The sequence below is a fragment of the Dermacentor albipictus genome, unplaced genomic scaffold (assembly GCF_038994185.2).
Source record: "Dermacentor albipictus isolate Rhodes 1998 colony unplaced genomic scaffold, USDA_Dalb.pri_finalv2 scaffold_13, whole genome shotgun sequence".
NCBI classification, from domain to species: domain Eukaryota; kingdom Metazoa; phylum Arthropoda; class Arachnida; order Ixodida; family Ixodidae; genus Dermacentor; species Dermacentor albipictus.
Window position 1 is genome coordinate 12,499,550 of NW_027225567.1, and position 72,089 is coordinate 12,571,638.

The window sequence follows — 72,089 nt, forward strand, 5'->3', positions numbered from 1 at the left end:
GCCAAGGCAAATTTGCATAATGCACACTATTGGAGCGACTACAATGCACACTGGGTAGAGCGCAATCAGTACCAGGTTCAATGTAGGGTGCGGAATTCACGCCGGTGCTATAATCAGTCCCATCTTCTTCGATCACACACTGACTGTACAGCGTTACGTGGACGAAATCTTTGAAGGAGTGGTGAATGAGTTTCTCAGCGAAGTCCCGCTGTCAAGTCTTCTGGTGCATATCGAGCACCAGCACAAAGCAGCACGCCGAGCACGAAACTGACTGTATGCGACTTTTCAAGCATTAGATTGGAAGGCACGGGCCAGTGAATTGGCCGGCTAGCTCACCTGACCTCTCTCCACTAGATTTCCTTCTTTGGGCTTATGTGAAAGATCGTGCTTACATGATCGAGACGGACATCAGATTAGCTCAAGACAAGGATAACGGATGTCGGCCGTGTAGAATTAGAGCGGCGCTCATCAAGAAAGCCACTGAAGATGTGATAATGCAGACTCAATACAGCGTAGCTGCCGAAAGTTACGGTTGACGTCTAGCATCCCGTGAAAAAAAAAAAAAGGATACTCGCCCACCATGCCTCATCGAAGCGAAGTGTGACTTCCTAATTCGCCATGGTTGTCGCGTGTGTATGCCGGTCTGGCGGAAGCCCAGCAGCGTTTACAGGCCCCTTTTTGTGCGGGCGACTTTACAGGGACCCTTTCCTCGAACTATCAAGCTCTACAGGAGAACTTCCGCGAACCAGCAACGCGCGAAAGAGAAGGGATCAGCTATCTACTATTCCCAGGATCGCGGACTGCCGCCTGCAGAGGCATGCTCGCGAATACGTCAACTGGGAGAATGGATCAGTCGCCCTTCCGCAACTAGACGCCCTTTACGCGAACCAATGTCGCCTAGAAGGAAGGAAAAAGCTTCTACATTCCCGGACCTGTGGCTTGGTATATACGGAGGTGGGACGCTCTTTTCTTGCTGCAGGCTTGGTACCTACGGAGGCGGGACGCCCATCTACAAACCTGACTCCGTGCCTGTCACGTGAGGTTGACGGAAGCAAGATCCCTCCCACGATTTTGGAGAGCCTATTTATGGGGCTCCGAAATTTACTTTTGATGGCTTCATTCTCTTCTTATCATCTTTCACCAATCTTTGAATAAACCGTGCAAGTTTCGCATTAGAAATCGTCTCGTCTTTGCCTGCACGCCATGGTCTACCGATGCCTGCAGCCCGCCGACAACGCAACGCTACCAAATAGTAACGTCGGTCGAGCTTCGATAAACAGGCGCCGCTACAACTCGGAAGCAGTACGGTACGCTACCCTGGAATACGCAACAAACTTGCTGGCAGTGATTGGGACACGCAACCCTTGAGACCCCAACTTGGACGACATCTACGAGATCGTAGCCTCTTCGTCCTGATGACAACGTTCGGAAGGAAGGTGTCTGGATTCATGACTGCATATGGTGAGTTCACGGCTTTTCTTCACTAAGGTATCACTTGGCTTTACGTGTTTTTGGAAAGTACAATGCAGTGACTTTTCTTTAACCGTTGACGGAAGTTTTGAGTACGTCACGGTTGTTATAGAGTGAAGAGTTAGCAGCACTAAGGGCAGGCATGAACTTGAAGGCAATAAAGAAGCCGGAATTGTCGAGCTTGCCAAGAGAGTTGGGCCTCCAAATTGCCGACTCTATGAGAAAGCAGATCATAGAGGAGATCGAAGCGATCGGGGCAGACGACGTAAACCTGAAGGAATGGGTCAGAGAAGAGGGTGCACTCGGCGATGCCGAAAAGACAATGCAGTGCGTTGCTTTGGAACACTTCTACCGCCGGCTGCAAGTAAACATCAAGTATTGGGTTGAGGATAGACCAGGCGTAGACACTATCACGAGAGCGGCCGATCTCACTGAGGAGTACGTAACTCGCCGTGCGGACGAAGGTAACGAAACTCCGAAGAAGGAGATCAATAAATACAGACCCGACAAGCCAAAGCGATGGTCAAAGTCGAGGCGGTATAGAACAATGGAAAGGTCAGATTCGGTGAAAATTAGTGACGAGAACAGCAAGGGAAAGGAGGAGTCACTAGAACAGAGGGTAGAAAGGCAAAAGAAAAAGCTTTCAAGGCCAAGAGACCAATAGTTTGCTACAACTGCCAGCAAACGGGGCATATCTCCTTGGGATGCAAAAATCCTAAACTAGTGTTGATGTCACTAACTAGTAAGGAGGAAAATCTGAAATTGCTAGAACCATACCTTCGAGACCTCGTGGTAAACGGCAAACCGTGTAGAGTGCTTCACGACTCGGCAGCCACAGTGGAGGTGGTGCATCCATCCTACGTAGAGGAAGGCCAGTTCACGGGAGATTGTGCTTAGATAAGGCAAGCCGTAGAGGTCTCCAGTGTTTGTCTCCCTGTGGCCAAGATTCGTATCGAAGGCCCTTTTGGAGTGCTGAATACTGAAGCCGCCGTCTCCGCACATCTCCTGCCACAGTACCCATATTTGTGTTCTAACAAATGTGAGGATTTGCTGCGACGCAAGGGAATCGGGTTTAGTGAATGAATAGTGCAAGCCCTAACTCGTTTCAACGCAAGGGAGCTCGCGGCCAAGGCAGTGTACGAATGTCCAGTGGTGGAGGAAACATGCTTGACGGAGGATTCGTCAACCAGCACCAAACAGGACAGCCCTATAGGGGGTAATGCGGAAAGTACACCAGCTAAGGAAGAGGTCAGGCAAGCGCCGGAGCCTGAAATGTCTCGCGAGGAAGAATGCAGGAGAAAGTTATTGAACGTAAGCCGTGCCACAATGATTGTTGAGCAGGAAATGCGTAAGGCACAAAGCAATGCTAAGCATTATTATGACAGGACGACTCGGACGCGACGCTTTGAAGCTGGGGAAAAGGTAATGATCCTGAAACCCTAATTGAAAAACAAACTAGAGGTTCAATGGGAAGGACCGGTTGACATAATTCAGTAATTATCTGAAACAAACTACGTAATCACGGTACCGGGAAAACGAAGAACACCGCGAGGGTACCATATCAATCTACTTAAACCCTGCCTGCAGAGGGAGGCCATTGTGAACATGTCCCTTAACCAACCTGAGGAGATGCCTGTCAATTTTCCGGAGTTACCATCAGTTAACTCCGGAAAACATCAGTTAACAACCGAGCAGGCGGAGTTGGATTCCAATCAAAGGGCCGAACTGAGGGAACTCGTGTTTGAATTTAAAGACGTATTTTGAGACACACCGGGCAGAACCACTGCGATCATTCACGACATCGAGTTAACCTCATCAGACCCAGTTCGTTCGAAAGCTTATCGCGTTTCACCTCGTCAACGGGAAGTCATGGCCGCTGAAACAAACAAGATGTTAGAGCTAGGTGTAATCAAGCCAGGAGAGAGCGATTATACCTCGCCTATTATCATGGTTGAGGTCCCAGGAAAGGAGCCGCGACCGTGTATCGACTACCCAGGCTCAACTTAATCACAAAAGACCAGACCTATATATACCCCATACCGCATATCGAGGAAAGGCTTGAGAAAGCGAGCAGTGCTAATTTCATCTCTACGCTCGATTTAGTCAGAGGATACTGGCAGGTTCCGTTGACCGAGAAGGCAAGCAGGCTTGCGGCGTTTATTTCCCCGATGGGAACCTTTCGTACGAAAGTCCTGAGCTTTGTATTAAAGAATGCTCCCTATTGCTTCTCTAACCTTGTGGACCAGGTGCTACGAGGAATGGAGGACTTTGCACTTCCGTATCTCGATGACATAGCAATCTTTTCTTCACCATGGGCGGACCATATGCAACACCTGCGAACCATGCTGTGTCGTCTACGAGAGGCCAACTTAACCGTTAAGGCTCCCAAATGCCAATTAGGGCGCGCGGAGGTAGCTTATCTAGGTCACGTGATAGGGCAAGGCTATCGTCAGCCTTCCGAGGTTAAACTGACCGCAATAGACAACTTCCCGCAACCACGCACCAAGCGGGACATCAGATCATTCCTTGGCTTGTCGAGTTATTACCAAAGATATATCCCGCGGTATTCCGAGATTGCGAGTTCTTTAACGGATGCTCTTAGAAAAAGAGAACCACAAACGGTCAAGTGGGATGACGCAAAAGAAAAGACTTTTATAGTATGCTGAAGAAAGCATTAACAAGTCAGCCAGCATCGAACGCGCCCGACTACTCTAAGCCATTCATTCCTCAGTGTGATGCCAGTGACAGGGGTATGGTGGCGGTACTTCGTCAAAAGACAGATGACGACAACGAACAGCCTGTACTGTACGCCGGTAAAAAGCATTCAATTCGTGAGGAAGCATACAGTGCATCAGAAAAGGTATGCACCTGAGTAGTATGAGTGGTGAGGAAGCTAGCTTGCTATATCACTGGTTCAAGGTTCACCATAGAGACTAACCACTGTCCCCTCACATGGCTGCAGTCCATGTCTACGAAAAACGGTGCCTCATCGAAGCGCCTCATCCTCATCACCTCATCGAAGCGAAGTGTGACTTCCTAATTCGCCATGGTTGTCGCGTGTGTATGCCGGTCTGGCAGAAGCCCAGCAGCGTTTACAGGCTCCTTTTGTGTGTGTGCGACTTTAGAGGGACCCTTTCCTCGAACTGTCAAGCTCTACGGGAGAACTTCCGCGAACCAGCAACGCGCGAAAGAGAAGGGATCAGCTATCTATTATTCCCAGGACCGCGGACTACCGCCTGCAGAGGCGCGCTCGCGATTACGTCCACTGGGAGAATGGATCAGTCGCCCTTCCGCAACTAGACGCCCTTTACGCGAACCAATGTCGCCTAGAAGAAAGGAAAAAGCGTCTATATTCCGGGCCTGCTGCTTTGTATGTACGGAGGCGGGACACTCTTTTCTTGCTGCAGGCGTGGTATATACGGAGCCGGGACGCCCATCTACAAACCAGACTCTGTGCCTGTCACGTGACGTCGATGGGAGCAAGATCCCTCCCACGATTATTGACAGCCTACTTAAGGGGCTCCGAAATTATCTTTTGATGACTTCATTCTCTTCTCATCATCTTTCACCAATCTTTGAATGAACCGTGCAAGTTTCGCAATAGAAATCGTCTCGTCCTTGCCTGGTCGCCATGGTCTACCGGATGCCTGTAGCCCGCCGACAACGCCACGCTACCCAATACTAACGTTGGTCGAGCTTAGATAAGCAGGCTTCGCTACAACTCGGGAGCAGTACGGTACGCTTCCCTAGAGTACGCAACACGGAGGAGACCTATTCGAACACGTCATCTAGGCAGCAGCTGGTGTTCAGCGGCGCTTACGAGTTCATAAATAATAAGGGTCCACTGAAATATGACGTATTTTTTTTTGCGCAGGCTTCAAGATTGCCAATTCGGCTAATCTAGATGTGGTTATTTACTTTGTTGAACGCATCGCTTTTGCCTTTTTTCAAAACGTGGGTTGCTTCGCGGCCTGTTTATTTCGCTTTTATTTTATGCGATGAACCTGTTTTTGCAGCACGTATACACTCTGATAAATACTAAAACCGTTTATTTAATTTCGATTTGGTCCGAAGGAAGTTTCTGGCATGAAATATAGCTGCGCGCGCACTCTGCCGATGCGGTGCGAGCAAAGGAGAGATTTTGAAACATGCTATGGCTATTACATTGCTCTTCCCGTTTCGTCCATGGTCAGAGCGGCGCTTCGGACACGTTATCAAGGGGCTTTTCTTATCAGTGTGATCAGTCGGCCTTGAGAGACGGATATTAAGTGTGACGTTACACGGTATAAGGTAAGGTAAGACCGCCGGCCCCACCACCCTCTACGCTTACTCAACCCTTCTCCTGTGTTCGTCGCTCTTGAACTTCTGGAGGAGCAATTCGGAAACGGCAATAATAACTCGGCAGTAGCAACCCACAACTTAAAGAAGGTTCAAGGCAGACATCGGGTGCCAGTCGTATTCTCTGCGCCATGCAAGTTCGCCCAGCTGTGTCCTCGCATTCTTTCTGATGGGAGCAAGAAAGGTGGCTTTTCTAAAGTACACGCCAAGCCGTACACAAAAGGTGCTACTGGAGTCCTTTATGAGTTTCCACTGTCTTGTGGTAAGACATATGTCGGCCAGACTTGGCGATGCGTAAATGAGCGTGCGCGGGAACAGTTTTACAGCTGAAAGGTTTTTTGATAACCGGCTGTGATTAGGGTACTGCGTGATTGAAGCTGTTTTGCATGTTGCGCATTCGCCTGCATATATATATTGCATGTTACAAAATACAGAATGCATAGTCGAAAGTTGGCGCTCTCCTTGTTCCCTTCCATCCTCCCTTGTTTGCACCAAAGCGATCATATTTATGGTCTACTCAGCAATATGAACTTACTAGCCCAGCAACATGTACTTCTTATTCCGTCAAGTGTAATATCCTGCAATGTTAAGAAGCCCTGATTCAACTTCAAGTTAAAAAGGCTTTCCAACCAAATAAAAAAAACACTGTATCGAATAGCGAATTAAAGTGCGCTGGCATCGAAATGGGGCGCTTATAAGGCGGCGGAAAATGCTTACACAGAGGCTATAAAACTTACCAAAAAGGCATTACAAGTACACACTTTGCCTACGATGCTTGCGAATGTTATTAACCCTTCCAAAGATAATTCGGTCCCGCTCATTGATTCCAGTGGTTCACCGCTACCCAATGATGTAGGTCTCCATTTCCTTCATTATGTGTTATGTAACAACTTTGTCATATGTACTGACCTTGTGCTTCCAAATCTTGAGTGTTACAATTACCCACCTATGGACTTTATTATAATTGAACCTCTTGGGGTCGGAAACGTAATTAAATATCTGAAGTTGTCATCAAGTCCTCGTGCTGATTTGGTTGGCGTGAAATTTCTGAAAAATACCGTTGTTTATTCATCTGTTCTGCTTTGAAGGAATTTTCAGCACTCTTTAGGTACTCATCATCTCCCTGCAGATTGGAAGGTCAGGAAGGTGGTGCCACTTCGTAAGTCCGGTAGCAAAAATTCGCCCCTCAACTACCGCCCCATTTCCCTCACCAGTATTCCTGGCAAGGTTCTTGAACACATTTTGTACTCACATTTAGCAAAGCGCTTAGACAATAATACATTTTTCACAAAAGCAGAACATCGTTTCCGTAAAAACTTCTCTTGCGAAACTCAACTTTCTTTTACTCACAGCCTTCTTCTTATTCTCGACAAAGGTTCATTCGCACACTGTGTTTTCTTTGATTTCGCCAAGGCCTTCGACAAAGTGTGTCATAAACTGCTTCTATTTAAACTTAGTAAACTTAGTCTTGATCCAAACCTGTTCGCATGGCTTGAAGATTTTCTCCTTAATCGGCCACAGTATGTAGTGTCAAATAACAATATGTCCCCATTCAGCCCCGTAGACTCTGGTGTGCCTTAAGGATCAGTTATAGGCCCTCTTCTTTTCTTAATTTACATTAAGGACTTACCCAATGATGCTTATTTTCTAATATTTACCTTTTCGCAGATGACTGTGTTATCCTTCGTGAAATCTCCGACAAATCAGACAACAAATTCTTACAAGATGGCATAAACGCTACCTCGAACTGGTGTGACATATGGTTGATGCAACGCAGTGTAACTAAATGTAAATGTATGCGTGTAACTCGCAGCAATATTTCTCCGCCGAACTATTACCTTAATTATAATCCTGTAGAAGTCGTAACCTCCTATTAATACCAAGACATAACCTCGTCACTTTCCTGGTCGATGCACATGGATAAGGTAATTAAGAATAGTAACCGTATGCTTGGTTATCATCACAGAAATTTTTCTTATGTTCATACATATCAATAAAATTAATCTTATACAAAACGGTTATTAGGAGTAAAATTGAGTACACCTCGTCCATATGGAATCCGCACCTCGAAACCCTTATTCAATCAGTTGAACTAATCTAAAACAATGCCGCGCGTCTCATTTATAGCAATTATAGCCCCACCACAGCCGTAATTGCCTTGAAAAACTCTTTGCTGCTTGCTGCTCTCTCAGCCCGACGTAAGTGCTTTCGCCTTGCTTTATTTTATCAACTATATTGCCACAATTACTACCTGCGCGATAATCTTATATGATCTCCTACCTACATTTCCTCTCGCATTGATCACAGCCTTAAGGTTGGAATAATTCAATTCCACACCAGAACCTGTCACGAATAATTTATTCCTTCGACCTTTCAAGAACGGAACCACCTTCCCGGCGCAGTTGTCGCAATCAAAAACAACTCATAGTTTCGTTTGGCCATATCAGACATCATCACTCCTGGATACAATTAACTAATCAATTTTAATGTAATAACTAACCACCTTTTGCTGCTTCGTTATTTACTTATGTGTATATTTGTTACCCACTCTACTCTGTAACACTTTGGTCTTGAGGGTACAGTAAAATAAATAAATTAATAAATTGATTGGTGAACTAGCTTGTTAATACATACTTTGGCACCCTTTAAAGGGGCTATGCCAGCATTTAGACCAGCCAAGTTCTGGATCACAACTCGTTTTGTTGTGTTATTCCGAGGTGAACACAAAAACAAAATTACTAAAGTTAACGCGGGCAAACAAAAGTTATTCAACTTACAAAATCGAAATAAAAGAACAGCACCGAAAGAAGCCTACGCGTTGGCATTTCGCTTACCCACTCGAAATGCGACTTTCATCCCGCAGTACCTGAAGTTTTTTTCCCGTTGTGGCCTTCCCGTCGTAGCCTCGCTTGATATGGTGGGGCCCTTTACTAAAGGCGCCTGCATGCACACCCTCTGACACACATTAAATTAGATAAATAGCCATACGATGTTTATAAAAAATATGCAGAATTAACTTTACATAGTGTTCATACCTAGGTGCCACGTGAAAATACTTATTCTTGCATTATATTTCAATTGTAGACTGTTGGTCAGCTTACCCAGTACCAGTTGCAAACGAAATTAATTTGTATTGCCCAAATATGTGTCCTCCACGTGATTTCAAAAACACAAAACATGTTTTTACTTTTAATGTCGTCATTGAATGCATAGCATAAACACGCACAATATGCTCTTCATGCTCAAGCAACCAAAACTAACAGCATAACTCACGTGCCTTTGCGTCGCAACCATTGCTGAAAATTGTTCTATGACGCTGCACTCGGCGCGGAAACTGATTTCAGGAGCAAATTAAGATATAAAGAGCTCTGATTTCGGCCCTTTCCTTGGCGCTCGAGGCATCGCCAAGCCTGATATAAGCAAACGTAGAATAAAAACAGCATGCACAATTTGGAGTGAAGGACCGCTTTAAAAGCGCGTGTTAGGGCAGAGAGTAATGCTAATTCTCAATGGCCATACTGAAAGCTAAGCACCTGCCAGAATTGTGTTCTATCAAAAGCTGAAGTAATGCCTCTTAGTCCAGTAAGTATACGTAATGGGTCAATGAATTAAAGAACTTTAGTGACAATAGAAAATTGCACAAAGAACAAACTGCCACTTATTGTCAGTTGTTCTTTCTTGCACGAATAACAAGAATAGCACCACGAAAATGAATTCTCTAAGTAATTTAGCGTAAGAAGTAAGAAACAGCCTTCTTAACAATCGATGCGCCCTTATGTCTATGTCCAAGTCTATGTCTCACCGAAAGATTGACAGCACGTTCCTAAACAATGGATGGTTGCTTTCATATTTTTCAGGTTGTTTAAAAAATGTACGTGGCGTTTTTTTATGTAAGCATGCTTTGTGAAATAATGACAAGAAAGAACAGTCCTTATCTGCAATTACGTGTCTAAGCACACTCCGAACAACATAATTAATCAAAGGCCTGATAGGTCCATAACACCTAATTGTACATTCGACTGGTGCGTACCACGCCCTAATTGTGTTTTTTGTTTTTTTTTTGCAGTGATACGGAGGCTTACTCGACATTGGAACCAGAGGAAGCCTGTCCCAGCTGAAAGTGCTAGCTACTCCCAGAGCGATCGGAGTAGTCACGTGATCGAGTTTCTGTGGTATCTCGGTTTCGCTCCCCAGCAGGTTGCAGGTGGGAGTGCCCCCGATAGCTCTGAGATGGAGCGCCCCGCACTGAATGAACCAGACGAATGTGTTCCGAGCACCTGATTTGGACCAGCGCAACGTAAAGCACACCGTGAGAGTGCTCCAGAGCGTTATAAAATGACCATTAGGATGTATCATAAGACGAGCACCGGATGCGCTGACGCTGGTGATGCAGTCTGGAACGCATCAACCATGATCTTCCGGAACAACCCTTGCTATACGACATGGTCAGTTTAGCACATTCACACAATTCATGTAAGGCTCAAAACTCAAATACTTTAGTCCGTGGACTAACTTACTATCTTGATTATACTTAGCGCGATCAAGAAAGTATGGTCAAGATAGCACTGCTGTGCTTATCGTCAAAGGAAATGTCACCGAAAGCTAACATGTTTTTGTAGGAAAATGTAGGAAGAATTTGATTCTTGCTTTGTAGGAGCTTTCGCACCTTCTTGCTCTACAGAACATCTGCATGGCGGCCATCACTATTGCACCAATTGGCGTACAACTGTCTCAGGGGCCCAACGCTTTCCTTTGGATGGCAACAGACGTTCAAGCACTCCTGATAAACCTAACCAGCCGCCACATTTTCAGTAGCAGTATATTTTCTAAGCAAACATGTAGAACTTGCGCTGGCCAAACAAAAACAGCCTCTATTTTAGACTGTCTTGCAGCTTTTCAAGTGAAGCTGTCTCTGCCTCATCTTCCTTCTTTGCATGGATGGCTTTCTTGCCGAGTAAACTGAGCTGATCCTGGAATCAAAACAGGGCCAATCCCAGCTTTGCTGCACCAAATGTTTGAACCACTAAACAGGTTAGTTGTTGTGTAGCATTTTCAACCACTATTTATGATACATATTAATGAAATTTTAAAGGTTCTCTGGGTCATGCGTAGTTGCCGTGCTCTCTGTATATTTTTTTCATTTAACTGGTCACAAGAACCACAGGATTATGTTTAAGCTGCTTCCCATTCATGAGGCAAGGAATTCAGTCATGTTGGTTTACCTCCACGTACAAACAAAGAACCTTAATTGGTGGCTGTTCTTCCCTCCCTGTTCATTGTCTTTATTTGACGATAAAAAGTTTTCTTGTGTTCTTCATTATGTCTCTATTGACAATAAAACATTTATGCAGTGTCTGATTCAATATTTGAAATAGTAAAGAACTTTTCAATATTCTAATTAAACATAATTAAAATATTTTGGTATTTGAACACCCCTTAAAACAGGAAGTTGTAGAAGCCAGCAGGGCAATTTATGTGATAAGAACTGAGGTTTGTTCATCAGAAGAGCCACAGAGCAATACAACGCATGCATAAGCTTGATAATCAGGAAAACCAAAAGTGTATTGCGTGTAGAAAAGGTGTTCATCATTTCTGATATTGAAGTGCAAACTCTATTGGACAGATGGATTGAGAGATACTTGCGCATGAATCCTTGCCAATTTCTTATGCAAAAGGGCAATGATTCATGCATGACATTTAAGTACTACCACATTTTAAGCATACAAAGCTGTTCTAGTGATATGGCTTTATACACTACAGGTTGTCGTACTGTCGGAGCATTCCTTGTTTAGCGCAAATTGGGTGCATAGCACACATGCACAGTTTCTTTTAGACGCAGCCTTTGTGCCATTTTACTCATGAGACTTCAACAACCATAGTCATCTTAACTGCTCATCCTTTGGAAAGTGAACCTTTTGTCCTACTTTGCTCACATACTTGCTAGCCCCGGTAATGATACACGAGTTTGAGCCTTAAAAATTAGTACCTTTACCAGAAATTTGTCTGCCCAGGTGAAATATTTTCTTCGAGATTGGCTGCAGCCGTTCTATTCTCTGTGTGAACATTGGTAGGGGTTTTTTTTTGCATGCGATCTGTGAAGAGCAAAAGCCCAGACACTACGGGTGCTGTGAGACAACCAAGTGTTTTACAGCATAAGCTGTTATGGGCTTATTCCAATAGCCGCTTCGGTTGGGGATGTTGTCCGCTGCCACCACCCGCACACCTGCCGCCACAGTCGGTGTCCATCGCAGCTGTCACCAGGCTCCTACTACCCACCATGGGGTCATGCGATACGTGTGCACTTTGCATTGCACTTGCACATTATTACACCAGGTGGCATGCCATGTAGCAGTTGCATAGGTAGTGGAAGGAGGTAGTTTGTCTATCCTATCAAGTATGTGGTTCTTGCCCACTATGAGGGACTGGCCATGAAATGGATGGATTGTGTTGAGGAAGAAAATTAATATTAAGGAGATGTATACATAAATGCTACAATGTATAGAACACCTGATTAAATCAAGCAAGCTATGTCACTGTTTGTCACCACCCCGTTTCAAAAGGGATGCCAACAAATCACCATCATTATCAGCATCAAATGTTCCACTTGTCACTCGATGTGACATGCGCGCTGCATAGCTTCTATGTGCACAAACTTGGCATTGCAGTGGCATTGTATTCCACTAGGTGTCCCGACATGTAGCAGTTGTATGTTGCGTGTGGCTGGACCTGGTTAACTCAAGCAGGCTAAGTGAATAATTTTCACCACCCCGTTACCGAAGAGGTGCCCATAAATCATCATCAACAGCATCTTATCGTGCGACAGGTCAAGGGAGGTGAAGTGCACCACATAGTCTTGATACTTGTGTCTACTCAATGGTGCACGTTATGGCACCTCCTTTGTAAAGTATGAACCGCTGCTGAAGAATCGAATCATAGGTCTACATGCACAGCTGCAACCAGGCAATGTCATGGTCAGCACACCGCTGTGTAGAGAGCAGCACCAACTGCAGCTAGCTGTCGATGCCAGATGGTCAGTTCCGAACGTTCTCGTGAAAATGACGCAAAGGCAGTTTGCCATGAAGGCCCTGTAGTGCGTGCTGTCAGAAATAGAGTTCCTATGGCACTGCTTCTCCAGCTTACGCTCCGTGCAGGCCTGTGACTTTTTTTGTAAACCAAAACTAGCAACATGAAACAAAACAGCACTGTGTGCACGTGCACATGTGATCAATGCTGTACACTTCCACATTCTATGCTGCAGAGAAAATTGCCATGTTTCATGGTTGCAGTGCTTTTCCTCCTGCGAATGCATATTTCTTGCTCTATTCTTTGATTTTGTTTTCTTTCGTATGCTTCTTCAGTCTAATGGGATTTGTTGAAAGTGCTGGATCGTTTTCACAGGATTAGTTTAGCTTCCAAGTGTTGCGCGAGTTTAATACTAAAATATGAAAAATGCCCAGGGCGTGATGCTACTGGCTTCAATCAGTGACTGGGGCTTTGGATGCTATGTCCCGGATGCTTTCATCGTTTGAACGCAACCAGGCCTGCTGGGATGGTGTGACAGGCTGGTGCAACCTAGAAGCTTGGCCCAACAGGTTGAAGAGGTGTGCCTGCTGCTTAGCACGAGAATAACTAGGGGACATATTCTCGGGTGGTAACTTTCGGACACATCACTTTCAGTGTGCGCTTATTGGTTGGCTAAGCAAAACTGGATGAGCTGATTGGGTGGTGGAGCACTACGTCCCGTGAAAGCGATAGTATCGCCGAAATCGATTGTCCCTGAATGCGTCCCCAGCTGGATGCCATGTCACCCAATGCTTGTGTTCATCGTTACTGTATCCGTGAGTGATTGTGATTGCCCTAACGAGGTATCAATTTCTTGTCTAGTAACCATTTTATAGGCCATGCAAAATTTACTTGTAAACTTTCGCTGTTCATAGGCTATTAACCTCAGTAGCATTTTGTTTCGGTACTTTTGGTGCAGCCAACCAGAAAAATTTTCAAAGCACAGAAATCACGAGAAAATGGTTAGTTACTTGTGACCTTGTCGCAGTACCAAAAACTCAGGTGAACAGAGTTTCTACAAAAACTTTTCTGGCAAGTGATAATTCTAGTTCAACATGCTAACAACCTTGTATGTATAGTCAGTTGCCTTAGATAGTCTATCAATGTCTGACACAGTCTTCATCCCTAAACACAGTTCGAAAACGTGTGCCCACATACCCACCCGTCCTCATCATAGGCATGAAGTGCTATTTATTTCACTGTCAGGCTGGGGCATTTCTCTATGTGTATCTCGTTGAAACGAAAGAGTAAAATTGTGATCCACCTGTAAATACTAGGATAAAGTGACAGACGGAATCGATGCAAGCTTCCCCGATAGAAATTCATCCTGGTCTGGGTATCGAACCTGCGACACATGCCTTTTCTGGGCCAATTGCTCTACGGTCTGAGCCAGCCAGGAGGTCAAATTAATCGCTAACTCAAGGTGTAGGAACACTAGATATAGAAAATCAATTCTGAGGAAACTTGCAATGTGGAGTAAGTTCTGCTAAAGTGAAAAATTGTCGTCCACCAAGAAAGCATCATTATTATTATTTTTCAAAACCATTAGTCTAGCAGCTCACCATTATTCTTATAAATAAAAGTATACAATCGGGCATTTGACAGGTAGGAACTTGGAGGATAACTGAGAAGCTTTAGAAGAAGGTAAGAGCCACGCAAGAATGATGGAACAAACGACGATAGGCTAATATGTGTAACATTGAGAGCTAGGAATATGGCAGTATGAATTAGAAAGAAAAGGGGGAGTAGACTGTATTCTAGCTGGGATAAAGAGGGTGAGATTGAGTTTGGCAGGCCATGTAATGCTTATAGCAGATAACTGGTCGTCAGTTAGAGCAACCAAACGGGCACCAAGGAAATGAAAATGCAGTTGATGATGGCAGAGAACACGCTGCTGTGGTTAGGTAAGAGCATTTGCAGGCATACAATAGAATCGGCTGACCCCTGGCATGTGTAATCATACATTGCTGGAAGAGGCCCTTGTCTTGACGTAGTAGTTCTGCGGACCAGGACGAATTTTTCTTCAACTATGAGGCTTTTCTTTCGAGGAACCCGTATGGGTTTCCTTTGTAGCAATTGCTACGAACGGGTGGATGTCCGATTTTCCCTTTATTCAGGCCCTTGTCTTGCAACAGAGATTCAAAAGTTGATAATCGCTTTATGGTATGGTATGGTATTCCTTATGCGATGGCGCACACCCACTGTGGGCGATTGGCCAAGATTTGGATTAAATTAGGCTATCTTTATTAAAAAACTGAAAATGGTAAAGCTAACTGGAGGAAATGAACAAAAATAAAATGTTTAAGAATTCAAGACAATCTCTTTGTAGCAATTATAAAATCCTCCACGCTTGAGCAAACATTCCTGTGGCACTGTCCAAGAGAGGAGGCTCCTAGAGAAAGGATATTTATAATTGAAAAGCTCAAACCAAGCTGTGTAAATCTTGATTCTAGATTTTCTCTTAAAGAAGTGAAACGGCGGCAGAATATGAAAAAATGATCTATTGTTTCATCTTCTCCACAGACTGGGCACAGAGGGGAGGGAACCAGACCAGCCCTGTGACGATAGAAGTATAATTTTGGTATTCGACAACGTAATTGGGTAAAGATGACTGCAGTTTTTCTGGTGTGAAGGGAATTTTTAGGCCAAGGGAATAGGAGGTGTTGATATTCTGAAAAATTTGCTACAGCTGGGTTCAAAAAGCCTTGAGTAATTGTATATCTCCTGAATCTAGTAGTCGTCAGGTAAGCTATTGTAGGAAGTAATGGTAATACAGGGCCACTGAGGGCCGCTCTCGCGAGACTGTCAGCCATTGCGTTCATGACTAATCCTTTATGTCCAGGCACCCAAAGCAATGTAAATAAATTTATGTGGGCAGGCACTAGAAAATGAAATGTACGTAAAAGGTTAGCGACACCATTTGCTGTGAGCGAGGAACATAAGGATAAAGAATCTGTTATAATTATTACCGCCGATGTTGACAAATTTAGTATGCGTAAGGCTAGGACTACAGCTAGAAATTCAGCCAAAAATACGGAATAAAAGTCCGGAATCCTGATTGCAAATGACCAGTTTAGAGCGGGAGAGAAAATGCCAATTCCAGATTTTTCTTCACACTGTGAGGCGTCTGTCGCAATGACCGTACTTATATATAAACTTAATAAATGGTCCTGTAATAAGCCATTTAATATATTGTAAGGGAGATGTTTTGCATTATTTGGGTAGATGTCATCATATATAATTTCTAGGTTTTCTCGCACATCACAAATAGGCGGTAGCTCCCAGAGACGTACATTTAAGGGATTTATCAATGTTTGTACGAAGACCACCTGTGGTGTATGAAAACGATGCCAGTGTACTCCGAAGAAAAGTGCAGGCTGGGAAATGAATAAGTATTTCAATCTTCTAATAGGGGATTCATACAATTTCAAGACTGTTTGCACCGCCAGTAACCGAAATCTACACAATATTAAGGGCAACCTGACTTCTTGGTGTAATATGTTCTTGGCAACATATTTCGGTAATCCGCAACACAGTCGTAGGGCTTCCCGCTCAAGTAGAAAAAGGGGACGTAATTTATAAGCTGGGGCACCAGAAAATAAAACACATCCTAATTCTAATATGGGCCGCACATACATTTTGTATATCATTAGAAGTGGATCTCTCCGCATTCCGGACCGACTATTGCACAGCTTACGTAGCATACCAACTGCTCGTACTCCTTTTTTAACGATATGGTCAATATGGCCGAGCCAGTTGAGGGAACCGTCATATACTACACCTAAGTATTTCACCGACTCCACTTGAGGTATAGTCTCGAGGTGATAGGATATCGATATATTAACGGGATTGTTAAGAGGGAAAACCAATATCGAGGATTTTCTAATGTTAAGTGAAAGGCGAATTTTGTTTAACCAGGTTTCTATGGCGTTGATGTAGTTTTGTAGTCGATAATATAGAGAGTGAATATCACTGTTTGATGCGAAGAAAGCAATGTCATCCGCGTATACGTATGTTTTTACATCTTGATGAAGAGGAATGGAACACATCAGAATATTAAATAGTAATGGTGAAGTGACAGCTCCTTGAGGAACACTTCGTGATTGATTATATATACTCGAGGAAACGCCTCTCAGACTGCAGTAAAATGTTCTTCCATTTAAATATTCACCAATCCAGTTTGAAAAATAATTTGGAATCTCTAGATTTCGCAATATATCTAATAAAATTAAGTGTTCTACACTGTCGTAGGCTTTGGAAATGTCTAATGTCACAAGCGCACCTATTTGCCTCTGTCGTCGTGCTAATTTTATTCTACTTTCTAGGTCCACGTGAGCATGCCAAATTGAATATGATGGTCGGAATCCAATTTGGTAGGAACTAAGCAAGTCCTTGTTCTGTATAAATTTAATCATGTGGGCATATAGAATTCTTTCAATTAATTTAACCAAATTTGAAGTTACCACAATTGGCCTAATGTTATCCATTGTATATCCTTCCCCATGATTTTTAAGAATAGGGATGATTTTAGCAATTTTCCACGCAGACGGAATCCATGAGAAGCGAATTGAGTAATTTACAAGAGCTAAAAGGTCATCAGGAGCTTCCTTAAATAAAATTCTGATCATAGTAGATGTTACCCCATCCACACCGGGAGCTGAATCTGGAAGTCGCTCCACGATTTCAGCCAATTCTAACATGGAGATTTCTGTAAAATCATCTGATGCCCTTCGTAAGCGAGAACCACTTGGCAAGACAGAAGAAAATCTAATTTCTAATCCCTTCGCGATTTCTTCTAGTGATTGTTTCATTTCATCGCTACGTAAGATTATAGAGTCAATAATAATTTGACGCGGAAGAATTTTTCTACCGCGGAGAAAACGGAACAATGCACGCTTAGTTTTATTGTTAGATAAGAAATCAAAATGCTTACAGTCGAATTCATCTTTGGCTTTAGAAACTGTATGTTTAAAGACAGCTCGAAAAAATTTATAGTCGCTCCAATTTTGGGGACTCTGGTTATGCAATAAGTTTTTCCAAGCAGCTTTTCTCTTTCTGTAGTCTCGAGTGCATTCTTCATTCCACCAAGGACTGTAAGAATTTCTTTTATTCAATCCAATCTCAAGTTGAGCCTTTTTTTGGGAACTTTCCAAAGCGGAACAGATAATCGTGGTTTTTTGTTCTGTAGGCGCATCAGACAGAGATGAAAGAACATTTCGTAAGCATTTTTTTAAAATGTTGTAATTTATGAAGGTTCGAACCTGATCACCTATAAATGTTACCGGACGTGCAGCGTCAAATACTATCGGAAGGTGATCACTGCTTGTCGAGCAATCAATAGTCGACCAAGAAGTTACGGAGAGACTCGGGCCAGAGAATGTAAGATCTAGTGAAGAGTAAGATCGGCCTCTAACAAACGTAATAGATCCGGAGTTTGCACACGTGAGGCGATTGTCCAACGACCAGTTTCACAATCGGGTGCCACACAAATCTGTTCTTAAACCCCATGAGATATGGTGAGAATTGAAATCACCTGAGATTACAATGTCACGTCCACAAGAGTTAATAACACTATCCAGTGTGCTAGTGTCCTGTACGCCAGATGGAAAATATGCATTAACTACGGTAAAACGAGAACATCACGGGAGAACCAATTTTATAGCTAGGATTTCACACTCTGGAGTAGAAACTTGAAATAAAATTTTAGCCTTATGGCAAATTTTAGATGAGATAAGTGTAAGTAACCTGCCGCCTCTTGTAGGACGGTCTAATCGAAATGACCTGTAGAATTTCAGTTGAAAAGATTTCTCAGGTTTTAGCCACGTTTCTTGTAACATAATTAAATCAGGATTAAGTTGAGAAGTTAAACAACTTAAATCTACTGATGCAGAATATAAAGAGCGGCAGTTCCACTGAAGCACTTTTAGTAATCCTATTTTTTGGAAAGTGCCGCAGTCGAAACTGCCTTCTGCAGAATGTTATCCTTTAGCACAACACTGTACTGACTTTTCTTCGCTTTTGAATGAGGACCGGGGGAGGAGTCTTCACTAATAGACGACATGGTTCTTTTATATGCTCGAGCATTTTGTTCTACCTCTCTCATCTCCAAATCTGTATTAATCAGATTACAAGTTGTAGGGCCCGCAGAAGAGGGATTTGAAAGTCCAATATCATTATTGCAAGGATTGGCGTCTGATCTTTCATGGTTAGTTTTTTCATGGTTAGATCTTTCATGGTTAGGCGTGGAGGAAGTGGGACCTGCCTTGTCGGTTGATGTGCAGCCTCTTTTGTCTCTGCGCAAAATCAGAGCACAGCAAAATCAAACGCAGCCTAAATATAAGCAAATATTATAGAACAACAAATGTATATATTAGAATTTAACTTACCAAACAACCGCAGGATCTGCGCTCGAAAAAAAGCCTCTTTGATGGTCGGCCTTCCAGTGCACTTTGTACCACCTGCTGCTTTGGTAGTCTGAAATGCTTTGACAGCTGAAATTTTTTATATCTCCGATACTAACGACTTCTCGTGCGTCGTCGTCGCGAAATCTGACCGATGCGTACATTGTAGCACAAGCACAAGCGACGAATACTCGCAGTGACTAGAGCTACGGATGCAAGCCAACGCTACGCCATACACCGATACTGTTCAAGACCACGTGACCACGTTGAGTCATGGCAGCACGAACGTGGGCTAGCAATGGCTCTCGTCGGCTCGCATTTTCTTTCCCCCGTGGCTTTAAAAATGAGAAAACGAGCAGTATACTTTTTTTTAATTTGCTATTTTTTATTTCCTGTTTTGTTTGCTATGCTTAAAAACGTTTTAGCATTAGGTGCATGAAGACAGTATTGTGAGAAACCAAAATAATGTAAAACATACAGCGTCACCACGCGACGACTCATCGTCAAATTTTTTGTGCGCCTACACGTTTTTAAATTCTGTCATTGTATGGGTGCTCTGCGATTGTCTACCACAATTGCCGTAATTATGTGTCTGTTATATTGGGTTCCCGTAGTAGTGGTCACGTTTTACGAGAGTCCTTCCTTGGTGACGATCTCCGCGGCATTCCTCGCCTTCCGAACGTCCGTTTTTCTGCAAGCGATGGAAAGTCGCCGATAGCAGTACACGTGAACCCGAAGTAAAGAGGAAGCGCAAGTGCTATTTGGAGCATGGAGCGAATTTCATGGTTCCACGAAGCACTCTTTTTTATCAGCGTGTGCAGGGAAGCTCTAATCCCGGTACCAATTTGAGCTGTGAGCGGTCTTCGACTGTGGAGCCAGCGAACTCACTTGCCAACTCGCCAACTCACTTGGACGACAGCGTGCAACCAGACTACATATGTTTGCCGGCTGAAGTGGACGACGTCGACGAAAACACAAGAAATGACGATAGCAGCCGGAGATCACCACAAAATATCGTCAATGACCGTGCAAGCGAAGAACCGACAGAGTCTGCACATGCGGATGCGGGCAATGAAAGCAACTGCGCTGACACGGCGGACGGTGAGGACGACTTCATGAAATTGTTCTCAGGGGAACGTTTGCCAAATTGTGACCTAAGTGTTGCTGATGCAATGGTTACATTGATGGCGTACTCAACGTGAGCAGGGCTCAACTGGAGTGACACGGAAAAGCTAGTACATGTGGTGAACCTTTTGCTGGGAGCCGAGGTGCTGCCTTCATCTCAATATTTGTTGAGAAAGGCGTGGAAGAATTGGCAGAGGCAATTAGTGAAGCGCTACTACTTTTGTACGACCTGCATTACGCCTGCTGCCAATGCTGAAGGACACAGTTTTGTTCAAACTACAATGCCCGGAATTCGGCGCACAATTTTTATGCAGTTATGAATTTGCAGGAACAAATTGACGTTTTACTTTCGAGTAAGGTGGTGGCTGCGGCACTTCTCGACTCACTTGAGAAGAAGAATCTGCGTGAGGTTTCAAACAAAAATACAGTGCTCACTGACATCACAGACGGAGCACTGTATCGCAAGCGTATCGAGGGAAGTGAGTGGAGTGACATCACTCTCACATTCAATACTGGTGGTGCCAGAGTGTTTAACTGTAACAAAACTTCCTTGTGGCCCATTGTGTGTGTGATCAATGAGCTGCCGGTAGCATTGCGCTGCTGGCACTAGCAACTAGATTTTGGTCGTTCTCATCTCAGATCATATAAACTTAAGATACTTTTGTCTTTTATAAAGGTTCAAGGAGATATCTGTTAATTACAAGTTCCCACAACACTCTTGCTCATTTATGTTTTTTTTTCAATGTGTATGTATGCCTCACATTTAAAATAAATGTTTGTTGGAAACCAGCACTTTGTTCATGTCTGCACTTTCACTATACCTGTATTGTGCTGGTCTGCACGAATGCCTAAACGTTGAAGTGACACGGAAAGACAGAGCTAATTATAAAATCTGTGCACGAAAACTATTAACTGCACAGATTGAATTTGGGGTTTAAAAAGAAATATTTCTTTCCACACTGAGAAAGGAGACAAGAGCTACATCTAAAAGAATGCAATGAAGCTTGATTCTAGTGGTAACAGGAAACAGTCTGCTTAAGGCACGGTGCCGAAGCACTGTCCAAGTTCTTGGGAATATTTATAAGGATGAAAAAGGAAACTACAAAAACCGCAGCCATTAAAAAAGCCTGGTAATGTGTAAATGCATGTATTTGTAGCATGTTTAGAGCATGTCCTTAATGCCACAAGCCTTAGCAGTGATTTAACAAGGAATGCCATTTTGATTGATTTTGACAAGATGACGTACTGTCGGGCAGCAACTGCTTTCTTAGCAGCATTTAGGCATGAGTAAATCGCCCCGTACCCTCAATGGGTGAGAAAGAGATTAAGCTGGTGCATAAAGTAAGCTTGGGTAATCAAAGCGTAAAAAAGAAAGTGGCAGGTGTTAAGCGTTACAGGGGGAACAGTTGGTAGTGCTGCTGTTGGCTCTTTTTGAGGTGGCAATAACTCAACACGAAGCAAACATCGATAATCTTTAATTTTGCCTTATACTTTGATTAGCTTGCCCTACTCATGCACCACCTTCTCCTACTGCATTGAAAGCGAGTAGGCTACGTGCACATGAAAGCTGCCAAGAAAAGCACTTCGTGCCCTTATGCACACAATTCCATCGTTTATATGCTCCAGCGACATTCTTTGATCAACCACTAGATCACTTGAAGCATTTCACTTCTTGTGAATCTTGATCTTGTTCAACTTTATACAAGTTTATAGCGTAAGCATAATTTTGAGCAGAATATCTGCAAAAGTTAAAATAATAGAGATTTGTTACTGAGCGACTAAGGCATCAAGTATTAGTAAAATTGCTGCCACATTTTGAAAAATCCTCATTCATATATATTTCATGCAGTTACTATTGAATGAATCAAAACTGCCATTTTATTAAGGTTGATCCAAATAAAGCTCTCGGTTCTACAGGGAATAATGTTCCACTGACTAAATTTGAACCAAGTACTCAAAACTCCTAGCAGTATCCTGCTGGTACCAATAGCAACCACATTAGTCTTTAGGTCGCTGATAACGTCTGCCACTTATTGATGCCCATTGGTACCAATACAAGCTCTACTGGCTCTATAGGACAAGTAGCAGTTGCCATCTATTTCACCCTATTGGTGCCAATACAAGCTCTACTGGCCCCTATTGGTACCAATACAACTTCTGCTAGTCCTATAAGTGACAGATAGCTGGCATCTATTTGACCCTATTGGTGCCAATACAAATCTATTGGTTCTATAAGTGACAAATAGCTGTCCCCTATTGGTACCAATGCAAAGTCTATCGGACCTATAGGCAAGAAATGGATGTCACCTATTGGAACCTATGGGTACCAATAGAATTCCAATAAAACCGATAGAGTTCCAATCAGTTACCTATAGAACCCATAGCACAGCTCTAATGGACCAATAGAAAATTCTATTGGCATTTTTTCTAGGGATATACACTTCTTTTCTATGGCATTCTGCAGACATTTGTCAACAAACATAAACTTTCATTAATCTGCAGACCGTCTACAGACACAGACATTTTATAGACAAGTCTAGAAAGAGTGTATAAGGCCACAAGTCCATAGCTATCTGCTATGTAAAAGGTAATTTATATTTTCTTTACAATGGTAGGAAAAAATTTTGAATCTATTTATGCATGTGCACCTGTTGCTTTACATCTGCACTTATGCATTAACCTTAGTAGATTAATAGTGCTCCTCAACCTGCTGTATGCTCATATATGTTGCATAAACAGAAATAATTAAAGTGCTGAATCGTGTAGTGCAAGAAAGAAAACAAGTGCACCGGCAATGAATTAACTGATTTTATTGCACGATATAACAGATGAATTTCTTAAAATCCATGTCTTATGCTGTTATGGAAAGAGGCTAAATATTTACACTACTTCCCCTTGGCAAGCATGGTCGCCAGACTGGCCTTGACCTTTGTATTAGTAGTCCCAAAGATCCGGCAGGTGTATGCTGCAAATAAGCAGATGAAACAATGTGAGGCAAAAATAACAATGGCGTATCTTTGTTCATTAGGCAGCTTCATATATTTACTCAAATCATTTAAGTCAATACTCAGTGCAGTTTAAGTATGACTAATTGCTCCTTGTGAATACAAATGAGTACTATTATGCAATGTTTCATTTTATGGCATGATGAACAATTAAACAATCCCAACTGCTGCTGGTGCTACACCAACAGTATGTTCCCTTTTAAGACAAGTTCATGCATCACACATCATTGTAATTATAGCAAATGATCTCTATATCAATTACTGAAGCAAGGTTACTGAGTTAGGATGTCTGTGCGTTTTTTGGCTGGGAATTAAATATGATCGCGCAAAGGGATATGCTCAGAAAAGGGATTGGAGTATTCAGAGTACCATGCCAAAGATTGTAATTTATTTTGCTTACTACACATTTAAATGCCCTTCTCATACTCTTAAATGAATGTGTCATTGGCCATAACTTCAACACAAAGCAGATGGATTGATTGTATTGATAGTTTCTTCCATTTAGTTTCTTACCGGTAGTAAGGCCTCTTGGGCATGCTAAGAGGTTTGCAAGTTAGGTATACCACATGAGCATCAGAGATACAACGGGAGCACTTTGTGTCATGGCACGACAGATATGCACCTCCTAGGAAGCAAAACTTAAAGTATAGTTCGAATGAATGCTATCACAGTCAATTATTTAACATGCTCTCAAAGATGAAAAATTTTTCTAGGGTTTCGAGGTTCAGGGCTTTTAGTTAACGCAAAAAAAAACAAATTGAGTAAGAAAGGCCATGTCTGTATGCTTGACTTTCATTTTCTTTCAATAAATGGGACCAATTTGCCTCAATTTTTATCAGATGAAACGTTTTAAAAATATATTTAACAGAGATAGTCTCTGGAAACTGTATGACATATAGCAAGACAGCATACCTATGTGGTCATTTTAACATTCCCTGATTTTTTTCCAAGCCTTCCCTGGCCGTTTTCATGAGAATTCCCTGGCAATCTGTGACGCCCGCAGCTTAAGTGCATTAAAAAAAATTGTGGTTTAATGCTTGCCAAGTACTGCCAGTCCATATTATTTACATAGAATGAATAATAAGTCAGTTACTTGACATGCAGTATTAGATTCAGCTGAATTGAATCCCTTGTTTAATAAAGCTGACTAGGGCTTGGGCAAGTTCGTGATTGATGGCCACACGAGCACAGCACGGAAAACAAGGACACAGAGACACACGTAACGCAAATGCAACAATGTGAGGGAAAACTATTCAATGAGGTATTTTTACGGTTCAATAGTAGTTTTTTATACAATTTGCTCTCATCACTTATGCCTCTAGTTAACTTTGTTTACCTATGACTAAAGACTGCATGGCAATATGAAATCAGTACCATTATGATGTTATGTTACAGTGTGATGAGCAGCAAAACGTGAACAAGGTGAATGCAGGAGCCAACGTTTCAACAAGTGGACTTGTCTTCTTCAAGGCGACGTACGCTTTCCTCGCCACAGTATATATAGGTGGAGTTCTTCTAAAGGGAATCAGAAGGTTGGCTTCGTCGATGCTTCTTTCAACGAGGAGAGAACGGTGTTTACCATAGTTGTCGTGGACAATGAGGGCAGTCTCGTTAACGCTGCTACCGTTCGGACTGATAGGCCAGAGGTCGCGGAGCAAGCGGCTATTGCGCTCGCCCTGGTTGACAGGCGCAGGCCTTTTGTATATAGCGATTCAAAGTCGGCCGTTAGGGCCTTAGAGAAGGGCTCGGTGGCTAAGGTTGCTTTTAAAATGATGCAGACATGTGAGATCTCTCAACACTACTTATGTTGGTTCCCTGCTCACCTTGGGATGATCGAGGGAGCCCCTCCGAATCTCAATGAGTCCGCTCATGAGGCAGCGCGAGATCTTACCCTCCGCTCTGCCCCGCGCAACGGCGTGGCGGTACTCCCCGAGAATAGAGACTCCCCTTCCACATACAATGAAATCACGAAGTATTACCTTCTTAATCGCAGGGTTTACAGTTTGCCGCATCCTAAACTAAACAGGGCTCAGACACTTACATTACGCTTACTACAGACTTGTACTTATCCTTGCCCACGGAGACTGAACATGTTTTATCCAGAGACGTATACAGAGCCTTATTGCCAAGATTGTGGTGCTTTAGCCACGCTCGAACACATGCTCTGGTCTTGCGAAAGAATTGAAGACTTGGCGATCAAGGATGCGTCCAGGTGGGAGGCTGCACTTCGCAGCCCGGACCTGGATGAACAATTCTGGGCTGTCCAGCAGGCTCACGATGTGGCCGTGAGGCTTGGCCTTCCGGTCCCGAGGTGGGAGCGGCCCGCTTAGTGATGAATCATCACTACTTGTAGGACCAAATAAAGTTTTCCTTCCTTCCTTCTAAAGGGCAGAGGGTGTGAGGCGGGAGGGAGCGAAAACGAGGGAAGGTGTGTTAGCGTGTCGAGTTGAGAGTAAAGGAACACTGTATACAAGCTCAAAGCCAAGAACCCCCCCCCCCCCCCCACCCCGGTCTGTCAATGCACGCGTGTTAGCCGGCGTGTCAAGGGCGTCTGACACGCCGGCTGAAAAAAAAATGAATGGAAAGGGGGAAAAGGAGAAAAAAAGGGGGGCAGTGAGGAGCAGTTATGATGAGGGGGGCAGTGATGAGCAGTTAGACAACCGTAAAGGCCGCCGGTGCCAGCAACGGTACGTTTTGTTTCATGATAGCTTCATGTGACACACAGTGTACTTACAAAAATCAAAGAAATGTGAGAATCCCTATGGCTTCCTATAATATTAATTGCTGAAACAAAGATACCCACCTAGACTGTGCACATTTTTCAGGTGTTAATGCAATAAGCTCGTGCTGAACGAACATGCTCAGCATAGTGACTGCAGTTTTGAACAATCACGTTATGAATTACAATTGATTTCCGCTTAGAACAGTCTGCAATGTCTCTTTTCTCATACTTCTAGATGAATACGTTAACACTTTCAGTAGAATGCACATGAATTGGGGCGTATTGATAAGGTTACTTATCGACTAGAACATGTTACGATCTCATAGGTGTGTGATAAGGGTAGAACAAGTGCACTGTCCACTAAATTATTTGAATAATCTGTGCATTATCTACTAAGAAAAGACCACTAAATGGATAATCTGGCTCTTTTTTTCTTTTGTACAGCGCATGCAGTATACAATCTGTCCAAGACGAAGGCACTAAATGCAACAGTAATGAAAACCGGAACACTTATTACGCACGACGAGGGCTTAATACCATGCACGATTGGCATAATGCGAATCTGCGCCAGCAGCTGCCTAGTGATTAACAGCAAGTAAACTGCATAACGCCGAAGCATCGAAAGGTGCTTAACACTTTTCAAATAGCCCGAGAGATAACTTCTGCTGCTAAACTGTTTAAAAAAGAGACCAAAAAAAGCAAGTACTCTGTCAGGAAGCTGTTTCTTCAGAATATGTCAAGACATGATTGCTCATACTCTTTGGCGCACATAGCACAAAGAAAGCCTTTTACAAGAGTTGTACTTTCTGGCAGATATGAGTGGGCAATAAGTAGCAGAAACTTAGAAGTGCGGAACGGTATATCTTGTTCTGTGGTTCTTCAAAGTTGTGCGCCTTCTGCATATCAGGAGCTTCCCCGAAGACGTCGTCCTCCAGAATGGAGGAAGGAGGACCTCCGCGCCCTCATGGCAAGGCGAGTCCCGCGGCGGTAGCCCTGTCCGTGGGAAACCGCGACATCACCGACTTTAGGCTTCCCGACTCATCTGACAGATCAACAGCGGCAGAGATAGACTCGGACAGTGATTACACGCTAGTCCAATCGCGCCACTTGAAGCGCAAGCTTCGCCGGACGTCAGCAGGCAGTGATTCTACTCATAAAAGCAGATGTGACGAACGGGTCTTCTCCGTGGGCTACACCCCAACTACGGAAGGTACGAATATGAATTCGTTGAATAGACAATCACTGACCAAATACTTCGATCGAATAGCCTCAGGACATGTGAGAGAGATCCGCATTAATGCTCGGAAAAACATTCTGACGGTGGACGTGAATTCTCAGGCAGTATTGGAGGCTTTGAAACGCATTCAAGTGGTTGGCAACATCCCAGATCGCTCATTCCTAGCGTACGGCAAAGATACCTGCACTGGTGTGATATCAGATGTGGACATTGACATAAAGGATGACGACCTGCGATCTCTATTATCGTCGACAGTGCGAATCCTCTACATCCACCGATTCGGCCGCTCCCGGTGCATCAAGTTGGTGTTCGAGTCAGACTCTTTGCCAGCATCGGTCAACGTAGGTTATGTGAGGCACTCAGTGCGTCCATATGTACCACGACCGTTACAGTGTCACAAGTGTTTCAGACTGGGCCACGTGAGTGCTGCGTGTAAGAATCCTACGTCGTGCCGAAGATGTGGTGGTGCTCATCAGGTAGACTCCTGTGAGACTGACGCCATGAAATCTTCAAATTGCTCCGGAGCCCATGAAGCGACATCCAAGGACTGCCCCAAAATGGCAGAGGAGAGGCGAATTCTGAGAAAAATGGTGAGAGAGAACTCCACGCACAAGGAGGTTGCCGATTCCGTCCGCAAGAAAAGGCGCCGGTTGCGGCAAAGGCGTCGCCGCTCCCAGAGCAAGCCTCGGGATAAAGAGGCACTTCCTTTGAGTACTTGGATGCAAACCGTGCCACAGAGAGAGCAAGGCCGGCACACACAAGATGCGCCTCCCCCAGTATCTCCGCGCCCGTCAAGGAATGAGGCGTCATCCAATGTGCGTCCAACCTCTTCGGCTAGTCAGTGGCCTTCGCTACCACTGAGGGCTTCCGGAGGAGATACTCCTTCGGCGCTCCCCAAGTGCCGGGAGGGTAATGAAAGGCTTGGAAACGAAAAGGTGATAGACATGCTTAAACAGCTAGTAAACACTATGCGTATATTACTCTCCGGACTGGCAACGCCAACTGCACTGTCGGTCGTGAAGGCGTTAGATGCTATGGAGCCGCTATTAGCGGCTCTAAAATAAGAGTGTTAATCATGGCTCTCACGATAAAACACTGGACATTGGAACAGAAGATGCATCATTCTCTTATAATGCAATGGAATGCTCGAGGTCTATGCGGCCGCATGTCTGACTTTAGGCAACGAGTATTCAAATACCGCTTCCCAGTGATCGTGATATGCGAGCCAAACCTCACATCGGAATTTCGCCTTTCCGGATACGTTAAGCTCTGGTCACGTGAAGATGGACCCAAGAGCAAAGTGTTAATGTGTATACGCAGTGACATGACGTTTGTGCGGAACGCGATCACTCCACATGACAGCAATGAATATGTGTGTGTGACACTAAAACATAAACTACATGTGTTTTCAATCATCGGCGCCTACATACATCCTAGACAAGGACTTGAACTCTCTTATCTATCCACTCTATTACAAAGCTCCCCAGGCCCTCATGTTGTTATTGGAGACTTCAATGCTCATCATCCTTACTGGGGAAGTGCCGCAATGAACTGTCGGGGTAGGAACTTGATGGACTTCATAGACAGTGAAGGTCTGGCTGTCATCAACGATGGATCTCCAACTAACATCCGCGGCACTACCTACGGAAGTTGCTTAGACCTCACTATTGTATCTCGGAGCCTTCTGCCCTTAGTCAACTGGTGCTTGGACATAGAAACGCATGGAAGCGATCATATACCAACATATGTACAGATGAAGTGGTTTGTGCAATCAACTCCATCTGCTGTACGCTGCACTGATTGGTCCACATTCTCTGCATCTGTCGAAGAGTACTGCGGAGACATCACTTCACCATCTGATATAGAAGACATTATTGTATCATCAATGCAGAAGACAACTAAGTTCATCAGTGCACCTACATCCAGAACGGCGATTGATATTGATAATGAACGACTCCGAGCGATCCGCCGTAGAGCGGAAAGGAAGGTTAGGCGAACTCAATCGTCATTAGACCTTGTCTTACGTTGACGAGCTCAACGAAAAATACGGCGTCACCTTAAAAAAATGGGAAAACAACGGTGGAGGACCTTCTGTTCGTCTCTGGATCCTCGAAAGCCACTTTCTAGGATCTGGCAGGTAGTACGAAGCCTTCGTGCCCCTCCTCAGCAAAAACATCCTTTCCGTGCTCTAGCACTTCACCAATGTCTGACGGAAGTGCAGGTTGCCGAAGACTTCTGTAAGATAGTAACCCGTACCGATGTTACAGCATGTCCAACATTGGATCGACCCGTGCTACCTCCTAAAGATGATCGTCTTGACCTTCCTTTCACGATGCCGGAATTGGAAGCTGCACTTGCTGCGTCTAGACGATCTTCTGCCCCTGGACCTGACGGTATTTCGTATACTGCTCTGTGCCACCTTGGGATGGAAGGTCGGAAAGTCCTGCTGTCATACTATAACGCCACGTGGTCATCCAGTACAGTCCCGAAGCAGTGGAAAACCAGCCGTTTGGTGGCCCTCCTAAAGCCAGGAAAATCGCCTTACAAAATGTCATCTTACCGGCCAGTAGCTTTAGCTAGCTGTGTCGGTAAGGTCATGGAACGGATGGTACTCACTAGACTAGAATGGTTCATGGAAAAGAATGAGCTTTATCCTGAAATGATGACCGGATTTAGACGTGGCCGGTCTGCAATAGATGGGGTCATTGATCTCTTGTCCACGATCGAACACGAAAAAAAGCGCCACCAACTTGTAGGAGCAGTTTTCTTAGACATAAAAGGAGCTTATGACAATGTACTGCACGAAGCCATTCTTGATGCCCTCAGTAATTTAGGCATCGGCGGCCGTCTCTACATGTGGATAGCAAATTACCTAGATGGTCGTACAGGCTTCATGTCCATGAATGCTGGCGAAACGACAAGACACGCTGTGGTCCGTGGAGTGCCTGAAGGAGGAGTTCTCAGCCCGACTCCTTGCAATGTTGCCCTTATTGGCCTTGCGGAAATAATTCCTGATACAGTACGCATCAGTACCTACGCAGACGACATATGCATATGGGCATCCGCAGTTATGCGACCACAAATTCGTGCCAGATTGCAGCGAGCTGTTTCTTTAACGTCTCAGTACCTGCAGTGCCAAGGACTGCAACTGGCCCCAGACAAGTGCGCTGCAATAGCGTTCACACGGAAGCTTATGTGTTGGTATCCAATTATGATCAATGGAAATGCCATCCCATATGTCACCCACCACAAATACCTCGTCATTGTCATTTACCGCGGTTTTTCATGGTCGAAACATGTGGCAATGTTAAAGAAAAAATTAACTGGGTTCGCTCAAGTTTTTCGTTTTCTGGCCGGTATGAAATGGGGTCCATCTGAGCATTCGCTACTCCGGCTGTACCGGGCTATCTACGTCGGATACATTCGGTATAGCCTGCCAGTTTTATCAAGTATGAGCTCGTCATGTTTGCGTACGCTGGAAAGTGCCCAGGTGCAGATGCTGAAAACATGTCTCCGTGTTCCACGTTGCACCTCAACCTACGGAACAATTGAGGAGGCTCCCGTCACCCCTTTACCTGTCTATCTACGATGCGAACCTCTTTGAGTATTCCTGCGACTGCTTTGCCGTCATGGACGTCATGCCTTATCGAAACTACCCGATATACGGACGGACTCCACTTTTTCAAGAGCCGTTAAATGCCAAGCATCTGCCATACCAGCATACTTTGCCGCCGCTGACCTTCCACATATGCCCCCATGGGTAATGTCCAAAATACCGGTACGTCTATCTATTCCCGGAATTTCTAAAAAATCGCGAATACCTACCGTCGGCCTCAGACATTTAACACTTGAATATATGTCGAAATAATACGACTCCTCGGTGAGTGTGTATACAGACGGCTCGGTCTCGTCGTATGCGTCTGGTGCGGCTTTCGTCGTGCCTGCGCATCAAGTCATTCGACGGTTTCGTCTGCATAACAAGACGACTACAACATCTACGGAATTAGTGGCAATAAGAGAGGCCGTTCAATATATTGCGCGACAGCCTCCTCAAATATGGACAGTTTTCAGTGACGCAAAATCGGCTCTTCAACTACTTAGAGTGGTGTTGAAAGAAAGCGCTTACAGAGTGTTGGCTCTTCAAACTGCCGAGCTCTACACTTTAGCGCAAGAAAACGGCCACCCCATCACATTTCAGTGGATTCCTAGTCACTGTGGTATACAGGGCAACGAACTGGCCGACGCCGAAGAGAAGAAAGCACTCGAAGAACGAGAGTCACTGCTTTCAATTCCTTTTTCTAGAGCGGACGCCAACTGTCTCCTCTCCAGTGTCATCCGAAAGTTGACAGCAAAGCACTGGGACAATCCGGATAATCGCCACACACGACTCCAGAGATTGGACCCCACCATGAATTTTAGGCTACCACCGAAAATTCAACGAAGCTGTGCCAGTCTTCTGCACAGACTAAGGCTGGGGGTAGCGTTTACGCGCGGATACGTGCACCTCATGCGACGCACCGAGTCTCCACACTGTGAGGTGTGCAATGTGACTGAGACTATAGGTCATGTGCTTTGTGACTGCGCTAAGTTTGTGGAAGAGCGTGATAGGTTGGTCAAGGACCTTACGCGTCTCGACAGCGCACCGTTGTCGGAGGACGTTATTTTAGGCCCTTGGCCAGACGCTCAGTCGAGTTTCAAGGCCATCAAGGCATTACTGAACTTTTTAAAAATTACGGGCCTGGATTGCAGACTTTGAGCATGCCCAATTGCTTGCCATATGTTCTACATCTTCCTTCTATCGTCATCGTCGCCCATCATGCACCTCTTTCTTCCCTCTTTCTTTCCCTCTTCCCCTTCCCCCAATGCCGAGTAGCTGGCTAGAGGAATATACCTCAGGCCGACCTCTCGGCATTTCGTGTCATTAAACTTCTTTCTCTCTCTTATTGCAGGGCATTGTGTAATACCGCTTATGAAAAAATGAAGAGAGTGAAGAGGCTTTTAAAAGCACTACCTCATGCTACTCTAATAAGAGGAACGATGAGCAAAAACATTTGTGGTAGAGCACCTAATTAAACAGTAACTTTTTGAAAGACAGAAAATTCCAAGTGAGAGTTAGTGGTACATTTGGCCTACTCACACCAGCAACACAGGCGTACTACAAGAAATACTACAGCCTATGGTGTACTACACTCTACGGGAAAGCTATCTGATACAGAAACCAGGAATGATGCAACAAGCCCTCAACAACACTGCACGCTTTCTTGGTCAGTCTGGCCTCTCGCTTTCTGATAAGTCAGCTTACATCGACATCGGAAAAAAGACTAGAATCAAGAACTACTCCAGATTGCACATGATGCTCCCAATAGCTGGAGAAACATACTCGCAAGTCAACATCCACAAGTCCTCAGTAACTGTAAGATCATGACGGCAGAGCCAGCACGTGGATGAAACAATTATGCCATGTCTGGACACAAACTCTACAACTGGTGAAAAGAATAATCTTGAAATCATGGGGGGCAGATGAGTGTGTACGATGGAAAATCGCAGATGCTGTGCTTGTGTCCAAGGTATGGTATGGTATCACTTACCAGCAGCACACAAGAAAGACTACTCATTGAATACAGGCATCGGGCAATAGCAGGTATTTCCGACTTTACCATGCTTGAAGATCTCTATGAGAAAGAGCAAACAAACAAGCACCTAGACAGAGTAGAGTTGCCGCCTGCAGCACACATTCTTTGCCTCAAGAGCTCAGAACCTGGTCCCAAGATACTATGCCTGCTAGCATATGAGATGCAACGACGACTACCTCTACATTAAGAAACAACCTCGGGAGTACCTGAACTTAAAACACAACAGGTCTGTACCGTGCAATATAGGGGCAAAGAATTAGGCCAGGAGACTATATGTAACTGCCAAACACACAGAAGAGGTTGCTAATCATGAATATGCAAGCAAACATCAGGCACACATAGTACACTGATGTGGGAATAGCAGTGTAACAGTAGTATGATAATACATAAAACTAGTGGGCACGTCGGCTGGTCCTCCTGTGGCACCATGTTCAAGCCGTTTCTTTTCTACGTGCAGATTTCCCTGCTGGGTGCGACGGAAATGGCCAGCACACATCAAGCTACGACCGATATTGCCACCACAGCGCATGAGTCTACTGACGTCTTCACGCATGCGCCATCTTTTATCGAGGAAGGATGGGCAACGATGCTTCCAGCGCCATCAACGTCACCTCAAGTGGATGTAAGATGCTTGGAATCCCCGCAATCTTTCAGTGGGCACGTCGGCTGGTCCTCCTGTGGCACCAGGTTCAAGGTGTTTCCTTTCTACGTGCAGGTTAGTAACGAAGCATCATCTGTTAAGTCTAGCAACCTTATATATATATATATATATATATATATATATATATATATATATATATATATATATATATATATATATATATATATATATATATATATATATATATTCACAGCACACGCACGGCGATGGACGAACCAGGCTAGCGCTTAAGTCGAATTTCACAACACAATTTTCATTCCACATCCAGTAATCACACAGATCATTTGTGGCTTCGCTCAGGGGCACACGCGGGCTTTCGGGTTGGTGCTTGTTGTTGCATTTGGCGCAAGAATATGGCTAGGAGCAGGCACCGCATATGCGCAATCACGAGCAATGTACACACATCATTTCTCCACAAGCTGACGCCGAGCACGGGTAGTGCGAGGATCTTGTTGGGCTGTCACGACGACTTCGTGGCAGCCGAATTCCGAATACGGCATATGCGGCGAGGGTAGCTATATGAACTTGTTGATAGGTCATCTTGTAGATTGTTGTAACGCAGCCAGAATGAAATGGTCATAGAAGGCAGATGAGACAACACACAGGGCTGAGCCACTTGCGAACAGCTGTTCACGTGCGCCATGTTGCACTGAAGTTCAGAAACCACCGTTGCGCACTCCAAAACAAATCTTAACTTTAACACGTTTTAGAATCATAAAAGACGCATATTACTCGCTCATAATAAAGAAAAGTCCACAGTATTATCATGTAAACGTTTTATTCATTACAATAAAAGAATCATGCAGCGTGTGCCATGAAACCTGGCAGTAAGCAACCCTGGGCGTCGCACCAGTCGCATTGTTGAAATCGCAATCATGGGAAATGGACCCTCTAAAAATTGCATTGCGACGTGTGCGACGGCACCGATTTTCGTCGTTCCAGTCGCAACATGTGAAACAGCCTTTAGTTGAAATCAAGAAAAAGAAATGGGCATGGGCAGGACATGTAATGAGGAGGGAAGACTACCAATGGCCATTAAGCGTTACGGACTGGATTCCAAGAGAAGGGAAGGGTAGTAGGGGGCGCAGAAAGTTACGTGGGCGGATGAGATTGGGACGTTTGTAGGGACAGCATGGCCACAATTAGCACATGACCGGGGTAGTTGGAGAAGTATGGGAGAAGCCTCTGCCCTGTAGTGGGAGTAGCCAGGCTGATGATATATATATATATATGTTTGTGTGTGGGGGGCGTGTGTACGTGAATGTGTGAATGCGCGTGTTTGTGAAGAACTACGTAGATTGGGAATAGACAAGAAGAAATATACACATTATCGGCTCTCGTCTATAGACAGTCTAAAGACCAAGAATGAACAACAATAAATAGAGACTGCATCGAACTTTGTCTATAGGTAATCTATAGAGGGGAAGTAGACGTAATAAACAAACACCTCATCGACTTTTTTCTATAGACCGTCTATAGACTGCGAATATACAAAAAGAAATAGAAACCTTATTGACTTTCGTCTATAGAAAGTCTATAGACAAATAATAAGCAGAAATAGAGACTGTATCGGCTTTCATCTATAGGTAGTCTATAGAGGGGAAGTAGACAAAAAAGAAACACCTTATCGACTTTTCTCTATAGACTGCGGATAGACAAAAAGAAATAGAAATCTTATCGACTTTCGTCTATAGAAAGTCTATAGACAAATAATAGACAAAAATAAGTAGAAACTGTGTCGACTTTCGCCTGTAGGTAGTCTATAGAGGGAAAGCAGACAAAAAAGAAACAAACACCTTCTCGACTTTTTTATAGACAATTTATAGACTGCGAATAGACAAAAAGAAATAGAAACCTTATCGACGTTCGTATATAGAAAGTCTATAGATAAATAGGCAAAAATAAATAGAGACTGTATTGACTTTCGTCTATATGTAATCTATAGAGGGGAAGCAGACAAAAAAGAAACACCTTATCGGCTTTTCGATATAGACCGTCTATAGACTGCGAATAGACAAAAAGAAATAGAAACCTTATCTACTTTCGTCTATAGAAAGTCTATAGACAAATAACAGACAAAAACAAATACAGATTATCGACTTTCGTCTGTAGGCAGTCTATAGAAGGGAAGCAGACAAAAAAAACACCTTATCGACTTTTCATAGACCGTCTATAGACTGCGAATAGACAAGAGAAGTAGAAACTTTATCGACTTTCGTCTATAGACAGTCTATAGGCAAATAATAGACAAAAATAAATAGAGGTTTTACTTACTTTCGTCTATAGGTAGTCTATATAGGGTAAGCAGATAAAAAAGAAACAAACACCTTATCGGCTATTTTCTATAGCCCATCTATAGACTGCGAATAGAGAAAAAGAAATAGAAACCTTATCGACTTTCGTCTATAGACAGTCTATAGACTTTGTATCAGCAAACGTCCAAATCTATAGAGAGGAAAGGTCGTCTATAATAAGTCCATAGACTTTCTATAGACAGTCTAAAGTCATTTTTGTAAGGGGTCGGCCTGATGAGGCCCGTCAACAAAGGAAGGGCATGAAGTGTGCTAATTATTTGCCTTAGTTTGTACACGTCTGGCAGGAGGCACCGAATGGCGCGCTGTCGGCTAGCGCGCTTTCATCTCCGTATGCGTTCAAAAGACGCGCACTGTTGCGTCCCGCAAGTGCTTACGTATATCATACGCAAGGCGCCGAGCGCTATACTGTCTACTAGCACTGCCGACGGCAAGAAGCCTTCGAGCGACGTAAACGAGGCACAGAACGAGGAAATTGTAACCTTACGGAAAAGGTAACCTTTCACGGAACTGCTATCGCGGGTGCGTTCGCTTCGATCGCTGCACCTGTGAATTTGGATTTCAGAACCACGTGGCACGCGGTCACGCGCGTTCTGTGCCTCGTTTACGTCGCTCGAAGGCTGCTCAAAAAAGCAGCGGAGGAATTTTATGCTGACCTATACAGCACCCAAAGCAGCCACGCTACCTCGATTCGAAGTAGTAATGAACAGGTTACTGAGGCTCCTTCTATAACTAGTGATGAAATTGGAAGGGTCTTGCAAGACATGAATCGGGGAAAAGTGGCATGAGAAGATGCAACAGCAGTCGATTTAATCAAAGATGGAGGAGACATCATGCTTGAAAAGCTTGCGGCCCTTTATGCAAATTGTCTCAAGTCTTCAAGTGTTCTAGACAAATGGAGGAATGCCAACATTATACTAACTCACAAAAGGGGAGGCGTTAAAATTGAAAAAAATATAGGCCCATCAGTTTACTTCCAGTATTGTTTTAAAAATTTACCAAGATAATTTCCAACAGAATAAGGGCAACACTTGACTTCAGTCAACCAAGGGAACAGGCTGGATTCAGGAAGGGATACATTACAATGCTGCGCATTCATGTCTCAAGAAGGTGATCGAGAAATCTGCAGAGTACAATCAACCTCTCTGTATGGCTTTCACAGATAATGAAAGTGAATTTGATTCAGTAGAGATACGAGAAGTCTTAGAGGCATTCGTAATCAAGTAGAAGAGGAGGCATACGGAAATATCTGGGAAAATATCTACAAAGATTCCACAGCTACCTTAATTCTCCAGAAGAAAAGTAGATACTTTTAAAGAAAGTGGACAGGCAAGCAGACACAATCTCTCCAGTGCTTTTCACTGCATGCTTGGAAGAAGTATTCAAGCTATTGAATTGAGATGGTTTAGGAGTAAGGATTAACGGCGAATATCTCGGCGACCTTCGGTTTGCAGATTACATTGACCTGTTCAGCAACACTGAGGACAAACTGCAACACATGATTGGGAACATTAGTAGAGAAAGTGCAAGAGTGTAATTGAGTATTAATATGCAGAAGACAAAGAGAATATTCAATATTCTGGCAAGGGAGCAAGAGTTTAAGATCGCGAGTCACCCTCTACAGTCTGTGAAGGAGTACGTTGACATCGTTCATTAACTCACAGGGGACGCTAAAAAATTATGGGGTTTTACACGCCAAAACCACTGTCTGATTATGAGGCACGCCGTAGTGGGGGAGTCCGGAAATTTGGACCACCTGGGGTTCTTTAACGTACACCTAAATCTAACTACACGGTTGTTTTCGCCCTCATTGAAATGCGGCCGTCGTAGCCGCGATTTGATCCCGCGACCTCGTGCTTAGCTTCCCAATACCATAGCCACTAAGCAACCACGGCGGGTCAGGGGACGCTGATCATGAAAAGGAAATTTACAGAAGAATAAAAATGGGTTGGAGCACACACGGCAGACATTGCCAGATCCTGACTGAAACCTTACCACTATCAATGAAAAGAAATGTATACAATCAATGCATACTAGTGGCGCTAATGATAGGGGCAGAAACTTGGATGTTGACAAAGAAGCTCGAGAACAAGTTAAGGACCCCACAAAGAGCGATGGAACGAAGAATGTTAGGCGTAACGTTAAGAGACAGGAAGGGAGCGGTGTCCATAAGAGAGCAAAAGGTGATAGCCGATATTCTATATGACATTAAGAGAAAAAAATGGAGTTGGGCAGGTCATGTAATGGGTAGGTTAGATAACCGGTGGACCATCAGGGTTACAGAAAGGGCGCCAAGAGAAGAGAAGCATAGTCCAGGACGGCAGAAGACTTGATGGGGTGATAAGATTAAGACATTCAAAGGCGCAAGTTGCAATCGGTTGGCGCAGGACAGAGGAAATTGAAGATCACAGGGAGAGCCTTTCGTCCTGCAGTGGAAACAAAAGGTAATGATGATGATGATTGTGATTATGATGATAATGATGATGGTTGTGATGGTGGTGCGTTTGCGGCTCGAGCAGTAACTCGTGGTACAGTTGCGCGAAGGCTGCAAGGGCTCAACGAGATGCTGGATCATAACGATCATAACAAGCAAAGCATGAGGTAAAACGCGTCATATGCTATTAGATAGGCGTTCTACATGGCGTCCGAGAAAGCGTGGGAGTTATTCCAATTGGCTAAGCTCCATTCACAACAACTATTGCTACTGCTAGTACCAAAAAAATCACCGTGTTGGGAGTATGGAAATGAGCGAGAAACATTTAGTCGAATGCATTGCGTTTTCATTTTATACGCTACATAAAGACGCGACCACACTTGCGGAATACCTTTAGGCGGAAGGCCGCTGGCAGCAAAACGCGTCAGCTTCAGCATGACCACTCTTGCGAGCGCCTTAGCCTCTACGAAAAGCACTTGATAGGTTCGATCACATCTGGAATTTATTTATTTATGTACAATACTGCCAGTCTCTACTGAGACCATAGCAGGGTCACTCTGACTGTGATTAATCTCTGCGGCTGTGAGTAATGACTGCGGCTGTGATTAGCGATGCTGACAGAAGGTCCGGTTCCTCCTGACACTTGCCCACGCTAACAATTCAGCAGCTCCTGACTGGCGTCCCCGATGGCCGGCGAGCAGCAGGTTGCAAAAGTAGCTCCGAAACCAATTCGCTCCGCGGCATGAAACGTTTCCGCTCGCCCGTCCCGGTGGCGCGCTTGCTGCGGCATGCTGCGCACGTTTTTTACGCTAGTGTGTCCTTTCCTTAAAGGGCGCCTAAACCACAGAATTGCATACAATTATTACAGAGGCAACTGTAGCGCTATCGTCTACGTGAACTGCAAGCAAGGCACTCCAGCCAGCATGGGAATGATAGGTAGTTCATGGATTGGCCTAAACTTCGTCCTTCTGGTTTTAAATGACTTGGTTTTTTTTTTCATATCCCCCTTCCACTCCTTTTCTCTTTTTATCCTCCTACTCCTTTCCCCCGTGCAGGTTAGTCAACCGGAACTACCTCTGGTTAACCTCTCCGCCTCTCTATGGATCCTTTTTTCTCTCCCGTGACTTTGCAAAGTGATAATTTTTTTAAAGTACTGCAATATGTACATGATTAAATTGCTGGCGTTAAAATTGGCCAATGGCAGGATTCAAACACAGAAAGGTGATAATAATACTATTACGCCATGGAGTCATGGACAAGCATAATCACTACAATTAGCAGCCATTATGCGTGCTTGCAGAGTCTTGTCACATTACGCATTAAATAAAGTCTAAATGCGTTCGAAATTTAGGCCAATAAAGGCCCCAATAAACGTAATAAACGAAACCACAAGAACGTCTGAAGCCCGAAGCACGAACATCACACAAATCCATGTACTGCCGATCATTCCCATGGTAGCTGAATGATCGCAGCGCCATAGTTTTCCTCTAGTAATTGTAGCAAACTCCACGCCCATAACTGCCTGAACCAACTCTTATAATTCAAAAAGCAGCTACATGCTCCTTTCCGGGATTTTTCGGTCTTCGCATGCCATAATACCAAGAGGGTCGTGCACGTGATGTCGCCAGGGTCTGCTATCATGTCTAGGCGATACGATCACACGCTGCAATGGTGTGAAGTCGAAAAGCGTGGAGTCGTGGTAAGCGGAAGCTCATCGCGTTATCAAAACAAGAAAACAAAGTGCCACAGTGACGTTCGACGCTGACATATTGTGCACGTGTCTTCTCTACAGAGAATTACGCTGCGATAGAGCATCTGTAAGGAGGGTATGCCGAAGGCTAGAAAGAAACCGCTCGCTCGCTTACTCCAAAGGCAGTTTCGGGGCCCTCTCACAAACCACCCACAGCTCCACGTCGCCCAGTATTGACATGACAGGATTGACATGACAGGACTTGATTCGATAGGTATTTTGTACGTTATCAATGCACTGCGACAAAGAAATGCAGGGCGCCCCGTGGTGCAGCGGCTGTATAGTGTTCTGCTGCTGAGCCCAGGTCACGGGCTCGATTCCCAGCCACGGTCACCGCACTCCGATGGGGGGGGGGGGGGAAGAACGCTTGTGTACTTAGATTTAGGTGCACGTTAAAAAGCCCAAAGTTGTCAAAATGAATATTGTGTCCCCCACTATGGAGCATTTCTCATAGCCCTGTGTTACTTCGGCAGATTAAACCAAACGAATCAATGAATCGATCCGTCACGTCCCACCTGCGTGCAGCATCTCCCTTGAACACGTAGATCTATCTGCTACACCGTCCATGTGACCCTTAGAAAAGGCCCAGAATCACCCGCTTCCTCTGAAATGCATATACTTTAGGATCTTGCATGCACACAACAATTTGACGAAAAGAAGAGGAAAGTACACTGATCATAACACTTTTATCGCTTGTGGGAGATAAAAAATATACTTCGGTACGAGAGGCTTCGTACCACACTAGGGCTGTGGGGGCGACATTTCACTCCAGAAAACATCAGTTACGACTGTACAGCTCTTAAGTGTTGTTCCCAAAAATATTTCAATTGGGAGAGCTGACAGGCACTGAAAAAAGCTGGTTTTTGGACCAAACGGTTACCGCGTTAACATGCTGATCTGTGTGCACAGCTGGAATGCTTCAAAGTCACTTCTTTGAATCACTTGCAGGAAGAAGGAGCGCAAAGAGTTCTCCCGGTAAGTCAGTTAGACTTTATTCTTTTTTAACATTTACTTGTGCGATACAGTGGAATAAACGAAGTTTATTTTCCAGATGGCTCTGAACGAGGCAGCCGATAGTATATAAAGTATGCGACGAAATTTTGTTTCTGTTACTGAAATGCACATAAACAGTATGTTCCAGATAATACGGACCAGGAGTAGAAGTTAAAAAACAAACGAAAAACTGTTTGATGCCACTCGCCGGCCGCCTCCGCTAATAATCGGCCCAATATCATCATTGCGGCATCTGTTCTTACGAACAATTCTGTAGCGTAACAATGTTTTGGCATACACGGGCCCCTTTTCATAGTTTTTTTTTGTTTAAACGAAGCCTTCTGTGCGCCCAAAACAAACGTAACTAGTTAGCACAGCCTGAAAAAACCTTGGCCACTACTCGTGCTGTTATCAATTGATTTTTAAACAATTAGGTTTTCATGGTTAACGCTACAGGCACTACGCCAACGCTAGGTATTTACAGCACATTTGGCCATGCCAGCTTGAACCTTTTGAGGCACGTTATGTTCTGCATGGTTGCTTTCCTGCACGTGACGAAAAAAAAGGTACATCGAGTCTTCCGCTTGCGCGCCATGACAGTGCAGCTTTCAAAGATGCTGCGAACGAATTCTACCATAGCGCAATGACAAGCCATCGCCCACAGATGACATGTGGCTTTTCTTCGAGTCGGCCGTTACATTCTCGCCCCAGTTTAGGTTGGCCCCTCGAGTTTCTCACAAAAATTTCTCGAGGTAATTATGACGTTATAGTGCTAATACGTGAACTGCAAGCATGACGGCTCAGCCAGCATGGGTCTGCTGGGTAGTAGATGGAGTTTGTCTAATTTTTATGCTTTTGGCTTCGCATTTTTCTGTGGCGTTATTTATTACGAGTTATCTTGATAAATTTCCGCGCATCATAGAAAAAGAGAGGCTCTTTAATTAATCCTGAAAAGGTTGGCATGCCCGCCATGGGTTCACCTGTGCGGGAAACCATTGCATGTAGTATGACGAAGCTTGCAAACACCGCATCCGCTCCACATTAGGGCCCACAGCTCAGCAAATTTATAACAAACAGCAACAACAAGAATGTGCGCTTGCAGGAATCCAGTGATTTTTGTGTTGTTTGGATGGGCATATATTTTTCTGCAGATAAACACTGAACCGTAGCGTAGCAGGGGGCGGCAGAAAGTTAGGTGAAAGAATGAGATTAAGAAGTTTGCAGGGACAACATGGCCACAATTAGCACATGACCGGGGTAGTTGGAGAAGTGTGGGAGAGGCCTTTGTCCTGCAGTGGGCGTAGCCAGGCTGCTCATGATGATGAAACACTGAACCAACACGCTCTCTTCTCTTTTAGCAAAATGGAGTTCAGAGAAGGAAATAACCACGAAGTTTCAGAGTGCTATGCACCTGCGCTTTGTTTTGAGCATGCAAACTTGAAACGCGCATTTGCGTTTTCCCTTCGTACTTATTTCACTCATTTATATCAGCCGATCTTAGTTTAGTTGCTTTTATCTGTCTTCCAAGTTGTACAGTACCTTTATCTTTTATGAGCTCCGCCGCAGACGCAAACACACTCACTTATTATTTCTTATTGTACCTTTCTTTCTTTATTTATTTTCAAATACGAGAGACTCTAGTGGTCGCTCCTTTTACGTTAGGTTACGTGCCCTCCGACGCTGAAATTCTGCATGCAGCCAGCATTTCAGGGGGGCGTAGTATTTCTGGTCTAAAATAACGCACATATCATACGTATAAATTCGAGGCTTCGTTGCGCGGGCCATACGGGAATTAGTAGATATCCCGAATCCTGCTTTCCGTAAAAGTTTCGTGCCACCTTTAGTACACAAACAGCTTTTAAAGGAAACTATGGCAAGAGATCAACAGGGGAACTTTTTTTACGAGTGGTGTTGTAGCACAGAAACCGTGCTCTCCCTTGCAGTTTCCTTATTTGCTATATGAGCACGCTACACAACGCAGTTTACATTTCCGTGCTAGAATTCATATATAAGAACATTTGTGAGTGAGGGCTGTATAATCGACTTGTCGCGCAAGACAACGGCCGCCACCCTCCTTCCTCTCCCTTCCTTTGGTCATGAGATACGATTGCTTTTAGAATTTAGGGAAGCAATATAGGGAAAAGTACCCAGAAGAACACAGGATCATCAGACATTTCCCCCACTATGCCAAACGATTCAATTCAATTCTTTTATTCATATCAATTCTCGTACACCAAAATCAGGCATACCAAAGCCTCACCAAGGGCTTGAGTGGCAGCGCCTGGCAGACAGCGAACATTAGCAAAACAAAGGAAAATAGAGATGTTGCAACGAACTCGACAAACAAAAAAAAGGAAAATTTAACAACACGGAGAGACAAATATAGAGACATAACTATTACAACATCAATAGGGATGAGAGTAATGCGAAATTAAGACAGTAACACTAGATGAAATAATTATGGTGCAGGAACCAACGCGGAGACATACCGCAAAATTTTTTTCAGGGTGTATTTTGTTCTCATGCGGAATACACTAGGTGGCATACTATTGAAACAGGCAAGTACATAGTATTGACTTGTGCGCTTTCCGTACCGGGTTGAGGAGCGAGGAATGCAGTAACGGTATTTTGGTCTTAAATCACGTGCAGGAACATATGGGATGGTGAACTGACTGTACCAGAAATGTTTAAGCACAACAGTTTCTGTTAACAAAGAGTTCAAATTTGGAAGCCTTAATCTGATAAAAATATCAATGTTATTACCAATGGGCTGGTCGTAGGCAATGTTCTTTAAAAGAAGACGCAGAAGCGAATTCACTCTGCGCTGCCAGTGAACCGTGCAATGACCATAAGCAGTGATTCCGTATCTAAGCACACTATAGGCTATAGCGTGCGTAACACGTTTACGGACAGTACAAGGCACAAGATATCTAATATTACACAGGACACAAGATACAGCACGAAGTCTTTGGTAAACAAAAGAAAGGTGTGAGTTCCAAGAGAGATCACTGTCGAAGATCAGGCCAAGATATTTGACCGAATCCGCATATTTTACTGCTACACAGTTACAATGAAAACAGGAGCAAGTATGCAAATAAACAGGATGATTCAACTCAAGTTGTTTTAATAGGTTATGAAAACATATAAGTTGCGTTTTAGAAGTATTAACATTGATAAGGTTAGACTTAAACCAGTCCATAGCTTTAATAGCTGCCATCTGTAATGCTTTACCAGCATCAGTGTATTTCTTTGCGCGTGCAACAATAACAGTGTCGCCAGCATATTGGAACAATGACACAGGCACATTGTTAGCAAGGTCATTAACGTATACATTGAATAACAAAGGACTCAATATAGAACCTTGTTGGACTCCAGAAGTAATTGCCGTGAAATCGCTATGAAATCTTGAAATCGACACATATTGGCGCCTATAATGTAAAAAGTTAGTAAGCAATTGTAAAAACAAACCTCGAAATCCCAATGCAGAAAGCTTATCAAGCAAAATAATGTGGCAGATGCTATCGAAGACCTTTCTTACGTCAAGAAAAAGAGAGCATACGACTTGATTCTTATCAAAAGCTGAATTTAGTACGTTAGAGAATTCTTCAAGAAGATCTGTTGTTCCTTATCTTGGTATGAAGCCGTACTGACAAGGTGATAGAACATTGTGCATATTCAAAAAATTCTGCATGGTAAGTAGTAGATGCTTTTCAAATATTTGGCCAATGCATGGCAGAATAGAGATAGATCGGTAATTACTCATCATGTTTCTGAAGCCCACCTTATATAAAGGTATAACTTTAGCAGTTTTCATTGAAGTCGGTATTATACCCCAGGAAACGATACTATTAAGGATAACTAGTAGGACACCTTTAATCGCTTCAAAATTTCTGCACAATTCAGAAACAGTGAGGCCGTCATGACCAGTAGATTTGCTACGTTGAAGACTGAAAAGTATACACCTCAAATCTCTTTCGGTAATGTCAGGAAGGAAAGCAGATTCCGTCACACTGGTAGGCATAGGACAGTCGATAGGCGGGGTACGAGATGCACCAGAGGCCAGAGAAAATAGTTTGCTAAAGTCATTCGCAATGCTATGTCCATTACAAATAGCAGCACTCACTCCTTTCACGTTATTTACCAATAACCATATTTTCTTGCTGTTAAAACACGGGTCGTTAAACTGAGACCTAAAGTGGTTGCGCCTGGCCAGAGGAATCATGGCATTGACACGGTTTCGTTCACGTTAAAACTGCAGTCGTAGTGAACGCTCTATTTATTGCCGTTTCAGATAGGAGACACTGAGAAAATACGTCAGAGGGAGGGGGCGGGGATCTTCAGTGTGTGCCTCGATAAGCATTAAAATGGCCTGCGAAAACGTCTTCCACGAAAGAAAATGCCGCAATAAAAATGCTCTCACCATGTAGCACCAAGAAAAACTTTGCCCATACCATGCCCTTCATTGGGGACCGCAGATTTTTTTTTTTCATACTATGAAAGCTGTTTCGTGTGAATTCTTGGAAGTGTTGGTATTTTTCTATGCTTTCGCCTTTGTACTTCTTCATTTCTGTGCACATTCCTAGAACGACTCCCTTCTTCCAGCACGAATAAATAAGGACAGAGAGAAGAGACCCGAGGCTCAGATTTGTCATTTTCTGTCATTCGCGCAAGTTATCCTCATTGTGATGAAAGCAGCTTCGTTGCAGGAGCGCGGCGCATTGTTTCTAGTATTGCTTGCTTTGGATTTTGGACCCTGCCACATGAGCCGTGTGTAGTGGCTTACCCGATCGGAAACCACTCTAGATTATACAAAAAAGAACAACATCACCTTTCACTACAGCATGGGCGTTCAAAACTGGGTGATGTACATCTCCGTTATGCACAGAATGTCAGAAAATGTGTGCTGTAGAGCACTTCATTTGGTCCTGCCGGAGCTTCAGCCACAAAAGGAAGACTCTACTTGACAACCTGTAACGAAGAGGATTTCCAAACGTGTGTGTATGGAACAGGCAATGTTCGCCGAAGGACCGAGGAAGTTCATCAGGAGACCTCACACTTCTACTCACACACCTCCGCGACGCCGACATGTGGGCATGTGGTAGCAGATTCATGAACCGCGGAAGAAGGGAACAAGCGGAGTAACCGCCGGCCCCACTTTGCCGGGTTAACATCGCCTGTATTATACATCGTAACTAACCAACCAACCACTCGGGGCTATCGGTGCAATGAGATGTAACAAATTTCATTACAAAAGTAACGGCATAAGCCCGTGAAAAGTGTTGCATCGCATCAGAAGAGAGCACTGTAATCTTTCTTCGCTCAACTGGGTTGAGGACTACAAAGAAAAATAAAAGACGCTGCAACGTGCTTCCTTAACCTTTCAATGCCAATTTATGGAAAAATACATTAGGAAGAAGAAAAAAGAGACGGAATAACGGTGTGGTTAGCCAATGTAAATACCGGCTGGCTACCCTGCACTGGGCAAAGCGAATGAAAGATGATGTTAAGAGACGAGACAACAAAAACAGGTTGGAGGACGTGGACCCACTAACGCAATGCAACGCCCTACAACTCGCAAAGTCCTAATTCAGTTTTTACTATGGGACCTCCTTCTGTATACCTGTATATGTAAAGCATTTTTATGTAATAATAAAAAAATGATTGATTGATTGATTGATTGATTGATTGATTGATTGATTGATTGATTGATCTGGCATAGTCCGAATGTCCTTAGGTATAGCGGAGGAATTCGTTTAAAAGCTTCGTTGTCGGGATACAGCCTGGACCAGTGTCAGAGGATTCTCTCCTACGACGAAGGGCGATCGACCATTTATCAAGCCTCGTCTATAGGGGTTTTGTTAGCCACACTGTAGCAAGGGCTAGGCACAGAGCAGGTACTTGGCTTTCTCCGTGCAGCCGCGCCGGTGTCACTAGCAGGGCTGTCAGCCCTATCATTGTCTCGTCGAGCAAGAGGTGCCACCGAAGCGTTTCGTAAGCTTGTGGCATCTACCATGGCATGTACTGCACATGATTCCCGTGGTGACTAAATAATTACAGCGCTAGATTTTCTAGCAGCGATTTATGTATGAAACTCTGTGATGGCCAGCCACCGCGGCCGCCTGCTACTTCGTGGCCATCATTCAGACGTGCTTCCTTGAAGAGACAGTCGAGGGTGTTGCAATAAATGATTGCAAACGGTTATTAACGACACGTTTCCGTATTCACCAGACCTTTTCTGAGTTCGGAAATCACACTGCCAGTGTCTTACTCTTTCTTTTTGAAAAGCTTGGTTTGAACACCTTGCTTAAGATAGAAGAGAGAGAAACGGAGAGGGTGAGCTAGGGAGATTCATTAAGCATATGCCTAGTTGGTGAATCTACACTTGGGGAGGGGAAAGGGCAAAAACAGATAAGAAGGACGAGAAGAGACATGATAAAAAGTTAGTCATTGTAAACATATTCGCAGAGAAATGTCCGCTGTCACAGGCACTCGTACAGTCCAGTAGCCTTCAAGAAGTGCAAAAGAGATCTTGTGACCTTTTGCATGCAAGAATGCATAGGCCATGGTCTCAGGCGTGTTTCCACCGAGAGCGCTCGATTATCTAACAGGCTGAGTCTAGCTTCTAGAACACGCCATTGAGCGTCAACGGGTGGACAGCGACACAGAAGTTGCTCTGGCGTTCATCGCACCCGCACAAATTGGATGCCGCACTGCTGGTCATTCCTATTAGGAATGATTAGGCATTTGTAAACGTGTCGCCCAAACATGCGATACAACAAAGTTGTTTCGCGACGGGTGAGCCCCGGTAGCATGCGAAGTCATAAGTTATGCTCGAGAGAGTGCAATCGTGAGTCAACGAAGACCAGTGAATTCCATCGTAGAAGTCTGATGTGGCGAGCAAGTGACTGAAGTTTGTGGGGTCTTCGGGTCTCACAGGAGTACCGACCACCGCGGGTTCGAGCTTAGCGAGCCACAGGGCCGCGTCAGCCGTCAGCCTCTAGCGCCGCTGCGCGCGAGCTCAGGCCACAAGGGGCTACCGAGCGACGCACGCAGAAACACAGTATTGCCCTAAAATGAAGGAAACCGTTTATTGTCTCCAACGGCACCCAACACTGCACAAACGCCCGGTCCCGGGACGGCGGGGAACCAAAGGGGTCCCGCACCAAGGGCGAAAAATACAGCTAGGGGCGCCTGTAGCACGTCGCTGCGAGAGCACAGGCTCAAGCTGGGACGCGCCGCTAAGAAAAGTCCCGGCGGCTATGCTACTTGCTCTGGCGATAACCAATGGGCCAACTCGCGAGAGCTCGGGCAATCTCCTTCGGCTTGGGCCTTCGATGAGTGCGGCTCGGCGTGGTACGACCTCGCGCGAGCACTAGGCACCCGTTCTTAGGCTTAGCGTCGGGATAGGAAACAACACGAGGTACGCGCTCCCCGCACGGGCAAAGGCGCCGTGCGTGAGCTCAATCCTAGTCACAAAGGTGTCGGCGGATGAGAGAGAGCATCGTACGTACCGGGTGCTGTCCCAAGGAGAAGAGAGCCCGTACCGTCACGGCAGTAGCCACCAGGGCCACTCCCGTGACGTCACTAGCTCCGCCCTCACCCACGAACCATGGCGAGTGGAGCGCCACCGCTAAAACTGGTTCGGAGCAAGAACGGCATGGCTTTTTGGATTGCAGACATGGGTGAAATTCGCCAGCGCAAAGGCGCGTCGAATTCCCCAAATCCCCACAAGTTACCGCGCAGCATCCGTTCTTGTGAGTGATATAGGCACCTGCTAATATTTTTGATGGGCTGAGCGCGCAGCTTCATCTGCCCTGTCGTTGCCGACAATTTCGCAGCGGCTCGGCAACGATTGAAACACAATGTCTGGTCCTTTCTCGAAAGTGTGGTGATGAGCGTGCCTTATTTCATGCACTAGCTGCTCATGTAACCCATGACGTAAGGGAAACAAGAGAGTTCGTAAGGCTGCTCTCGATTCGTAGAAAAAGTCCCAACGATTTGGTGTCTACCGGAACAGCGGTCTTTCCATCGTAGGCCATCTCTTGGCAATTTAAATGATATCACAATTCATGTCGACAGCAGCAGAACTTGCGGCTCTTGAAGGTGTACTCAGGTACGTGCTTAAGGTAGAAGATCTTGCACAAACTACAACCCCCCCCCACCTCAATTAAGCTATAACACTACATAACCCTGAGTTATCAATTCTTGTTCGTGTCCCATTCGTCTCCCTTTGTAGTTTGTGTAAATTCTGCGCTAAAACAGTATTAAGTATGGATTACCAACTAGCACGAACCCGCGCTTTGCCCAGAGTTAAGTATGATCAACTCTCTTTGCCACCACAAGAAGTCGAGTATCAAATGTAGTGTTTCATTTCAGCGCATCGAGGGCACACAGAACATATGCAGGAGCAATAATAGAAACTGGTTGAAGCATCAGAGGCATATTTTATTCGCAAGAAGCGCACTCGGAGTGGAAAATATCGAGGACCGACAACGCTTGCAGAATTTGATGTTTGTAGCTTTTGCACAAAATGTATCCTGCGTAAATATATTGATTAATTTTTATGTCGGCAACGACTTATATCCGTTTCTATAAGCGGTATGATTATTTCTACCACGCATGGCTCGTGGTCGAGGTCGTGGTGCGAAGCTTACGTCGCCAGAACAAATGTGTTTAGGTACATTCTCCCAGATTCTTTTGCGTGCTTGTCTTGTATTCCTTCCCATATTTTATTTCCCCGCGGACACCTCTCGCAATAGAGATGCTTACTGGGGTGTCGATGCGTCCCCTGCAAGCATGTTCGACACGTTAGTTTTAGGATTTAGCCACTAACGTGCCAAATTTGGTGTGTCGTCGAGTACTCGAAGACTACCTTTACTCTTTGCAGAAGGTTGCACACGGGTGTACGTACGTGTGGGATATCGCACTCGCTGCATCTGATGACATCAACTGCCGTTTCAAAACTGGGCCAAGGCTCCATGCTTAAATCAATCACGGCATAACGCAGCAAGCGATCCAGGCGCACGGTGCCTCGATGATCAAGACGCTGTGCACACACACACTCGGGAACTCGCTCCAGGAAAATGTGTGGAGTTGATTCAGCCGCGCTACTAGTGTTGCTGCCGATCGCAGCTCCAGTCGGTTTCCTTTAATTTTCATACGCGGCACGGCGACGAAGGAGCGCTCGCTCTAATTCGCGAGTGAAGGTCCCAACCAAAACCCTGTCATACGCACTTGGCGGCGAGCCACTTTGATTCGCTCACCGGATATCGAAATCTTCACTGAGGCCTCCGAACGACTGCTTGGAAGGCGAGAATCCCCAGCACTTTGAATATTTCCAGGCATGTCTTCTTGTCAAGCAGCCTTGTAGCATATGGTAATCTGTCTCACCAGCGCCGGCACGCAGGTTATGGCACCTTTCCTGAGGTGGATTTGGCTAGCGGCGCTGCTGGGCATGGCGTCATCCATGAAATTCGACTTCGGTTCCTTCGACCCGAAACTCATCCTCAACAAGATAAGAGACACGATGGAGATGTTAATGGGTTTACTCTGGGTGACCGGCGCATCTCCCCAATGCGCCAAAAGCCTCAAGCGCCTAATAAGGGATTTGTTCGGTGGCAAGCTTTGGGCGCTTTATGGTAAGTGCTGACAGTACTTGTTATTGTTCATTTTTACTTCCGTGATTCTTGTAAGAGCGCAGAGGCCTGAGTTTGCACTTGAGAGTACTCACTTCGCTGTACGCAAATGCCAACTCGTGCCTTAACCTGCCGAAGCGCGTGTTAAAGAATACTGATAGAATTCCGCCGCATGTTGTCCCGCAGTCCGCGAAGAGACCATTTTATCACAAACTGCGTCCATCCATGATGTCCTGCCTAAGTCAGGCATCCTCGTCAGCGCCGTCTGTATGAAGATATATATCAGTTACTGTCCTAAAAAACTTCATTGAATCTTTCTGGGCACGCTGTATTGCACTTTTACGAATATAACTTGTGCCCCGAAATGAGTAATAAATATCTAAGTGAACACAAACAAACAACTATGAGCATTTTTAATATTAGCCTGAGTAACTCAGGATGACAATGAACAATATGCTTTTGGTCACATATCTGTCTAAGATGTACGGCTTGTCTTTTATGGTTTGATTGAAGAGACACGAAACAACAATAAGAAAAAGAAGAAGCAAGGACTGGGTACAGAAAGAAGACAGCACATGCAGACCCCCCAAATGCACTACTTCCAACAGTTCATTCTTATGACTACACTACTACATTATACCCCACGCACATCAGCGTAATCAGAACATGTCAGTGGACAGTTGAAGAAAACCAGAAAGCATTAAAGAACTATCAGAGCTACATAACCCACCGTGGTGGTGTAGTGATTTTGTCGCTGCGCTGCTATAGGCCCGAGGGTGCGACATCAAACCCTGGACGCGGCGGCCGCATTTTCATGCGGGCGAAATGAAATACAGCCGTGTGGCACGGTGCATTGTGTGCACGTTAAAGAATCCTGGGTGGTCAAGATCAATTCGTAGTCTCCCCGCTACAGCGTGCCCCAAAATCATATCGTGGTTTTGGCGTGTAGACACCCCCCTCCCCTCTTAAAAATGTCTGCTTAACCCGCGCTGGCACCAGAATAAACGTGAATGGCACAAGAAGGCATGCTTACACACATGTAACCAAGTTTTTATATCACTTAACCTTTAATAATTTCTTGGTACCAACAATTCTGCAGAAATGATAGAAACTTTTTAAAGTCGCAGCAATTATAATTCATCGCAAGGAAACTATTCGAAAATATTTTGACATTGTAACAATGTTCTTGCAACCGGTAATTTAGCCAAGGACCTGTTTGCCCAACGTAACCGCAGAAATATGACAGGTATGCTAAACCCCACCCTTGGCACACTCTTCAAACTTGTTTTTGTGGTTGCTTTTGCAGCCGCGATTGGTGGGGGTGATTATTTTTCTACAGTCGTGGTTAGTCTGACAGGTCTCGTTAGTCTGTACAGAGGCCTGAGCGTTTATGCGCGTATTAAATATTGTCGCCATGCGTCGATCAGTCCAGCCATTCACAGCAGTGTGAGTAGAATATGCAACGCTTCCTTGCGCACTATCCGCGGCCCTTCTCGGAAGGCTAACTATACTGCTCGTTCATGAGGAAATGCAGTTCTCATGCTATCCAGAAGCATCTTCCATCCAGAACAGAAGCGCGTGCAAGACCAGCTGAAGTGCTCTGCGTCGCCTACGTCTTTGAACTCAGAGCAATGGGTCACTTGAGACCAACTTTTCTACACTTGGTCTGTCAATAGCCGCATAGATGTTTTAAGTTTTTTCTTAGGCCAAAAGGGGAGGAGACTACAGGTGAGCTTGGATGTCGTCCGGCACAAAGTCCTTCAAATGCTCGCTTCTAGGGCACCATCCTAAACAGCAGACTCCAGTGGCAACAAGCTGCGGACTATGCGTCGCATACATTATGCAACGGCTTCACGCACTCCAGCGCAGTGCTGGCATTCGCTGGGGCAACCAGCCACCCAAGTTCGATGCTTAAGCTACCCAGAGCTCTAGTGACCAACTGGACGATTTGACAACTGCCAAACAACTGCCATTCAGGGACCCAGTATAAGCGTGTAGAGATTATACACAGGAAAGGTCTCCGTTTTTCTTTGGGCGTTCCTCGGGCAGAACTTGTCCATGAGAGCAGCACGCAGGAACCGACAACGCAGCGCTTGTCTGATCCTTTTCGTTCTGTGTTCTCGTTTATTGAATATTGCTATTATCGCTGAAGTTGACACTGTCACGCAAAATAAAATTCGAGATTGACTTCAACCACTGGAAGTAACCTATCAGCTGTCCCAGAATGATAGCCTGCGTTCTTTTTGTATCTTAGCTTGTCGTTTTGTAATAATTGCAATTGCTGGTATTACGAGGCACGTGTAAACAAACTCGTGCTCTCACACCACTCAGCCCATTCTAATTTATGCAAGAGGATTGTTGTAAATCGGTGCTTAAAGAACGCTTTAAAGAAGTCATGCCACCATCTCGTATAGTCTCCAGTTTTGATCAACAGAGAAAGAGGCTGCTTGACGCAGGCTATCTCCATCTGTTGCTGGTTTCAGCAGTTGAACGTATATTGATAGACTTCCATGATGTTGGTCAGTCAGCGATTAGAGCTAGGGATTACAGAAGTCACCCATAAGCTTGTAGAAAATCGCTCAGTGCGCGAATTTGCGCGTGGTCTTTTCTGCTACAAGCTGGTTAGGCTAACTAAGATTACTAACCCAGATGCTCTAGAAAATCGTCGCTGCGAGAAGAATGACCAAAACAAGATTATAGGTTATGTTAAGGGTGTGTTTTATCACATATCCCCGTCACGCGGCCGCAACTGTGTTGGACAAACCGGCCGTTGCATAAATTACCGGTTGCGAGAACATATCGACATTGCAAAAATATTGTCGGTGTCTTTGTTTTTCGTTGCAGAATTGTTGGGTGAAGCAAGAATCAGCTAAACACAAGGAGTATTGAAGTGAAAGCGATATAAAAGCTTGCTGGCATGTGTGTAAGCATGCCTTCTATCGCACTAACATACCGAGAACTTGATTTAATTGGGTTGCCAGCGCGGTTTACATGGATCCGATAGTTTGTCAGTTCTTTCTGGTCTCTTTGTACTTTGCGCTGGTATGTCCTGATTACGCTGGTGTCCTTGGTGTGTAAAGTAGTAACATGGGGCACCTATAACGTAAAGCCATTCCAAACTTTTCTATTCCAATGCTGCAATCAGCCCTCCTTGATTGGTCAAAAAATTTTGGGGCCACCTCCCCTTCGCCTTTCTCTCACGCGATGTCACGAAAGCCGCGAAAACGCCCCATCTGATATAATGTGAACCCACTGATTATGCATGATTAGACCGAACGAAAGAAAAATAACTTTTCATTCGATGCCTTTTCTCGCCATAATGCCTTGCCATTGACCAAACGTTTTCAGATTGTGTCCACTTCGCCTGTCTGTCGCGCGAAGTCAGAAAACCGTGAAAACTCATACTGTCCACAGTGATTATGCATGATTAGCCGAACGAATGAAAAATAATTACTTCTCATTCGATGCCTTTTTCGCCATAATATTCTGTCATTGATCAAACGTTTTCGGGTTGCGCCCACTTCGCCTGTCTGTCACGCGACCTCAGAAAACCGCGAAAACTCGTAACGTCAAAGTGACGCGTACGCGTTAAATACACATTCATATGCCGAACAAAACTGAATTTTTTTTTCTGAATAGCCGGAGGTCGCCCATTCTGAAAGGAATATGAGAGGGCTGCTCACCGATTTCTCTTGCACTAGTTACTTGGAGCCACCGCGGAGCATGGATTTATTTGCGTATAATAAACATTTTTTCCGTTGCACTATAAGAATATCGAGCTCTTTCGCCACGTATGCAACATCACATTGCCAATTATTTGCTGAGGATCCGTTCTGGCGGGATTTTTAACGTTCCGTTGCACGCCGCGCGATTTTCGACCATCCCCTACAAGCTAAGTAAGGGGAAGCGTATCAATCACAGTCGCCGGCACCACCCTCTTCAGCCGGTTATCCACTTTCGCTGTTCTGGCTCGGCCCCATCGAATCCCTCTCCACTTCAGCGTGCTCCTCACATCTTGTTAGCCAGTTCGATAAAGAAATCTGCTCAATATAGGCAATGCTATTCGCTTTGAAAGCAAGAAAAGTGACCTCCCATATACGAGGAGTGCGTTTCATTGGGCTTTTCAAACAACGCTGCTGGTTACCGCCCGATGATTGCATCGGTGCTTATGTAAATTTGACGTCAGGTGATTGAAATAAAAACAGATTGAAATAGCTTTACGTTAGAGGGTCCATGGTCACAATTAAGAATAAACTATGGCGAGTAGCAAATTTGCGCGTGTGTACTACGTGCCTTTTTTCTGTCTGTGTCCCAGTTCATGCTTCTTTAGTCTTCCTTCTGGAATGCGAACGTGGCGCAACTGCCATACTTGCGAGACACCCAGAAGTGCAAGTTACACAAGGGGGGGGGGGGGCGAATTTGACGAGCACAAAACGATAAAAGCCATGTAGGCATGATGCTCAGGATATGCGTAGTTGAGCAGGTACAGGTATCAGCGAAGGGAGATGATACTCCGTGGCCGGTTCTGTGAATCCACCCTGTACAGTCCCTTCATCCGTTTTACTCAGTTCAAATTTAAAGGTTAACGAAGTTACAGGTGCTTGAATGCGTGCAGGTTACATTTCTTCTCCCCTTTCTCTTTGTGCATAAGCTGGCTTGTCCTCCCCTACCTTAGAACGCGCTTATTCACATGTCATGGATACCGTGACAATATGTTAACCCACCCTCAACCATATTATACATCGTAGTTACGTGATGTTCTCTCTGAAACGTTAATATTGTTACGTAGGAAGACGCAGACGAAAAGCTATATACAAGTATATTTACAAGGAAATACGCCGCACTTGTCTTGTCTTGTCTTGTGGCCTTGAGAGTGGCGCGTACCCACTATGGGGGATTGGCCAAGAAGCAGGCGGTTTTCCGTATGGTTAGAAGCAGAGACAAACTAAATTTGTATAGTGGAGCGTGGGACGATAGTACTGTAAATTAGAAGTTTAATTAATTATTGTTAGGAATTCCGGAAAAATAAGTAAACATGAAGAAATGAAATAATATAAATTATGGATAATTTTAGAAATTCAGCAAGGTACTCTTTTTGCGTCTCTGATGAAATTGTAAAATGCCAGAAAAGCATCCCTGTGGCTGGATCCCAGTGAAGTCGCCCCAAAAGAAAGAATGGTTGGCGAGGTTAGCGAAAGGCTAAGTTTAGTAAATGAGTATTCTAATTGTTTTCTTTGTCTTAGAAAGCGACGGCACGAGAGAAAGTAATGTGCGATAGTTTCAGGCTCACTGCAAAAAGAACATAGAGGGGACACTGCGAGACCAGACCTGTGTAAGTAAAAATTTAGAGGAGGTATGCGACCTCTCAATTTTGTAAAGGAAACTTCCAATTGCCTTGAAGGACACCAATTAGTATTCCATGGGAAGCCAAGATGGTGGAAATCAGAAGAGGGTGTTAGCATGGATATTGCAGAGTTTTGAGATATAGCGAAATTTCTGTACCTAGCCGCGGTGACATAAGGCAATGTCGGCAAAACAGATATGATAGGGCCGTTCAGGGAAGCTCGTGCGAGAGAATCAGCCATTTCATTCAAATGCAACCCATGATGTCCGGGTACCCAAAGCAAACGTACTTTTCGTAAGTACGGAGGCACTATCGAACGAAATGTTCTTTGAATTGCTGAATTTAAAGATGCAGTTAGTGCTGTGCATATAGATAGCGAGTCGGTCACAATAACAGCTAATGGGTCATTTTGGGGCAGTTTTCGTAATGCTAGTGTTATCGCTAATAATTCTGCCTGAAATATAGGTGTGAAGTCGGGAAGGCGAAGGGAGTAAGACCACTGAAGAGATTCAGAGATCCCCACTCCTGCCTTCTCATTGCACACAGAAGCGTCCGTAGCTATTACATTGTCAGTGGTTAGCTGGTGTAGGTGGCCGTTTAAGATAATAATTAAATCTCGCCTTGGTAATAGCTTAGGATGATTTAGACATATGTCATCGAACTGAATTTTGAGGTCTGGTAAGGCATCATTTCAATGGTAAACATGGTGTAGGGACACATCCAATTTTTGTAACTGTTCTTGAACGAATATTACCTGAGGACTGTGGAATCTCGACCACGATACTTGGAAAAACTCAGACGGTTCAGTGATAAATATATATTGCGCACGCCTTTGGAAAATATTCATAAATTTTTAAAAATGTCTGAACCGTAAGTATGCGGAATCTGCAATCTAGGGTGGGTATATGAGCTTCCTGATAAAGAACAACGTTGGCAACAAATCTAGCTAGCCCAAGGCATGACCGTAGAGCTTCTCTTTCTAAAAGTACCAGAGGTTTAATTTTGTAGGCTGGGCCACCGGAAAATATTACGCAGCCGAATTCTAATATGGACCGAATATACATCTTATAGATCATCAGTAAGGTATCCATGCGTAGTCCAGAGCGTCGGTGGCTGAGCCGGCGGAGCATACCTACGGCTCGTTCTGCATTTGTTTTAATATATTCAATGTGACTGTGCCAGGCGAGTTTGCCATCGTAAATGACACCAAGGTACTTGACTTCGTCAACTTGGGGAATGATTTCCTGTCGGTATTGTAAAGATATATGCACCTGTGTAGTTAATGGGAAAACTAATACCGCATTTTTGCTAATATTTAACGACAAACGTAACCCCTCTAGCCATGTCTCCAGCATTCCTAAGTAATTCTGCAACGACTGTTGTAGTGAATGTATATTATTTGCGGACGTAAAAAATGCGATATCGTCGGCATAAACATAAACACGTACTTCCGGAGACAAAGGAATTGTGCTTAGCAAAATGTTAAATAATATAGGAGAAAGAACGGAACCCTGTGGTACACCTCTTGTCTGCTTGTGTTGGGAAGTCGAAATATCGTGTTGGTATAACAATAAGACTCTCTATCTCTTATAAATTCATAGATCCAAGCGGTTATATATTTAGGAAAATTCGTAGACTGAAGTTTATCGAATAAAATACCATGTTCTACAGAGTCGTATGCTTTTGATACATCTAGCGTTACCAAAGCTGCGTACTCTCGTTTGCGGCAAGCAAGTTTAATGCGGCTCTCTAAATCTACATGGGCGCACCATATGGAGTGACCGGGACGAAATCCAATCTGGCAAGGACTGAGAAGGGTATCATCCTGCATACAATTTGTTATGCGGCCGTGAAGAACTCTTTCTATTAATTTGACGACATTGGAAGTAAGAGAAATCGGTCACATGTTGTCTAAGTCAAGTCCTGCTGATTTTTTCTTTAATAATGGAATAATTTTAGCTATTCTCCACTCTCTTGGAACCCATGCATTTTTGAGAGAGAAATTTATTATGTTTAGGAGGTCCTGAGGCGCATAATCAAATAAAACTTTTAGCATTCCTGTTGTAATTCCATCTGGACCGGGGGCTGACGTCGGTAACGAACTAATAATGCCTTGAAGCTCTGTCGCTTTTACTGTTTCAAAGTCGTCTCCTAAGGGAGGTTTCTGTAGGGCTACCGGCAATTTATGTTTGAAACGCTGCGCAAGTCCTTTAGCAATTTTCTCAAGTGATTCCGATACTTCTTTTGTTGTTAAAACGACAGAATCGACATTCACGGGCGCCGGTATAACTTTACAAGATCGAAGAAATTTAAACAGTGCCTTTTTATTGCAAGATTTCGAAAGGTATGTGTAGTGCTTAAATTCATAATCTTCCTTAGCCTTTGACATTGTTCGTTTAAATGTATTAGATATATATGTATAATCAGCCCAATTATTAGGACTTTGGTTGTATAAAAGCTTTTTCCACGCAGCTTTTTTACGTCTAAAATCTCGCTCGCAGTTCGAATTCCACTAGGGACAATATGATCCACCTTTAGTAGATTGCACGATAAACTGAGCTTTTTTTGATGACTGTTTTAGAATTGAACATAGGCTCATTGCTTTAATATCTCTCTCCATGCCCTCCTGAGCGTGTAAAGCTGATTTTAACGCATTTTTTAATTTTTCGTAATTAACAAAAGTGCGCACATTACTATGTAAACTAGTCAATGGGGTAAGCAGTTCAAAAATTATAGGGAGGTGATCGCTGCTAGTTCCGGAGTCTACAGTCATCCAGGAGGTGACAAACATGCTCGAGGTAGCAAACGTAAGATCTAGGGCAGATCGCGACTGACCCCGTACGAAAGTATGTGCTCTCGAATTTAGGCAAGAGAAATTATTCATTAAGACCCAATCCCACGAGCGTTTTCCACAAGTGTCTGTTCGGAAACCCCACGACACATGATGAGAATTAAAATATCCCACCACTATGATGTTCTTCTGACTGCGAGCAATAGAGATATCCAGATAGCGGGTATCTTGCACTCCAACGGGGAAGTACGTGTTTATTATAGAAAAAGGTGTGCAGCCAGGGAGTATTATATCCAGTGCTAAGATTTCACAGCCTGGGGACGTTATCTGGTATGCTATAGTAGCTCCATGGCAGATTTTTGATGACACAAACAAAACTAAACCACCGCCTCGAGATAGGCGATCCAATCGAAAACATCGGAAATTTTTTAGATGAAAAGTCTGACCAGCAACAAGCCAAGTTTCCTGTAAAATAATAATATCCGGAGAATATTTAGAAATAAGATATAATAAATCTGTTGCACCGGAAAGTGTGGAATGACAGTTCCACTGAATTACTGTTAAAGTTCCTGTTGTGAATAAATCCGAGCAGCAGAGACTGCTTGGTCTAAAACGCTCTCTTTTAAGAAGTCCTTCTTAGCAGGAATCTCTCTAACGTACTTTTTTGCCTTGGAGTTGGTGGGAGAGCTAGGTTTTTTCTCTGTCGGTGACCTTGTTCGTTTAAGAGATCGGGGGTCCATATCTACATCTTGATTTTCTATCCCATCTGTGTCGGAGAGACAGGTTTGGTCGACTCTCTCAGAAGTTGATGGCTTTGATGAATTGTTATTTGTGAATGTCTGCGTGGTCGATATTTCAATTGGTGGTGTCCGCGGTACACCCGACACCAGATCCTCAATGTTGGCTTTGTTATTTAATTGAAGCCACGTAGCTAGTTGTGAAGACAGCACCTGTACAAGGGAGTCGGTGAGATTTGTCATGATACGCTCCATTGCTTTCTCTAATGCCTTTTCTACGGAAGCTGCCACAGCCTCAGAGATTGGGTTTTCCATAGACAATGTTTGACGGGCCGTTATACCAGCATACCCTTGAGATCTGCTCTGAATTTCTCCAATGGCCTCACGACGAGAGCATCGACGCCTACCAATTATTTCAAGGATTTGTACTTCTTTAGACCTTGCAGGGCAATTAGGCTCATCTGCTGGGTGGGAACCACTGCAAAGGCAGCGGGACTCATTTCGGGAAGAACAGTCATTTGAATTATGGCCTTCTCCACACGTTCGGCATCGTGTGTTTGACCTGCAGCCTTTTATGGAATGTCCGAACCGCCAGCACTTTAGACACTGAAGGACACGAGGTGATAGAGGCTCAACTCGGTATATAAGTGGCCATGCCTTGATTTCCGATGGGCGGTTCATTCCAGCAAAAGTAGCAATGACTGTTTCTGTGGGTATGCGCTTATTGTCAACGACACGGCTGCAACGATACACAGAAATTACGCCTGCCACTGAAAACATTTCCAAAATGTCTGCCGGACATAGACTTATGTCGACACCGCGAACTAGGCCTTTGGTACATGCAAGGCGATGAGGAATGAAACTGCTCACCGGATGTGTCGCGAAAACATCGCACTTCAGTAAATCTTGAACACAAGCCTGGTCTGACGAGCAGCAAAGAATGCCCCCTCGGCCGAACTGTCGAACCTCGGTGATTTGTTGAAAATTGGCCGAGGCCATCCGGAGTTCGCTTTGAATTGCTTTGGGATTCTTCATGCGAATCACTCCGCCATCACTCGGAACCAAAGCCACAGGAACGCTGCTCGTCCCACTACGTAAGAGAAGCTCCACCGGCAAATCAGAGTTAGGAACAGAAGCCGACCAGGAGGAAGCCTCCTGGCCTGGCGATGAGAGCGACATTGCAAAGAAACAAGTAATTACTCTGGAAGGTTAGCAGATATTGAAACAAAAGGTCAAAACAATTACGTAAAAGAGACAGAATAAAAGAAAACCGCCAGCTACTTGACCAGAACCAGTGTTCGGGAGCTCAGGCACCAGGCCACAGCAACAGCCCGCGCTATAGCCTCTAATCGTCGTCGTCGTCTTCACACTGCTCGCCTCTTCGTCATCGCAAATACTGTTCCATAGCACAACCCCAGGCGGCAAAAGCGCCGTCCGGGAGCGACTAAAGGCCAGACTCGGAAGCAGTGTAGTAGGCTATGAGCCTACTGACGTGCACGACATCACTAGATGCCAGAGTTGCGGACGAGGTTGAACTCACAGGAGCAATTTCGTACGTCACAGGCGTCACCTGGCGCAGCACGCGGTAGGGCCCTGTGTATCGCGAAAGGCGCTTTTCTGAAAGTCCGACGAGATGAGAGAGCGACCACAGGAGCACAAGAGCACCAGGCGAAAACTGTACGTCACGGTGGCGGCTGTTGTACTGACGCTGCTGAGTGGTTTGCAAGGCCGTCAGTCGAGCACGGGCAAGCTGGCGAGCATGATCGGCGAGGACGATGGCGTCGCGTGCATACTCGCTTGTTGAGATCGCCGCGGGAGGAAGTGCCGTGTCAAGGGGCAAGGTCGGTTCGCGACCGTACAGTAGATAAAATGGAGAAAATCCGGTGGTGCCGTGCCGGGAAGAAATATACGCAAATGCGACGTAAGGAAGGGTTATGTCCCAGTCGTGGTGGTCATTGGAAACGTACCTGGACAGCATATCGGTAAGAGTACGGTTTAACCGCTCTGTCAGGCCATTAGTTTGAGGATGGAATGAGGTAGTCAGCTTGTGTTGAGTGGAGCAGGAACGCACAATACCGGCGATAACTTTAGAGAGAGAGAGAGAGAAACATTTATTTTAGAGAGGAAGTTACGACCACGGTCAGTAAGCAGCTGTCGCGGGGCGCCATGAAGCAAGATAATGTCACACAAGAGAAAGTCCGCGACGTCAGTGGCGCAACTGGTAGGGAGAGCCCGCGTGATTGCGTATCGGGTGGCGTAATCAGTTGCGACGGCTACCCATTTGTTCCCAGAGGATGACGTGGGAAAGGGGCCGAGCAGGTCTAATCCAACACGAAAGAACGGTTCCACAGGGATGGTGATCGGCTGGAAATGACCGGCAGGTAGAACCTGAGGTGCTTTCCGACGCTGGCAGGGATCACAGGCATCAACATAGCGTCGAACGGAGCGAGCGAGACCAGGCCGGTAGAAGCGGTGGCGGACGCGGTCGTACGTGCGGGTTACCCCAAGATGTCCTGCAGTGGCTGCGTCATGCTTCTGAAAGAGCACAGTCTGTCGTAGATGCTTTGGCACGACAAGAAGAAGATCAGATCCGTCAGGGAGGAAGTTCTTTCGGTATAGAATGCCGCCCTATCGGCGAACGGATGCGTCGGTAGGTGTAGAGCGCGGACGCTCGATAAGTGCTGGCAGCGATAGGTCTCGGTACAGCTCGTCGGCGATGTTGGCGAAGGCAGGCACAGAGAAAAAGCCGTTGGCGGTACTACTGTCGGCGTCGTCAGGCTCGTCTACCGGGTAGCGAGACAGGCAGTCAGCGTCCTTGTGTAGTCGACCAGATTGGTAGGTGACAGAATACGAATATTCTTGGAGGCGTAAGGCCCAGCGACCAAGTCTTCCTGTAGGATATTTCAGTGAGCATAACCAGCAAAGCGCGTGATGGTCTGTGACAACGGAAAAAGGTCGGCCATATAAGTATGGGCGAAACTTCGCAACTGCCCAAACTAGGGCCAGACGCTCACGCTCAGTGATGAAATAGTTGCGCTCCGAGGGTGAGAGGAGCCTGCTGGCGTAAGGGATAGCACCGTCGTTGCGGCGCTGGCGTTGTGCCAGTACTGCGCCAATTCCGTGACCGGAGGCATCAGTACGGACTTCGGTAGGCACAGAAGGATTGAAATGGGCCAGAACGGGAGGCGTTGTGAGAAGGTCGATTAGATGCGAGAATGCAGAGGCCTCTTATCTCCCCATTGGAAAGGGGCGTCTTTCTTCAAAAGCTCGGTTAGTGGTCGTGCTATGGCCGCGAATTTTTTCACGAAACGGTGGAATTACGAAAAAAGGCCGATGAAGCTGCGCACATTCTTGACACACTTCGGAACAGGGAAGTGCGTAACAGCACGGATCTTGCCTGGGTTTGGTTGCACTCCGTTCGCGACAACGAGATGTCCAAGGACGGTAATCTGGCGAAGGCCGAATTGGCACTTCGATGCGTTGAGTTGCAGACCGGCTCGACAGAAACCGTCCAGGACTGCTGAGTGGCGCTCGAGGTGCCTAGCGAACGTTGCGGAGAATACTATAACGTCGTCCAAGTAGCACACGCGCGTGGACCATTTGAAACCGTGAAGAAGGGAGTCCACCATGCGTTCAAAAGTGGCAGGCGCGGTACATAAGCCGAACGGCATCACTTTGAATTGATAAAGACCGTCGGGTGTTACAAAAGCAGTCTTCTCGTGGGCGAGGTCATCCACGGCAGTCTGCCTGTAGCCGGAGTGAAGGTCAAGAGAAGAGAAATAGCGAGCACCGTGGAGGCAGTCAAGGGCGTCATCGGTCGGAGGTAGGGGATACACGTCCTTTTTGGTAACCCTGTTTAGGTGCTGATAATCCACGCAAAAGCGACATGAGCCATCCTTCTTTTTTACCAGTACAACAGGTGATGCCCATGGACTAAATGACGGTTCAATAATGTTATTGGCAAGCATTTTGCGAACTTCTGCGTGAATAACTTGACGCTCAGTCGGTGACACTCGATACGGCGGCAATGAATAGGAGGGTCATCGCCCCTATTAATGCGATGTTTGACAGCTGTAGTTTGGGCCAAAGGACGATCGTTAAAGTAAAAAATATCGTGGTAGGAAAACAGAACGCGGTAGAGCTCACGAGTGTGCTCGGACGGCATGTCGGCCGCAATCATTTTCTGTAAGTCGGCGATGGTACAATTTGCCGACTGCGATTGTAGAGGAGAGTCTGCTGAATTGTCTACTGCATTAGATCCTACTGAGTGATCCTCGAATGAGCAAAGCTGGGCCAGTGACATCCCGTGTGGCAGCACTTGTGTCGTCAAGCCAAAATTGACCACTGGCAGGCAGGCACAATTCACAGTAATAGATAAAACCGCATGAGGTACTGTAATCCCGTGTGTAAGCAGGACGTCTTGCATAGGAGCCATGATGTAGTGACCGTCAGGCACTGGTGGGGATGACACTAAGTCAGCGTAAGCCAGGGCCGAAGGTGGCAAGCGAACGAAATCGACGGAACTGAGGCGACTGGGGTGTGGTTCAGTGGGATCAAGAACAGGCAGGTCAAGGCGGAGAGTGCTAGCGGAACAATCGGTGAGAGCATGATGTGCGGTGAGGAAGTCTAAGCCGAAGATGATGTCTTGGGGACAGTGGGCGGTGACTGTGAATAGCACAATAGTGGAGCGATCGGCGAAGAAGACGCGGGCGGCACACATACCAATTACGAGGGCTGTTCCGCCTTCGGCAACATGGACAACAGGCGTCGTGGCGGGCGTGATTATTTTCTTCAGGCGGTTACAAAGGTCAGCGCTCATTACTGACAAATACGCTCCGGTGTCTAAAGAGCCGATACAAAAACAGCGTCGACTTGCACGTCAAGAAGTTTCAGATGAGTGGGCAACGTCAGTAATGGATTTGGCGGCGTAGGGAGCAATGCAGCGTCACCTCGAGGCGCTGCATCGTCAAGTTTTCTGGCTGGGAGCGGCGTCCGAAGGGAGTCGGCGAATAGGAGCGACGGGGCTGGGGAGAGCGATATTGTCGTCGTTGGGGTGAAGGCGAACGAGATTAGGGGTGGTTCGGCGCAGGAGAATCAGTGGCGGCATTATCGGAGCGTGCGGCATAGGGACGAGAAGGGCCACCTGGGGGGCGAGAATAGGCAGTATAAGTAGACCGGGTCGGGAAACCCCAGCGACTGCGACAGTGCCGAGAAATGTGCCCGATTAAACGGCAGCGAAAAAAAAAATGGGCTTGTCGTCAGCAGTGCGCCATTGAGATGGGTCGCGGAAACGTGGCGGGTGATAAGATGCGGGAAGGGGCGGAATCGAAGAAGCCGGGTGGGTATCAGGGTGATGGGCCAAGCAGATGGTGTGAAGACCCACGTTTGCGAACTCTTGGCGGACAACTGCCTGGATCAGGGGAACCGTGACTGAAGGTGCAGTGGAGGCGCTGCAGTCGAAGGCAGCCGGATAGGCGGCTTCGATCTCACGCCGGACAATCCTGGTAACATCGGCAGTGTTGTTGGGACGAGGAGCGTCGGCACAGGAAGATGTCACTGGGGTGTTGGGCAGACGGGCAAACTGCTGGTCAATACGTTGGCTTTTAGCGAGTTCCAGGCGGCGGCACTCTTCTATAACTGCATCCACCGTCGCCACGTTGTTGCAAACGAGCAAGTTGAAGGCGTCATCGGCAATGCCTTTGAGGATGTGGGAAACCTTGTCTGACTCAGTCATGTGCGCGTCACCTTTGCGGCACTGAGCCAAAACGTCCTGAATGTACGTAGCGTAGGGCTCTGTCTACGTCTGCGCGCGGCCAGATAACGCCTTCTGCGTGCCAAGTTAGTGACCATAGGGGTTGCCGAACAAGTCTCGAAGCTTTTGCTTAAGTGAATCCCAACTGGTGAGCTCATCTTCGTGCGTCCGAAATCAAACTCGAGGTGTGCCACCGAGGTAAAATACTACGTTGACGAGCATAATGTAGGGTCCCACCGGTTATTGCGGCTGACGTATTCGTACAGGCTGATCCAGTCATCGACGTCTTCCCCATCTTTGCCCGAGAATACGCCACGATCACGGGGAGCGGGCAAGGGATGTAGGTCGTCGAAGTGGCAGCAGGTGTCGGAGGCGGCTGAGTCGAGTTGTCGTCGCCAAGAGCCATGAGGGAAGGCTCGACGTACCGCCCACTGCGAAGCTCCGTGATGAGGTACAGGGATCATCCACTTCCACCAGATATGTTACGTAGGAAGGCGCAGACAAAAAGCTATACACAAGTATATTTGCAAGGAAATACGCCACACTTGGCCAAGAGGCAACAGCCCGCGCTAGCCTCTAATCGTCGTCGTCGTCTTCACACTGCTCGTCTCTTCGTCATCGTAAATACTGTTCCGTAGCAATATCATGTAAAACAACCTCGCAAAGAATTACCTTGGGTCGTCAACTGACGAGCGCTAAGCATCAAAAGGACGATGTTTGCCGTAACTTCCTGTCTTCATCCTGTTTCCTGTCTTCATCATGTTTGTTGGCTTCTTATGATATGTCTTCATCCTGGTTACTTGAAACTGGCGTCTTAAAGAGAGAGAGAGAGAATATTTAATGAACGGAAAAGGGGGAGATCGACCGGTCTGGCCAATACTCCACTCTGGAGCCAAGGGGAAGGAAAAAACAGGAAAGGGGAGCATGAAGAGCGATGATAGGAAATATGCTATGTGATAACCATTAGCCCATTCAGTCCAACTGTGCCAGTGTCCTTGGCACTGATCAAGAAAGCACATTCTACCGAAAAAAAGCACGTATTATACACAAGAAGTCACATTCCATACGGGGTGTTCAAACACCCCGTATGGAATGTGATCCGTATGAATGTGAAAATTGAATAATTAACTTTTTGTTGACTGCAGTGAGTGGGTATATTTGTATTGAAAAGTTAGAGACAGTCGTGTTTCTACAGTTTCAATTGGAAGTATTCTTCTAACGTGTCTGTGCTGTGAGATATCCGACTCCAAATTTTAATTGTTCGCGTGATTACGCATGCAAGAGAATGAGGATCGGCGCAAAGCACCTCCCTGATTTGACGTGCCTGTTACGAGCGGCCTTTAGTGTCACAACGGGGTAGAGGCCTTGGCAAAGATGATAATGGTCCCCCTTATTATTATTAAATTTTAGTTAATTGGGCTGCTGACAACGATAATTATCATCTCACTTTGTGTCTCCCTGACAACATAACTTATTTGCACAGGTGTTCTTCGCGTGCCTCCCAGTGCCAAATTTTAAGAAAACCATAAAGCTTAATTTTGAACGCCCGCTATTCTATAGGGTGTCCAATGAAACTTGAGCCAAACTTTACAAATATTTATATGCCACGTAGGTGTACAGAAGGAACCAAAGTAGTGTTTTTACCGTCGCATGAAGGTGCTCAGATCATTTCTTGCGTTCCGCCTAATTACATAGTTAGTCTTAAATAATTATAGACCATCTCAATCAATATAATTGGATGGAAAGTATCAATGAAAAAAAGGTAGAGCAACGTGAAAAAACCACTGCCCAAACATATGGTTAACCAGTGATGCGGAAACGAGCGGCCCTGGTGTTTCACTGGGTTAATCCCGACGGTTCGTAAGCGACAGCTTCGTAGGCGGCCGGATCCCCGGTACGCAGTTGCTACTTGCGCTCCGCTGTATGACCCTGTTCTTGTGCCCGGGCTGCAGCATCAGCCCGGAGTAGACGAGCTCGTTCCCGGTTCTGATCGCAGCGTTGCTGATCGAAAGCTGCTTGCTCCTAAGGAGTACTATGACGCGTGGCTTACACATTTCAGAGCCGATGAGAAACTGCTGCGCGCACTCGGCTGCGACGGAGAGCAACGCCCTCACTGCTGGCACAGCCAATCGGGCGCCTCTCTTTCACGTTCTTTTTTTTTTGTTTTCGCGTATGCGCATGAGGTTGCGCCGGAGGAGTTTTTGGCGTACAGGCGACAGAGGGGTGGACGAATCTGCAAGTGATATACAGCTTCGTTGTAAACTCCCGATACAGCTTTTTGTTGCTAAATATGTGCTGCATAAAAAAGTGTTTTTTCAAGAATTAGAGAAGCCCGCGAAGACAAGCCATGTGCCTCGAGCTGCCAGTGTCGCGGCAATTTTTCGTGTATTCGCGGGTTTCCTTAATGCTTGGAAAAACCTTTTTGATCTAGCACCTATTGAACAGAAATCTGTATCGGGATTGATTAATTAAGACTAATTACGCCTTAATTAATTCTAATTATGACCACAGTGAACGCGTCCGGGTTTAAGTAATATCTGTTTTCAAGCACCGGTTTTGCTGTTCGGGCGACCACAGTCCAGCCTTCTCAAGTATACCTCAACTCACACCTTTAAAATCAAGGCGTAATAAATAAGACCTTCTGGTTACTCTACTACGTGGTCCATGGCATTATAGATCGTTCAAATCTTCTCAGCATGTGCAATTATCCATGCCACCAGAGCATATCAGGCATCATTCTGCGTTTTCTGCGTGACTGTCCTATATGGTTCGGCTCCAAGAAGCATGTAATAGGTCCTCGGCCTGTATTAACGCATATCAGAGTTCATTTCCTATGTTTTGTGTATATGTAGATAATCGTGTTGTATGATTAACTCCCTTTTACGCCGCCTCCTCGTTTTCTGTTTCCCCATTTGTTTCTCTATATCTCACATTGTTTTGTCTAGCACCTTCGTCTTCCCTGTACATATTGTCTTGCACATCACTTTTTAAGTGCGCCAGTACGAAAGCTCCGTAGCTGTTCTTAGGTACTACAATAAACGTTTGCTTGATTCACAGACTTATTTATTTATTTATTTATTTATTTATTTATTTATTTATTTATTTATTTATTTATTTATTTATTTATTTATTTGAACGAAAGATACGAAACCGATAAGAGCGTGCAGATAACAACATGTCGAATGAACGCACAGAAGACAATCTGTTTCGCGCAGTGGTTGACGCGACAGCCAAGCCCGAACCGGGAATCCTGGAGGGCGCCTTCTCGAGCATCGGCTCGCAGACCGAGTGCCTGAAGGCGAGAGCCTTCCTCAACATTAGCGGTAAGGACGCCTTCCAGAGGCCCTGGCACGTCGACCACGTTCAGGGTAGCTTCTGCAAGATCCGCTACCGAATAGGACTCCGGGAGATGCTCAGCGCGCTCGAAGAAGGACGCGCATCTCCAAGCATGATCGACCTTGTCGACGGCGTACTCGGAGAAGACGTGAGTGTGCTTCATGAATACTGCCTGCCAAGACTGTACGCATGCTCTGCCAGTGGACTGATGCTCCGAGAGTTAGCGAGTATCGTCCTTCAGCAATGACGTACCAGCGCGTTGGCGTCGCTGACAGATAAGTTAATAACAATGTACGATAGCACGTTGTTTCTTAACTCGGCTGCCCTAGGTGGTGGACCAATGCCCTTTGGACAGGAGTTACTGTCCTTGAATACAAATTATGGGGTTTTACGTGCCAAAACCTCGATCTGACTATGAGGCACGCCGTAGTTGGGACTCCGGAAATTTTGACCACCTGGGGTTCTTTAAAGGGACACTAAAGGCAAATACAAAGTCGACGTAGACTGTTTAAATACCATTCCAGAAACCTCGCAACCTTTGTTTCGTTCCAAGACTTAGTTTACGAGAAAATTACATCTGAAGAGTCTGAATACTTTTTTCGAAATTCACATCTCCCGCCACCTAACCGGGGGAGTGGTGACATTGCATACGCGAACACCACCCTTTGCTGCCATTGGTGAGTAAAACGGCGACCGACAGACGGCGGTACCGAGCCAAGACTCGTTAAAGACTCGCCGCTGCAGCTGCTCTTTGGTCTAGTGGCCTAGACCGTTCGGGTATGCCGCGGCATCACATGAAAGTTGAATTATTTACTATTTGCAGCTTGTGCGAGTTTTGCGACCTAGTAAAACCAGCGCAGCACTACGCGATAACAAAACTACTGAAACGCGAAAGCGTGGGCGGCGCGGAGTCGAGCAAAAACGAAGCCTTTCGACCGAATGCGTCGTTGTCAAGGGTAATTTCAATTACTTTTTTTTTCTCAATATGAAACAGCACTAGACAAGTAGCATTTTATTTTGTCTTACAATACAATACCACGATGTTTTTTGGCAATGAGTGGTTCAGTACTGGTGACAGAAGTTGACAGAGGAGTGCTTCCTATGTCGGGCAAATGCTTGAATGTTCCGGGGGAGTCTCTAATCATGTCCTGCACTTACTTCAGTTTCTCGGCTATTAAGGCTCTGCTCGCGATAATATTGACGCCTTAGACATTCTCGAGCCCTAATCTATCACTATAGCTTGACTTAATATTTGTCTTTAGCGTCCCTTTAACGTGCACCAAAATTCAAGTACATATAATTAATACAATACTTAGGTAAGTAATTACTTGCTGATAAATAAACAAAATAATAAATGCATAGTAAATAAATAATTAAGTATTTAAAGTTTTCTGCTTCAGCATACGTATTTGGCGGCTGATTGTAGGCACGGACATATTAGCCCCGAGAACGAACACGGGCGGCGCTGCGAGCGCCGCTCGCGTGACGTCAGGGCACGGACTCGCGCCTGTCGTCTGCTACAGTTCGGGCGTTGTCCGGGCGCTTTCTGCGGTGTTTTCGTTTGTTCGCCCTCGTTCTCTCTGCTTGTATACTTATGGTGGTCATCTCAAATATATTTTTACGACGTCTTCCTTTGCGAACATTTATTCAAAGAGCTAATTTCTTAGACAACAATGCAGCTCTCGAAGGCAACGCTACAGTGCCAGCCGAAGCGACGCAGACCAGCCCATTGCGGGTTTTTCATACGCGGATCGACAATCGCAAAAGCATAGCCTATAGGAATCCAGTTATGATACCATACCTGCCGCGGTGCAACAAGTATGTCACAAAGCTGGCTATATATGACTTCTACAGCAGTTACGTTGATTTTATTCCGCTAAAACAGGTTTGCTCACGACGAGTAGTTCATGGTATAAAATCGAATTTTTGCATTTCCTCACAGAAACGCTCGGCAGTAGCACGGTGACTTAACTAATACTGGAGCTTAGATTCTACGCGCCTCATTTGCTTCTTTAACTGCTTGTCAACATTAGGCGGTTCTTCACGTGTTTATTTTTTTTAAGCGGTGGAAATTTGAAGTAAAGTTAATGACGGCTTACAGCTATTTACAGAGTACAAATAGGAATGTACCAATATATATTCCCTTTTCCGTGCTACACGTTCAACTCACCTCTTTAGAGCGCGTTTGTTAATGATTAATAATGCATGTTATGTTCCTCTTTTTTTGTCTATGTTACCAAGTGTATATCATTTATTTCAATGCCGCAGTGTGTTTTGCATTGTTATCGTGGAAGTATTTCACTGTGCTTTCATATCTTGTATAACTGCAATGTTTTATGGCCACTATATAAATGTAATTTATATGGCGCTTGATGTGTTACCCCATGCAGCCATATTGTACCTAAGAGGGTGAGGTTACCTCAAGCCGCGTCTGTGCGGCTTTTTTCCCTCATCCACCTCCATTTACCACTCCTCTGTACATGTGTGTGTGTAAATGGAAATTAAAAAATCAAATCAAATCAAACTCACTTGAGAAATTTACTGGTACTTGTTGCTTGAGGAATATACATGACGAATCTGTTTGGCAAACTGACACAGGCTGCTCGGCCCAATTTTTTTAGTGAAGTATGCCTGCTGGACCGCATAGCTGCAGCCAGAAAGCAGTCGAAGCGTCAATGACTAGTAGTATGGGACATATCGAAGATATCGAAATTCCCCCTGTGGAGGGTCAGAAATCAAGTGAAAGTATATGCAAGGCTTGTGGTGCTTTCTTTATGAATGTTTGCGATTGGATTGGAGCAAACTTAAATTAGCCTGCAAGGTTCTCTTTTATGTACTGACGAAGCGAATAGTTATCCGTTTGTATAATTAAATAACGCTGGATCGAGACATGGTGAGACAAAAGGTGCTTGACTTTTCCTTTTGTAGGCAATCTAAGCTGCGTAGTAGTAGCTCGAGAATACTTTAGCCATTCCAGTTGGCGCTGTAAAAAAAATGCTTTATGGTTTTAATTCGAAGTTGAAGTGAACTGATGGGTTTCGCGAACATAGCGTGCCTCGCCATACGGACAGTCGATTGCTACCGTTACGTGATCAGGGGTGTGCCATATTGTCGATAAAGGCTACTGAGGGCCACTATGATACATTTCATCACTTTCAATTGAGTGGCTCTCGATCTAAACAACGAAACTTTTCTCTCAGGTGATTGCTACTATGGTGTTTGTGAATTAACTGTAAATACTCTACATGACGCGCCGTCATGTTAGCAGCCATGAGCAATTCGTTTTTTGGAGGCCTGTTTCAGAGGGGGATGAAAGTAGCAGCAAACATTTTCATAAGAAATGTGCGCCTA